At 43.8% G+C, this 72,089-nt stretch overlaps 1 protein-coding gene across 1 annotated transcript; it reads right to left on the bottom strand.

Moving 5' to 3' along the window:
* Positions 1 to 16,281: 16,281 nt before the first annotated feature.
* Positions 16,282 to 51,730, bottom strand: C1QL4 (complement C1q like 4). Its single transcript, XM_063123172.1, has 2 exons — positions 50,904 to 51,730; positions 16,282 to 16,560 (listed from the first exon to the last, which is right to left on the bottom strand). The coding sequence occupies exons 1-2, from the start codon at positions 51,465 to 51,467 to the stop codon at positions 16,381 to 16,383; spliced, it is 744 nt and encodes a 247-aa protein (XP_062979242.1). The 5' UTR covers positions 51,468 to 51,730; the 3' UTR covers positions 16,282 to 16,380.
* Positions 51,731 to 72,089: the final 20,359 nt, after the last annotated feature.

Below are 72,089 nucleotides of genomic sequence, written 5' to 3'. Positions count from 1 at the left end.
AGTGCCGACTAGAGGGGAACCAGTACCAGGATGACAATATGGAAAGGAGGACAGGGCTCCTGTATCTTTAACAGATGGATAGAAAAGGGAATTTCAGCAGGTGTTGTTTGTATGCATATAGCACCTTGTGAAATTCCCTCTTCATCATAACAGTTAAAGATGCAGGAGCCCAGTCCTCTTTTGTATCTGGTCACTCTACTTCACTTGTCCCCCATGATTAGTGTAAAGGTGATATATTTGACAGAGTACGCGCTTCTCTTCTTCCAGTCCAAAGAAAGACACAGAGTCTGCTGGTCCAATTAATCATAAATATATTTTCTAGCAACCATCCACCACCGACTACATCAACTACCCAACCACAACATGAACATTACCTACAGAATATATACACAGGGTTTTCAACCTGACCAGCAACATCCCAGGTGCTGCTAATCAGCACACCCTGGCTGATGCAATTAGCTCTCTTCATTTCAGGAGCTTGGTTAACCCTTACCATTCAGGTCTGTAAAATCCTTTTTACTTACAGTGAATACACTGACACCCCTCCATTTTACTGACCTGAATGAACATACACAAAACAGTTTACATATTGTGATTTACCATATTCAGTTTCTCAATTAACTCTTGATGCCTTTTTGCACATAATGGTTTAGTCATCAGATCTGCTACATTATTTTCTGATTCACAGTATTCCAGATCTATCAGTCCATTATTTACAGATTGTCTAACATTACAATATTTTATATCCACATGTTTACTCCTGGCATGCATTCTTTCAGTTTTAGCCATCTGGATACACGTTTGGCTGTCTTCATTTACTTTTATTGGTTTATCAATTGGCACATTTACATCTATCAACAGTTGTTTGAACCACACTATTTCGTTACACATTTCAGATAGTGCTGCAAATTCTGCCTCAGCAGTAGAAACAGAAATTGCATTTTGTTTCCTTGCTTTCCAGCCAATTATGGAATCAGCAAATGTTACCACAATGCCAGTGGTAGATTTTCTATCACTTCTGTCTCCAGCATAATCACTATCCACGTAACACTCCAGATTTGGTGTTCCTGATGAACTTAATTTTAAGCATTTGTCCTGAGTGCCTTTTAAATACCTCATTATTCTTTTTACAGCTTGCCATGCATTTGTTGTGGGTTTTGCCACCAATCTACTCAAAATGCTTACTGCATTGGATATGTTTGGTCTTGACCATTGTGCCAGGTACAACAGACTTCCAATGATAGATTGATAAAGGTCTGGGTCTTGAAAATATGTTTCACCTATATTCTTTTGAAAATCTACTACCATTGGAGTTTGGACACTTTTGCAATTGTCCATGTTATATTCTTTTAATAATTGCTCAATTTTCTGTTTTTGGTTTAGCAGAAAACTGCCATCTTGTGCCCTTTCAATTTCAACTCCAAGATAGTTTTTAATATTTCCCAAATCTTTCAATTGAAATTCTTTACCAATTTCCTTTTCAAAGTCTTGAATTTGTTCCTTTTTACTTGCCATCAAACAAAGATCATCCACAAAAGCTAACAAAATCATTTGTTTTTCTCCTGTTCCCTTGGTATACACACATGGATCTGCCAAGCTTCTTTTAAAACCTTGAGATTGTAAAACTTCATCTAAACATTGATTCCAGTTTCTGGCTGACTGTTTTAGACCATAAATGGCTTTGTTCAATTTATACACCATTCCTGTTTTTCCACTTTCATACCCAGGAGCCTCCATCATGAAAATATTTTCCTTTAGTTCTGCATTTAGGTAAGCAGTTGTGATGTCAAAATGATTGACTTCAAATTTCTTTAATGCTGCCAATTTCAAAGCTAATCTTACGCTCTCTGACCTAACAGTAGGTGCATAGGTCTCATCAAAGTTCAAGTGCTTTCTTTGTGTAAATCCCTGTGCTACTAAAGGTGCCTTGTATTTTACTTTACCAGACACTAGAACTTTCTTTTTGTATACCCATCTGCAGCCAACTGCTTTCTGATCTTTAGGCAACTGTGTTGGTGTAAAGACCTTGTATTTTGCCATTGAATGCATTTCTTCATCCATTGCCTCAAACCATTTTTTAGATTCAGCTTTTGGCAATTCCAACACATCCTCTAAACATTGAGGTTCATAACTTACATGACACACTCTCACTTCCCCCACAGTGAATCGCTCTGGAGGTATGCCTTTTGTTGCCCTTTCAGAACGCCTGGGTACAAAGATTTCAGTTTCCCCCTCCTCTCTCTCTACTTTAGGACTTAGAATGTCTGCTTTCTTTTCTGGACTCTTTGCTGATTCTTGTGATGGCTGCAAACTGTGTTCTGTCTCCTCACTATCACTTAGTGGCATGATTATCTCTGTGTTTGCATGTATTCTCTCCCAACCATCCTGTTCTGCAAACTCTGCTGACCTGGAAATTACAACTTTCCCATTGTTAAGTGCAAATCTATATGCCTTAGAACCAGGTTGGTATCCAACAAATCTCAGTTTCCTTGCCTTAGGCTGACCCTTTCTTCTTTGTCCCTTTGGTATATGCACCCATGCGTAACAACCAAATACTCTTAAATGAGACAACACTGGTTTCTTTCCAAACAGCAGATAATATGGAGTGTTGTTCATGACAGAACTCCATAATCTATTCAGTATATAATTCGCTGTTAAGATAGCCTCCCCCCAGAAATGCTTTGACAATCCTGAATCCTGTAACAGTGAGTCCTTCATGGTTTGTAACACACCATTCCTCCGTTCTGCCACACCATTCTCACTGGGGGAGTATGGGTTTGTTTTGCGATGCCAAATGCCTTGCCGCTTCAGCCAACGTTGAAAAACACCTGCAAGAAACTCTCCTCCTCTATCTGTTTGTAACTGAGCCACTTTGTAGGAAAACCTCCTCTCCACCCAAGCAACCCAGCTTTTAAATGTCTCAAACGTTTCATTTTTGGATTTGAGCAAATAGCAGAACCCATACCTTGTAAAATCATCTACTATTACCAGTACATATTTTGCCCCTCCTAGGCTTTGTGGCAGTGGACCAATTAAATCTGCATGCACCAATTCAAATGGTTTTTTCGTTGACCTATTACTCTGTTTACTAACAGGGTAAGCCTTTGATTTTGATACTTTGCACGCAGCACAATCCAAATACTTGCCACACTGTTTTATGTTTAACCCTTCACACATTTCAGGCATTTTGGCCAAAGCTCTGAAATTTGCATGACCTAACCTTCTATGAAGTAAATGTATACAATTATCATGCACTGGTTTGTTATACATTGCAGTATTTACATTATTAGAGATATTTTCTTTAGGTAACATGACATACAGCCTGTCCTTTAACACACCTTTTGCACAGAGAATTCCATTTTTTTCTACTTTGCAATACATTCCTTTAAATAACACAGAATATCCATCCTGTGTAAGAGAGGAAACACTTAAAAGATTGTACTCTAAGCCTGGCACCAGTAATACCCCATCAAATGTTTTGTTCATGCTTGGCACAAACACTTGCCCTTGACCATGAACTGCAGATTTCTTTCCATCTGCCAAACTAACATGGTCTTTAGAAGTTGGATTCAAAGTCACAAAATCTTCTTTTCTGTTGGAGATATGCTGGCTGGATCCAGAGTCTAGGAGCCAGGTTTCTTTTTGCAGCTCATCAACTGCTCTCACCACTGAAACAAACTGCTGACGTTTGCCTCTTGTTAATCGCTGGTTCCTGGGTTTCTCAGCCCCTTCTTGCAGCTGAGCCATACAATTTCTTTTCAGATGCTGTGTTGATCCACATCTGTAGCAACGCTTTACAGCCAGAGCTCTCTCTACTCCTCCGCTGGTCGCTGCCTCCTCCATGTCTTTTTTTCCTCGCAAGCTTATTTTTACACGGGCACATTCCTGTGCTTTATCAGTCCGTTTCTGCTCCTCTTCGAGAAGCCTCCCAGTAAGATAATGCAAAGTAAGCTCTCTTTCTGGCATTGATTCTAAGCTGGCAACAATCATATTCCAGGAATCATCTAGGGAGCTTAGAATAATATATACTTTGTTTGCTTCTGAAAAAGTCATTCCTCTTACCTCCAGTTCTGCAAACAAAGTTCTCATGTTTTGCAAGTGCTGAGATAAACTTTCCCCCAGCTTCAAGCTAGCTTTGTATAGCCTTCGGGTTAAAGCAATCTTGCTGCCTGGAGTGTCACGGACATAAATCTGTTGCAAAACATTCCAGCATTCACTGGATGTTGTTAACCCACGAATGTGGACAAGTTGGCTGTCTTCCAGACCCAAAATTATACATGCTTTAGCTTTTTCATCAGCTCTCAGCTCTCTTGCAGTAGGGTTTACTGGAGGATTACTGACTGCATCCCAGAGACCTTCCCTCCGGAGGTACATTTCCATTTTAATGCACCACGTTAGGTAGTTATGTTCATTTAGTCGGTTCAAAGGAATTCCTCCACTCACCGCAACTGCTGCCTCGGCTTCCATATCTTTTGGTGTTCTCAGGCCTCGTTACAAAACCTTCAACAGCTCAAGAAGATGCCTTAAGCACTGCTCACCAGTGGATCCACTCAAACAGAATCAGAGCTTTCAAGTCAGCTCTGGGCCCATAACCTGACAGAGTACGCGCTTCTCTTCTTCCAGTCCAAAGAAAGACACAGAGTCTGCTGGTCCAATTAATCATAAATATATTTTCTAGCAACCATCCACCACCGACTACATCAACTACCCAACCACAACATGAACATTACCTACAGAATATATACACAGGGTTTTCAACCTGACCAGCAACATCCCAGGTGCTGCTAATCAGCACACCCTGGCTGATGCAATTAGCTCTCTTCATTTCAGGAGCTTGGTTAACCCTTACCATTCAGGTCTGTAAAATCCTTTTTACTTACAGTGAATACACTGACAATATTTGTCCATTTTTTAAAAAAACACAAACCCATTTGTTCTTAACTAGAGTGAAACAATTTTATAATGTATTTACAGGGACACTTTCTTTGATAGGGCTAGTGACCGGGGCCTTAGAGTGTCCACCTGGGAAGATGTCACTGGTACTCCAAGCAGGAGGTGGGTGGCCACCCCTCCTGATCTGTTGCCTGAAGCAGGAGTCTTGCCCTTCCTCATGGGAGAGCTGGACCTTATTGTCAGAGTCCTCCTCTTCCCTTCTTTACTTGTGTGAGGTGTTCTGTCTTGCTCCGCCCCTGCCCTGCTGTGTTGTTGGAGTGGAGTTGGATTGCTGCTGAGTGTTTGTGCCTGGACAGCCCCTCCCTGTGCTGCTTACATCCCACCCATGATTCAGCACCATTTCAACTGTTTCACTGGCCTGTCCTTGGAATGTTGTACCAGTATATCTGGGGTATTCTGCTGTTGGATCCATCATACCCTTATGGCTGTTTGGCACATGGGAAAAAAATACATTAGGAAGATGTTAAAAGAAAATCCATGAAATAGCCGGATATTGCTGTGTGGGATGGGGAGGGTTAGTGATACTGATAATAGCCATTGTTTTGTATTTATTGCATGGGGAGGGGGGTGATGTTTGGGAAGGCCCTAAGACAAGGATCTGCCTGCAGTGGGGTGTTGCAGGAAGTTGAGATTGATAGATCTGCCAAGGAGCCAATCAGATGGTTGCTGTAAGTCATGTGTCTGCCTGAAAGTGGGAAGCCCTGCTACTGGAAGGTTGGAAGTTTTGTGCCTTCCCATACTGGTAAGTAATCCTGAGAAATGTAAGAAAGTGTATCTGCTTGCAAAGGCTTTGTGCATTTAGGATGTTTTTAGGAAGTTTTAACAATGTATATTGTGTTTTGATTAATATTTTATGTATTTTGTACTTGTTGTTGTTCTCCACCTCGATCAGGATGGAGAGGCGGGTTAGAATTATGATGATGATGATGATGATGATGATGATGGCCCTTGCTAGTAGTATATTTTAAGGTCTGGCGCTCCCCTTATGAGTTTCTCTGTCCACTGTGTGTGGCCTTGGGTGGCAAGCCTATTCCAAGTAGCATTTGTTTGCCCTCTCTATGTTAGCAAGTTACAGCCAATGGCCTTCTAAGTGGTTGCCCTGATATTACTTAATGCCCTTTGAAAAGAGGCCAAACACAGTCGTAATCCCTCTACTATATACACTTAATTGGGAGTAAATCCAGCAGGGTGTAATGGATTGCAGCCTTGATGCTTTCAAAGAACAATGTAAAATTTCCCTTCTAGCTTTTGGTGATCTTCTTTGGTTTTCGATACAACAGTATGGTTTGTTTTACTTAACATTCTAGGTTTATTTACTGCCTTCTATAATTCAGCTTGTATTGTTAGATCTGTGTGTGTTGTGAGATGCCATGGGCCATATTTTAAGCCAGGTGGCCTAGAAACGTTTGAATAAACATGGTTACCACTTCCTGAGGAGTAGCCATGTTCATCTTATCTCAGCCAAAACTACAAAGTGTCCTGTGGCAACTTAAGACTGACAGTTCACAAAAACTTATGCTATAATAAATCTGTTGGCCTTTTAAGGTGCTACAAGACTCTTTGTTGAATAAATATACTGACCATATTTCCAAAGGAGCAGGGCTTCCACTGATGCATAGCAATGCCAAAGTGTTTCTAGTTTGCAATGATTACTTTGAACGATGTAGAAACGGCACATTTCACACTTACTTGGAGGCAACTCTCTTCACATGTTCCAGGGCTGAGATCTAGCATTAAGAGCAAGATCCCAAGACTGAGAGCCCTGTTTGAAATTAAGCTTGGTACACAATCAGGTGCAAGCTATGGAATTGCCAAGTTCCTTGGATGTTTTAAGATGAGCTATCTGCCTGTTAGGTATAGTTTAGGGAATCCTGCTACTGTAAAGTGTGATATCATCTGTGAGTTCCTTTCAAACTGTATGATCATCACTTATGCTGGTTTTTTCCCTTTATTCCCCATCGAGGTCGGCACAGTCATATTCAGTTAAGGGTTTTAAAAATGTTGTTCTGGCCATAAGCTATCACAATATTCAAAGATAAATGAGTAACTAAAAGCAACAGGCATTTCTACTAGACCATCCAGATATGCGATATATATAGGGTGAAATATTAATCTAACACATCCGCCATTGGACATAAACTTCATATAATTGACCACGTTTTCCTGCACAAATTCATAATGAATTCTACCTGCGCAAACGGGAAAGCCAGCCTCCCTTAGTGAAACGTTATAATTAGAACGTTCTGAAATATTTTGAAAGATACGTTTAATTGCAGACAGGAATTCAACATTGAACTAAGGTCATAGGTCTAATGCAGGGATGGGCATTGGACAGATTTCAGGCTTATGGGATCAGTTTTGGGGTTTTTGATAGAACTGCAAAATCCACAAGCCAGATCCAAGTGAAAAATACTGGCTTAGGGGCCAGACATATACTTAGAATTAAGGAGCAGCGTTCCTCTGAGCACATGCTTGGCTCAGGAGTTTGTTTCCAGTGCAAGAACTGAGCTCACAGTCCCTTTCACACACACATCTGGTCTTCCTTTCTTACAAACCTTCATTTCAGCAGCCTAATTTGGATTGGAGGAGCCTCTTTCAGGTGTTGCTATTGTTATATAACTCAATGTACTGCAAATAATTCAGATATCTATCAATAGATCCCAATCTACCTTCTGCCCGCCCCTAATCTAGTGTAAATAGGGGTTCTTTTATGAGTAAATATGGATAGACTTGAGCTGTTTTTAAAGTGCCTGGTTGATAGTTTGGTCTCTTATTAGATCAAGCATTTCAGATTTAAGAGATATTTTATTTCATTCTCTTGGCCTTTATTACTGCCTTAGCCAGGATTGTCACATTTTAATCAGCTGGTAGTGATTTAAGGTATGCTTTCCAATATGATTCTGCTTTTAAGAGTACTGTATAACTGTGCCTTGAAGCCATTTTCTCTCTTTTTTCTTGTAATTGCTGTAACTTTGATTTTTTTTTTTTTTAAAAAAAGAAGTTTAATCCAAAAATGAAAGTCATTGGCTGCTTGAGGTTTGATAGAGTGGGGAAGTAGTAACATCTGGGAAACTGATATGTTCCACTTAAAATGTTTTAAATAATGAAATGTAAAGTGGACACTGAAGATCTGGCAAGAACGTGGGATTTGGGTGTTCAATGACAGATGAAATGTGGAGTTTGGGTGTGGAGTTTGGGAACAAGGGAAAGAATCACCAGACACTCTCAAGACACATTTATATTCTGGTGAGAGGCAATGTAAGTGTTGAGTATAGACTGGGAAGTTAGTAATACAATGATTTTTTATTTCACAGAACAAACAGTATCAGTGTTAATTTATGTAACTATCTACCCTACAGTTGAGCTGCACTTATTTCAATTCTATTTTCTCTCTTTGTGCATAGAAGATTTACATTATAATCCTATACATGCCTACTTGGAAGCTAGCTCCATTGAGTTCAGTGGGGCTTACTCCTAAGTAGGTGCAGGGCCGGCGCTACCATTAAGGCCACTAAGGCGGCGGCCTAGGGCACCAAGGTAAGAAGGGCGCCGGGCGCAGTGCAGCACTCAGCCAAAGTCCGAGAGCACGCATGGCAGCATGGGGCTCAGTTCGCTTGGTGTCGCAAGCAGATGGGCCTGCCCCAGCCGCTTGTGACGGTGAGCATAGACGGAGCCCCGGCCATCGTCTCGTGTCGCCCTCATAGGTGTAGGATTGCAGCCTTAAAATAATATTAAGTTGTTTTGCAGCGGCTGTTCTAACCTTTATTCAGTACAGCATTGAATTAAACTGGATTGTGCATTTGCCGCCTTTATCCATTTAATAGCCTGCTTTTTGCAAGCATAGGAAGATTGATCTGGTAGCGAGCAAGCTGTATTTTACCCTTTAAAGTGACTGTTTTTATTACAAAGGTACTCCTTAGACCAGACATGTTGGAGTTAACGCATCTTATACAGTTTAAGAGATAAGGTTGTATATATTCCTTGACCTGAAAAGTGCTATTACAAAAAAAAAGTAAACATTTTATTAGCCTGTTAAAAGCTGTTGTCTTTCATAAAGCATTGATGGTGTCATGCAGGCTTATGTCCACTGATGTCATCCAGCCTGCGGAAGACCTGATACTGGGAAATTCAGCCCCCCACCCCAAATCTGGTTTTGCACCTTTGTTTACTGCAAGTTAGGACTTTCAGATGGGGGGAAAATCACATTTCTTTACCGTCACTCTGCTTCCTGGTTCTCCTCCACATTTGAAACAAGCAGAATTAGATGGCTAAGAGAGCAGCAACCATGTGGCTTTTACATTTCATTTTATAGCGCAACCTTGCCTGCACATGGCAGGAAATCCTGACAAACCCGACATAACTCAAAAAAGTTAAATTTTCTGAGGTTTTTTTTTTACGCTAAAACTGGGAAAAGGAGTGGGAGACGTGCACGAGGCTCACATGTCATTGAAATGACCCACGAACATCTGTGAGTGGCCAGTCACGAGTGTGCTATAATTCACTCATTTGAAGAAGCCCTATGACTTCATCATGAAGTCACTTTTATCCCCTCCCCATTCCTAACCCCTAACTACCAAAGTCCTTTTTGTAACAACTTGCTTGATGGAGAGATCTGGAAAGCTTGCACATCTTTGGTCCTATCTGTGTTGGCTTAATAAAGGTTTTACACAATCCGGATTGACCCTTTTGCTTTGGCCAGTGGCCCAAAAGGAGGAAGGGGGAATTTGCCAGGGCAGGTTTTTCTCTCCTCGGGTCATTTGGCAACATTGACCTTGGGAACTTCTGAAAAATATGCCATTTACTTTAAGTAATATGTGAGCCCAGGGATCCTAATGTGACCCCTTTGATTGTGGCAGGATTAATTACGGCCAGGTATCCTCACATGGCAGTGCATACACATGCACCCACACCCCACCGTACTCATGCATATACATTGAATGCATCTGCTCACACACTGTCTATCGCACTCTCGTGCTGCTGCCTCAAATGCACACGCCCCAGTGCTTTTGCAGTCCCCCATATATAACCTGTCCTATTTGCACTTCTAAGATTAGCTCCAGCCTGCACAAGCGTTCTTTAAAGTCTGTGTCTCACTTCTGCACCCTCTCATTATAAGTTGTCATAGTACTCGCCTTGCCCCTGCACAACCCTGCAAGCTCACCGTTTGCCTAATGCAAATTCTGGCCATAAGATGGGAATGTGGGGAGAGGAGTGGCAGGGGCCAGGTCAGGACTGGAGGGAGTTCTCTGCTCAGCTTCCCTCCCTCTCCTCCCCCCGCCCCCCCTATTGATGAATTTTGCTGAATTATTCGTCCCAACAGGCACCACATGATTCCCTGGCCCTTGACTGCTTCTCATAGCTGCTTCTCCAGTCTGATCAGTCAGGAAGTTTAAATCCCCAGATTCCCACCTCAACCGGGCTGGGGAGCTCATTACAGCGAAAGTGCCTCTCATCAGCTGTCAGTACAGTGACAGGGGCCAGCGCGCAGCGCCAAAGAGCCATTGGTTGCAACAGATCTGGAGTGTGGGGGGAGGGAGGCTTCACACAGATGGGTCCAGGGAAGTGCAACATCCATTGGGCGTGTATGCCCTTCTGTGCATGGCTGTTCCGCACATAGGAAGCTACACAGTAATGGCTTCGGCAAGGATATCTCTCTGCAATATTCATATGCTATATATGCGCATGCCCACACATGTGTTGACATGCTATACATGACTGCATGTGCAAAGATATTCCAGTGAGAGGGCAACACCATGCAGATTTATCTTTTTTTTTCAATGCTACATGTGGGAGTATACGCTAGCACCATTGATTTAGGAACATAGGAAGCTGCCTAATACTGAGCAAGACCCTTGGCCCATCTAGCCCAGTATTGTTGACACTGACCGGCAGCAATGGCTCTCCAGGGTTTCAGGTGGGAGTTTTTCCAGCCCTACATGGAGATGCCGGGGATCGAACCTGGGTCCTTCTGCATGCAAAACAGGTGCTCTACCATCCCTTCCTTATTAGTTGAATATTGGTGGTCTAGTGCATGTGGGAGATATGCAGACTAAAATCTATGAGCATACGAAACCCGCAGCGGGTCCTCTATGGTACGCTTGCATACATACTGCTATCTAGTCCGAGCAGTGTGTGTGTGAGAAGATATGTGTGTTTATGTGGGCCACCCAGAAAGCATTGATAGCCTCTGGATGGAGGCAGTGGGGAGAGGAGAGTCCCTGTGCAGTAAGTCAGAATGGAAATGCAGGGAAAGCTCAAGGGAGGACTTCTGCTGTAGAGGAGCTGACAGCTCAGGATGCTAACGGTCCCCAGAGGTTGTTAAAATGGGGTCAGGTGATGCAGTGATACGGTGAGCCACAAGGGAATTTAGAGAAGGGTGGCTTTTCTGCTGTTTGGTTGTACTCTACATGCTTTACGTCACTAGTATATGCAGATTATGTATGTTTCCTTTGTGGGGAGGGTGTGTGGCTCAGCGGTAGAGCATCTACTTTGCATGCAGAAGGTCCCAGGTTCGATCTCCGGCATCTCCAGCTAGGGCTGAAAAAGTATTTTTCTGAAACCCTGGAGAGCTATTGCTGCCAGTCAGTGTTGACAATACTGGGCTAGGTGGATCAAGGGTATGACTCGGTATGATAACTTCCTGTGTTCCTATACTCCATAGGTATATGTACCTACCACAAAGTGGACATTGGTCCATTAAAACCTATGCCCTGTTCATTTTTAAGGGGACAAGGCTGCTGATCCTCTTAAATTTGACACTGAGTTTTGTGTGTGTGTGTGTCCTCCCCCTCACGTTCTTTCTCTTCTACTTGCCATTCCAAATACATGCTGCAGCGTGAGAAGGTGGGGTGACTTATACCACTTTGGGCTACTGCTGGGGGAATTACAGTTTTGAATGCTCTTCTACATTTAAAAAGCAAAACAAAAACTCTGCAAAGAGGGCTGGGCTAGGCTGGCAGCCTCCCCCCTTGCAAGAATTTTGGGTTTTGACATGAGGGAGTATTAAAAACAACGTCATCTCCCATCTGAAGCAAGTGGTACAGTCCCTCAAGTTTCTACCACTTCATTCTGCTGCATGTGAAGGCCATACTTCAGAGAGGTTGTGCATGATAGGTGTGGGTAAGGGTGTTAAGAAAGATGATATGGAATACAGGTACGTGTACACATACACACAGAGAGAGAAACTCACATGCATTTAATTTATGTTGATATCACCCTTCCAAAAATTCTTATGCACAAATTTGACTTTCTTCTTAATGAAAAAAAATTTGAGATTATCCAGAAGTTGAATTCCACACCCAGTCTAAAATTCTGTGCTTTTTGGGGGAGTTTGGCTGTGCCTCACATCTGCTGAAGAGTTCTGTGGCAGTGTAAATAGGCTGAAGGAAGAGGTTTCTTTAAAGGAGTATTCTGTGTAGCATGGAGAAACATGAATGTGTTTGCAGGGGTACAGAAAGTGAGTCTGTGCCTTTGTTGCTGTTCAGCGCTTTGCTCATGTGGACCTGCATCTATATGCATGCAAGTGCTTGTGGATTGTGTATATGCATGCAAATGATTGTGTTACTGCTTGATAAATACAAATATTTGCATTCAGCCGATATAACGTTCTTTGGACGGACACCAGCAAAAGACAAGATGTGAGTCAAAAACCAGAGTATCTTTATTAACTGATAAAACACAGATTCTGATCATTTAAAGACACAGAGTCGAGCGGTCCCAGCGGCGTTCCCGTTCCTGGCAGCAAAGCCATCCTGATGCTGACTTTGCAGTCATGCCCTGGGGCCTCTCAGGCAGATTTCTGTCTATCGTATGAACTAGGCACTGTCCAGATCCTCAATGGATTTGAAAACTACTAACGAAAGGACAGGCATGCAGTGGGGGGAACTGTGCAAAGTAGCAAGGTTGCAGCGGGGTCCAGGCTGCAGCCACCAGCCACGGAAGGATTCTTTCTCTGTCCCTGGAAGGACAAGAGATGAAAGCAGCAGATGGGAGCAGGATGGGGGTGGTGGGAATAATCAAGAGGAAGATACGAATGGTAGTCATATAAATGGACAGATTAACTGTACGTCTTCTATTTGTGCGCTAATAGATGCGTACTCATCCTTATGCGGGTTTATAAATTATATGTATGTGCTGTAAATAATATACACAGCCATGGACACATTTTTAGCGCATACAATTTGCGTGTGCTCATGTATGATCTCCATTTCATTGCTTCCCTTCTGTTTCACCCAATACTTTCAACTCAGGCATATATACACTGCCAGACTCAAATGCATGCCCGCACACATAAATGCAAACTTGTATGCACAAGCACATGAGTGTGGAGAAATGCATGCACTTTGAGCAAAACTGAATAATGAATTTCACCCTTAGCAGGGCTGATCCTGATCTGACTTTGGCTCTGATAAACCAGATCTCTTCTCTTCCCCCTCTCCCAACCCTGCACACATACCTTTACCCTTGCATCCATACTGGTATAGTTATGCTGTGGGTGCCAAATATCTCACATAAGAACATAAGTGTCATGTTGGATCAGATGAAGGGTCCATCTAGTCCAGCACTCTGCTCACACAGTGGCCATCCAGCCATCGGCCAGGGATGAACAAGCATGATGCATGAATTACAGTTTAGCAACATCAGCCTAATTTGGTAGTCCTGAAATATGTGCACATATATAAATATGTGGACACATGAAAATGCCTGTGTTCACATCTCAATGCATGGGTTTCATTACATGTGTAAGTGGCCACACACCTAGAAAAGAAGCATACAGATTTACATAGATATACATGTGTGGAATGAAAAAAGTCCTTTCTTTTGTTATGAAGATAAGGAGGCTTGGCTAGTCAAACATATGATGGGAGTGCAGTGTTGTGTTTGTGTTTCTCTGCTATGCTTAGAGTGCTAGACTCTGATGTACAGGAAAGACAAGGCTTTAGATGTGATCGCATGTGCAAGCTGAAGGCTTAGGGATGTACATGTGCGCCCTTGTGCTGGGTATGCTTTGAAGAGAAGACATGGTTCCATTAATTTTGGTTGATGGAAATGTACTTTATAATAGATACAACCCTACTAGAGTTAATGTCCGTGCTGCAGGGCCTGATCTAAGACATCGCTGCTTGAAAGGTAGCCCAAATGGTGCTTTCAGCTATCCCCTCCCTTATGGTGCCGCCTGAACCAGGTTGCTTCACTCTACTGCATGGTAGGGCTGGCCCTGACGGGTTGCCTGACTGTGATGCTGCTTGAGATGGCACCTGAAGTTGTGTTTGTGCCTGCTGAGATGCTTGTGATGTTCTAGTGGTATGCCTGGAGTGTGATACATGGGGTTTCGGCAGGGAGGAGTCATGTCATGCAATGCACTTGTTGATGCTGCTGTGGTAATGAAGTGTGGGTGAGTTTTACTGGCAAATGGCAGTACCCAAAACCTGGTTATGATGGTGTACGTTTTGGTGATGTAGCTTTTGGTGGAAGGGGTGGTTGATACGGCACATAATTGTGACAGTGGGGTATGAGTTGGGGGACTGTGATGGCCTTTGGGGACATACCAGATCCTACCATCCATCAATAGTTTTTCTGCTGACTCCAAGGTAGCAACAATGATGAAGCAACAGCCCTCTCTGGGACATGCTGTCATTTGTTTTCAGATGCCCCCTCTCATTGCTGTAGAGGGGTCACCACTTGCGGTACAAGGATCTACGACACAGGCTGGTGCAATTCTCATTGTCCCCTGGGCAGACGGACCACAGTGAGATATTTACATATGAAGGTGCAGCAACTGCCCACCCCCATTTGTCCCAGTTTAAGGTCTATATGGACGCTACGTATATATCTTCATGCAGGTGGACAAAAGACCGCGTGGGCAGCTGCCCTGATAACCTGTGGACAAACATACAAAGGTAGGAGGGAATCAGGGTTGAATGCCCCAGTTTGTACACCGAGAGTTGTATGGGCACCTGTGTGATATGGAGTGGGGGCAGATTATCACGAGAGAGGATGGTTTTCTCTCCCCTTGATTGAGCAGGCTCAGACTGTGAAACCTCCACCACAAACATGCAGACAGACAGTGTTTGTCTTCTAATCTCTTCCCACTACTGATTCGCAATACCACCCGAGTCAAGAATGTATACCCCGATCCGATTATGAACTTGCTGCGGGTAACACAAGCTCCGGTGGAGGATGGGAGTGGGGAAACTCAAGCCTCACTATAACTCCTCCTCCTGCCACGCCCCGGAAGACTGTCCTCTTGGCTTTTTCTATTGGATAAATTAGGGTCTATATAGCAAGGACTCCCATCTCTGCAACTGACCGTTTTGGTCTGAGGCATCTTGAGCCAGCATTATTGGGCTAGAATAGGCAGAACCGAGTTCAAATCCCCACTTGGCCATGAAGCTTGCTGGGGGACCTGGGGCCAGTCACTATCTCTCAGTCCAAACTACCTTGCAGGGTTGTTGTGAGGGAGGGGAGAACCATGCAAGCCGCCCTGAGGTCTTTGGAGAAAAAAGTGGGATGTAAAATATGATAAATAAACGAAATCTTTCCTGTCATTATTGATTTGGAGCGGGGGGGGGGGCAGGGGAAACGAATGAAACGGCCCCTCTTTAGGTCTTAGAACATTAAAACTAATGTGAAGGTACAATAATAGAATCCCAGAACCAATTTGCAGCAGGTGTGGACCCCAACCAGCATTCACTGCTCCTCCCTTCAAAGTAGGCAGTAATCCCAGTCACGGATCGTGCCTCTTTTAGGGGACGTTGCTTCTACTAGGGATGTACAGATTTTCTTCAATCCATTTTGTCTATGTTTTGCAGCTTGTTACCCATCTTTCGTTCTGTCGTTTGCTCATTGATGAAGTCGGATTTTTCTTTAACCAGAATTTTGTTCTACTTGCGCTAATTCACATGAGTGCTAATGCACTTTTGTGCACTCACGCTAATGCATATTAGTGCAAATCCCTACCGAAAGTGGGTGGGTGGGTGGGGAGAAGCAATCTGCAAGACTGTGGAATCTGCATGACTCAGAAAAAGCCAGAGAACTGCAGAATCCACAAGCTGGATTCATAGAAATCTGGACTCATTTGAATCCATTCCAGATTTCTCTGATATCCCTCCTGACTAGGGCCCCACCCATGATGAGATGAGATGACCCTGTATCCACCCCCTCCCTGATTTCCCCCATGCACCATAAATCCCTTAATGCACCCACCCTCCTAGCATCCCATTGACCCACGGCGGGGTTGGGGGGCGACAGAAGTGCCACCTCCCCCAGAGTTTTTCTGTTCCAACCTGAGTTGATTGGAACTTGCAGAAGGGACCCCCTGGGGGCCCAGGGAGGTGGTAAAGCCAAGGAGAATAAAAGCTGACCCAGAGGGGGGGGGAAGGGGGTTCGGGTAGGCAAAAGAGGGGAGAAAACAGGAGCCAGGAGGACTCAATCCGGATAGATGATGAACCCAGAGAAGGTGCTGTACTTGTTGGTGTTGCCCCCGTGCACCTTCCCTCCATCCAGCTTGATGAAGACTTCGTCACCCACATCCAGGTGCAGGATCACGCTGTTGCTGGCATAGTCATAGTTCTGGTCAGCATCCTGTGCGATGGCGCTGGCCCGGACCTGTGGGAGAGAAGAGGAGGTTAGAGGGCACTGGGGAAGGGTGCTTTTAGCTGTGCATAAGCCGGGTACTGGGTAGTCTGTCTTAAACAGACAAAATTACTCCAAACATTTTGCAAAGAAAAGCTAGATTCTGCAGGATCACTGATAGAAACAGCAAACGTGCAGGTATTTGCATGGGCTATCCATGGGTTAGAAGAATGCACTGACCACCATCCAGGTGTGTTATATGTCAACCTGGGAGACAGATTATAGTTTTTAAGAGAGTTGAAAGTAGCTTGAAAAAAGGTTTTGCTTCCCTTGGCACATGTACATGTATTTCTTTTATCCCACTTATCTCCAGGATAAATTCCTGGAGGAGAAGGCTATCAATGGCTACTAGGAGCTTTATCACACCAGCGAATTGCATGCAAAGGACTCAGAAGTTTTCCACCTTATAATCTGCTTTGATTGTGAAGTACTCCCATGCATCCTGCCTTAATTGTGCAATAAAGCAAAAACATTTGCCGTATTTAGCCCCTACTTTTTGAGCGTGTCTTCCGAACCGTCGCTGGGGCACAGGAGCAGGATTTTAAAGAAATGCTTACATCTGCGTAAGCTTTAAAGATAAAGACACCAAAATTGGCACAGTAACAGATATTAGGGAGAGCTTTAAGCATACCAAATTTGAATTGAATTGGTTCATCCGTTGATTTTTTATGATTTTTTACATTTCCCCCCTTAAACTCACTTCCTGGTATGCAAAGGCTCGCTGTCGCCTGGTAGCAAAAACAACAACAACCGCTAAAGCTTAGTGCTACGAGGATAATCCGAGGGAAGCAGGTATGTGGGATGAAGCTTTAGTTCTTTTTTTTTTACATTTTTTAAAATTATTATTATTAGTTACATTACATTAAATAAAACAACAGTGCACCCGTCACCAGGACCAACTACACCTTCATCCCTTTTCCCAAAATTGTAATATTTCTTGCACAGGTGTACATCCTTTCCCTCTTAACAAAACAAATTCCAAAAATGGTTTCTATATAATCTCAAATTCATTATAATTGCACCTTCCTTTTTCTATTTTAATCTTACATGTTAATTTATCATTGATAGCTATATCCCATAATTCTTTATACCATTCACTTTGTATCTTTCATTTCCTAGCTATTATTAATCTTGCTGCTGTTAATAAGTTCGTAATCAAATCCTTAATAGGTTGTATGCAGTTCACCCCATCGTATATTGACAACAGTGCTACGCTTGGGGATAACTCTAAACTTATTCCAGTTATCTCTGGAAGCTTTAGTTCTGATGGCTAGTGCAACCTCCAGTATCAGAGGCAATATGCACCAGTTGCTGGGGAACATGGGTGGGTGGGGGTGCTGTTTCACCCGTGTCCTGCTTTGTGGGTCCCTGGTCGATAGCTGGTTGGCCTCCGTGTGAACAGAGTGCTGGGCTAGATGGACCCTTGGTCTGATCCAGCAGGGCTATTCTTATGTTCTCTTGTCAAATGGGTTTTGAAGGTTTTGGGAAAAGAGATGAAACCTGCCAAGCCCCTTCACCGGAGGCAAAAGTAGTAGGATGCATACACACATCATGCCATGAATAACTGTTCATCTTTATTCAAACTTGTCTTCAGTTTGCCAGAAGTGTCTCTGTTGACTGCCTCCTGCCAAGCCCAACTGCTTCCAGGAGCCGTCGTTTTCTCCACTTGAGCTTCCCCAGCTTGTAACTGATAGAGGAAAGAGGAAGGTAGCAAAAGGTACTTTAAAAAAAATGTTGGTCACACTTTCTTGTAGTTCTTGGTTGCTTCATGTGGTTCCTGAATCACAGTGTGGCTGCTGAAGAGGGTAATAGAATCGAGCACGGCTTACATGGGGTGGGGTGGGGAGTCAAATATTTAAATTTTCTGCACAAAGAAAAGCAGAGTTCTAGGTCTGGTATAAATTATGCATGCTTTCCCTTATTTATGCATAACACAATCTAGTTTGCAAAGCTTATGGGTGGGAGCCATGCAGGGCCTTGAAGTCTTCACTCTTGACCACAGGAACACTTTATACAGCCACCCCTCTAGTTTCTGAGATTTTACCAGGCATCATCCATACACTTTCAGACCTATGTGTGGTGTAGTGGCTAGAGTGTTGGACTGGGAGTCAGGAGATCCGGGTTCTAGTCCCCCCTTGGACATAAATGTAATAAAAAAATAAATAGAAACCCAATGGGTGACTTTGAGCCAGTCACAGACTCTCAGCCCAACCTACCTCACAGGGTTGTTGTGAGGATAAAAATGGAGAGGGGGAGGATTAGGTATGCCACCTTGGGTTCCTTAGAGGAAAAAAGGTGGGATATAAATGCAAAAATAAATAAATAAATAAATAAATAAATAAATAAATAAATAAATAAATAAATAATAAAATGTCAATTCTCTGTCCGTGACTACCAGAACCTTTAAAAAAACAAAACCCACAAGATGATTATTAAATGCCCAATACTAAATTGTGATTGTGATTTTGGGAGAGGTGGCTGTCATTTTGTTTTTGGTGTGGAATCATGGAATGCTCCCAACCAGTGCTGGCTCCCGGTTTTTGAGGGCTCTTGGGCAAGGCCCCCTCAATGGGGCCCCTCCCTCAGTGAGTCTCACTGCCATTGTCAACAGCTGCTCTTGCTACTCGTCTTTCTCATCATTGCTACCACTTTCTTGCTTGACAGGCTGAGACCTAGGGAGCCGCTAGGCCGTGGCATCTGCTGCTTCTCCTTCCCATCACCACCATTGTCTCGGCCCAAGCAAGAGGCAGGTTGCCATGGTGAAGAGGAGGACCAAGTCCTGGAGGCTCTTGCCAGTGGGCCTCTGCTGGGGTGTGGGCCCTCGGCACATGTCCAACCAGGCCTATCCTTGACATCGGCCCTGCTCCCAACTTTGACTTTGAGGGAAGGACACTTTTATGAATGATTCAGCCTAACTTCCAAAGCACAACACTTCCTATTGCTACCCCAGTGTTAGTAGGTACTCATCAATGAGAGAGAGAGAGAGAGAGAATGTACATTGCTTCGTGGTCCATGACACTCCCTAGTGCAACTTGGGAGCCTGCTCTTCTGCCTTTCAGGTGTTGGGGCTCATCTACACCAAGCGGGATATAGCACTAGAAAAGCAGTATGAAAGCGGTATATGGTATATGTCAATGGGCCCCAACAGTTGTCAGTGCACTTCAATACCACTATAAAGCAGTAGTGTGGCTCCTGCCTTTTGCATACTGCTTTCATAGTGGAATGTCCTGCTTGGTGTAGATGAGCCCTTGACGTAATCCACTGCACCCACTAATTGCATTGGGCTGTAGTGGCAATGTACCCATTGAGTAGTGAATGCCATCCCAGAGCCTGCTCAGTCCCATCTAGATAAATTATACCTGTGCACAAAGCCTGTGCTTATTGCAAGGAGGAGCTGTATCCCCAGGGGCTTGTGTGTTCTGTAACGAAACAATCCGGACCCTGCAAACCTAAATCAATTATTTAAACATAGCAAATTTGTGAAATCTGTTGTACGAGCGCTATGGAGGGACAAGGAGTAATGTGTTTCTTTGAGTGCTAGGAGCCTTCTTGACTGGCTTTCTGGCTTCTGAAATGTCATGAAGCAGTCAGCACTTCTGTTCCTTTTGGAGTTTATCTCTTCACTTGTATAGACTAAGATGCATTAGGAAAACACACACACACGCACACGCACACATTAACGCTGACATGCTCAGGACGCTGAATTCTGTCCTGGGTATAAAATTCTGTCCTTGTACGGTCGTGTGACCATAGGCCCACGTAACGAATACAGCTCTGGGCATACCAAGCAGCTATTAATATAGGAGAAGCAGAGAATAATTGTGGATTGACGATGGGAAGCAGTGGCTCGCCGGAAAGAACCGGGGCTAGTGCAGGCATCTGCCTGTACATCCTAAGTGGCCATTATGTACAGCCAGGCCTCTAGGAAATGTGGTTCTTGGAACACCCACCTGAGGTCTTTTTTCTACAACCGCCTGCAAATCCAAAGCAGTATTGTTTTTGCTGCATCGGCACATTAGCGCAAAGGGATTTCGAATGGCAGGATTACCTATTAATTCTGGCCAATGAAGGTTTCCTGTTTTCATCTAAGGAAAAAAACGGCTGCCACGTGGGTCAAGATCAGGCTGCTGCAAGCCTGTGTGTGTGGCTCTTCAGGTATTGCTGGACTGCAACTCCCATCATCCCTCACTGTTGGATTTGCTGGCTAGGGCTGATGGGAATTGCAGTCCAACAGCATCTGGAGGTTCATACATTGTCCACCTCTGATCTAAAAGCAAGTCCCATTCAGTTGAGTGGTGCTTACTTCTGAGGGAGCATCCATAGGATAGGGCTGCATGTCTCTTAAGGCCGCTGCTTCAGGGCTGTTCTGGAAGGGCAAACTTTTAATTGGCACCTTGAATTGAGAATAGTCTTTTGGAATCTGTTTCAGTGATATGATCAGGCTCATTTGGTAAAGGTACATGTGCTCAACTACATCAGGTGCCTGGTGGTAGTTTGTATCGTGCTAAGCGTGTCATCAGAGAAGTGTTTTATAGCACGCTTGTTAATGGCAACTACTGTATTTCTTCAATTGTAAGACCCCATCGATTGTAAGACGCACACTAATTTCAGTACCACCAGCAGAATAAAAGCTTTGATTCGAAGAATAATAATCGCACCCGCGATTCTAAGATGCACCCCATTTTTAGAGATGTTTATATGGGGGGGAAAGTGCGTCTTAGAATTGAAGAAATACGGTAACGGATATTCTTGGGTCTTTCTGATGACGCCATCCGCCTCCTGCGCGTCTCTACTCCTGCTTTTTCTCCATCAAAAAATAAGACCCAGAAAAGGATCCATTTTTGTTATAATGATTCCTGCTGCCATTTCCTGCTGTGTGCATGAGAAGCTGCGCAATAAAAACGGCCACTGAATGGGCCACGTGGCTGTTGCTTTCTTCCGCTTTCTTCCCGTGCGCAGAAAGAGGAAGCTGCTTGTCCCTATTGTGGGACAAAAGCAGGAGGCAACGTGACGGGAGGGAAACGCAATTTCCCCCTGTCTGATGAGGCTCTAAGTCTTTCCTGCAGCCTCTTCCCTATAAGATTTCATGCCACTTTAATTGTTGTCAATTGATGCCTGATAGTTTGCCACTTTCTTCTCAGTAGAGACACGAATCCAGACTTCATTCAGCAGATAACGTTTATGAGCAGAGTGCTTTCGCTCAGGTGAGCTAGCCCACCAGATTCTGAGAGCCGTTCCAACTTATAAATAAAGCATGAAGGAAGATTAAAATGACCAGGGCTGTTTACCTAAGTGAGAAGACAATTAAGAGGAGACTTGATCAAAAGCCATAAAATTTGCACCAGGAAGAAAGCCTGGCTTTGAATGCAAGTTAAGTCTGCTTGTGTTCCACAAAGGCAAGCGAGGAGGTCATATCGGGATACAGTTTAAATCAGCCTTCCCCAACCTGGTGCCCTCCATATGTGTTGGACTACAACTCCCAGTCTACAGGAAGGGTGGTTTAAAGCCTCCCTCTGCAGGCATCAGTTCTGTGTCTCTCTTCCTCTACCCTTCTCTTTTGAATACCACAAAAGCATCCTGAGTGTTGTGAAATTTGCATTATCCATGTCACTGTGCTCTGAAGAGCTTTTGTGTTGCTACTTACCTAGACTTCCAACACAGAGCCAGCCAGAGCTAAGGTGACGTATGCGTGTGCGCACGCATGTGTGTGTATTTGCTAGCTTCTGACATAGGAATGTGATTGAGGGCATCCGTCTGATCCTAAAAACAAATTGTTGAAACAACAAATGATGTTCTCCAGTTCTATGCTTCAGCTATCTATTCACACACTTGCTCCTCCTGCCTGTTATAGGGGGGAAATAGAAGTCCTGCCTACTTTGCAAGCTAGAAGGCGGTGTATTGTGTATTGTTGCTCTAGCCCAAGGATAGAAACACCATTTCCCAAATAATCCTGTTTTCTGACCTGGGGCGGAGGGGTCCTGACGAAGTTGTTTTGCTGTTTGTTCTTTCAAAACTTCGTGGCTGCGTGGTGGAAACAGCAAATCTCCATGGTAGGAGGGAGCACGAGCTTTCCAGGCAGCGTCAGCGGCCATTCAGTTTATCGAGCCTGCCCTCTAGCCAGCCTTCCCGCACATCCCCTGACCTTCCCTGGGCCTCCATCTGCCCCCAGCCTCAGTGCGAAGCGAGGTCACCACTGACAGACAGAGCAAAGTAGGTGGTTGCCTCAGAGGAAAGGAAAGAAATCACAGTAAGCCAGAGACTTTTTAAGTGTGTCGTTTCAGAGGAAAAGCCTGTGGTGTGTGCATATGTTGATGGCTGCGTCATATAAACCACGCAGTGCCATTGTGCAGTCACCGCAGTGTATACAGGGCGTATAGACAACCCTCTGGAAATCTTAAAGGAACAGACATGTTTTCTGGATCTGAAATTTAGCATCAAAGCAAGAGGAAAATTCCAACGGAACTAGAATGGGATCAGTCCCAGTGCTCTTAAGATCCCCCACCCTACTCTGAAGGTGTTATTGGAGCCAGGAACTCATTGCCACAGGACTATGGCTTTGCTGAGTTTCATAGCAACATGAATGCTCTTGCCATTGGGATGCTTGTTCCTGAGCCTTTAGTGATAGTGCAGGCTATTGCCGTTGTTTTTAGCTTTCTATATTTAGCTTTCCATAAAGCTGTAACAACTGATATTTTGAGGATTCATGTACATTTGTAACTCAACTGGCTCTTAGGGATTCGGATGATGTCTTCATGCAAATCAGATTATTTCTCTTTTACTGCCTGCAAATAAAGTTTTATCTTCCTACTTTATGTGGCTCAATTCAAGGTATTGGTTTTAACCTTTAAAGCCATAAACAGCTCAGGGCCTGGCTGTCTAAGAGACTACCTGTTTCACTATGAACTTGCTTAAATATCAAGATCTGCAATGGTGCCCTTTTGAGGGCACCGTTGCTTGCAGGGACCTGTTTGTGGGGCATGTGTGAAAGGGCTTTTTTTCTGTATATCCGTTAGGGCTTCTCTACATTAAGCAAAAATCCCATACCTTTACTGAGCTTTCTTCTTGCGGAGTCTTTCTGGGATTATGATGGGCACCTCCCCACTTTTTTTTTTTTTTTGCAGTTTCTTATATGGGAAAGTTCCATATGTTCCATTTATACAGCCAGCAGATGGCTCTGTAACGTTACAACACTATTCCACTATCCCATTTATTACCGTATTTCTTTGATTCTAAGACGCCATCGATTGTAAGAGGCACACTAATTTCAGTACCACCAACAGAAAAAAAGCTTTAATTCTAAGAAATAATAAACGCACCTTCGATTCTAAGATGCACCCCATTTTTAGAGATGATTATATGGGGAAAAAGTGCGTCTTAGAATTGAAGAAATACGGTACTTCATTTTTGGTGCATTAAATCATAGTGGAATAAAGCTAAAAAAAAATGGCGGGAGAGGTACTGGAGGATGATGGCGTCATGAAAAAGACCCACAAACTTCAGTGAGTAACCAATCATGATTGCACTACGTAAGCTACATGTGAAGAAACCCTCAGACTGTGTCATGCAGTCCCTTAAGCACTACTACTGGGCCCCATTCTCTTAGCTATTTCAAAAGTAGTTAAGACGCATCTATTTAATTTGGCCTTTTAAATTGCTTCTGGTGGTTTTAATGTTTTAATGTGGCCTTTTTATTTGTTGGTGTTTATGGTATTTTGTTATATACAGCCTTAGTGACTTACAGAAAGACAATATAGAAATAGTACCAATAAGCAAAAGATGATGAGTATTTACACACACACACACACACACACACGTACGTATATATTCTCCTCTTCTATAAGTAAGAAGCAGCTGCTATGAATCATACTGTCCTTTTACATACAGCTTCCTTTGAGCGGTGGGATGGACTAACTAACTGTTGCTAAGGTCTGCAGTCATTGATGGATAGTTTGGCTGCTCTTTGTCAGAAGCCGCATTGGAATGTATCTTGAAGGAAATTTATCTGTAGATTTGTATGCAAACAAATAAAGGCAATCTCTACTATTATTCAAATTCCCAAAGGCTTCTCCTTTGATTTTGGCAAAATCACTTGATTTCTCTGAGACTAGGTTTTATGGAGAACTACATGCTCTTCTTCTCCCAGCATTTCTGTTAACGTTGCTACATGGGACAAACAGGTCAGTCTCTATGCGACGGAAGAAATTAACACAAATTTGATATTAGAAAATGCAATGTTCAGAAATCAAGCGGAGAACATTTCAGCCCCACCCACCCCCGGACATTCTGTCACTGATTTCAAAGTGGCAGTTCCTGAACAAAGGATCTTTAAAGGGAGGATTCAGCATGAACGTGCTGAATTACAAATGGTCCACCGCAGGACATTTTCCCAAGTGTCTCCACAAACTTGGAACAGGTCTTAAATTTGAATACAAAGTGACCCCCAGGTCACAAGAATGGATACTACTGTGCTTTACAGTCCATCTTCTAGAGTGGCTAAGGTGGTCTCCATCAGGAGCAGGGCCTTCTCTGTTGCAGCCCTAAGGCCCTAAACCTTCCAGAAGAGGTTTGTACTACCTACAGGGGCTGTGGCTCAGTGGTAGAGCACCTGCTTTGCATACAGAAGGTCCCAGGTTCAAACCCCGTCATCCCCAGGTAGGGCTAAGAAAACGCTTGCCTGGAAGCTCGGAGAGCCAGGGCTGCCAGTATCAACAATACTAGGCTAGATGGGCAAGGGTCTGCCTCTGTTTAAGGCAGTATCCTTGGTCCCTATGTACCTTCTTCCTGCTGGTTTTCTGCAGTTAGGTATTTCACCTGTTTATTACAGCTGGTCTTTGAAACTGAAGTTAACTGCTCTAACTCATGTTATATGACTATTTTGCTGTGCTATTTTTCTTTTTCTTTTTTGTCTGTTTTTTTCTTTTAAATGAAATATGCTGTTAGCTTAGGCCTTAGCTAGACCTACTTCATAGTCCGCGACGGAGGAGGGAAGATCTCGCGTTGTGATTAACGTGAGATCCCTCCTCTGTTTACACGTGAGGCACAATGACCTCAGGAGGAGAGGTGTCGCGCCCGCCATTTTTTTTTAAAGAGGAAGGCGCGCACGAACGCTCGTGCGCTCAACTTAAGTTTTTTTTAAAAAAATTAATTACTTTTCCCACTCCCCCCACCCTACCCCCAATGTGTTGCAAAAATGCGAGTTCGAGTTCTTTCTAGAGGACTGAGGGCCTGATTACCCTCCAGAAAGCGAAGCAGGAGATGAGATGGAGCGTAATACAACTTCAGCTTTATTTTGCAAAATGGTCAAAATAACTAATAGCTCTTGCTCTTGCTGTTAGGTAAACTGGCTATTTCAATAGAAACCATTGTGCCTTTTTACTCTTTCTCTCTCTGTGGAACCTCTTTGCTTTTCACCTCATAACCTTTCACATAGTTTTACCGGTCCTGCCAAGCTTGCATATAAGAATAGCCATCTTGACCCAGACTAGTGCCCCTTCACCCAGCCCCAAAGGCCCTGATAAATAAAGAATAGCTGACACTAACCACAAACTGTTCCATTCGCGAATTTCACAAAATCACCAGATGCCTGGCACTGGACGGATTAAGGATTCGCTGACAACACTCCTAAATCTTGCTGAGAATGGGGAAATTGAGTGTGCCACCATTTTGCAGAATAAAGCTGAACTTGTATTATGCTCCATCTCGTCTCCTGCTTCGCTTTCTGGAGGGTAATCAGGCCCTCAGTCCTCTAGAAAGAACTCGAACTCGCATTTTTGCAACAAATGGGCACTGCTCCCGGCTCCGCAGCAACGGGCCACATGTTCCACTGTCTCGGGCTCTATCCCGGGGCAAGAGAGGAATGATCCCTCCCTGATCCCGGGATCCCCTCTGTGTCTTGTGGACACACAGGGATGATCCCGGGGTTCGCCCCGGGATAAAACCCAGTCTAGCTAAGGCTTTAGAATCATAGAACAGTAGAGTTGGAAGGGGCCTATAAGGCCATTGAGTCCAACTCCCTGCTCAATGCAGGAATCCACCTCAAACATACCTGACAGGTGGTTGTCCAGCTGCCTCTTGAAGGCCTCTAGTGTGAGAGTGCCCATGACCTCCCTAGGTCATTGGTTCCATTGTATTTATTGTATTTGTAATTTGCAAACAGCTGTGCTATATTTACAGACTATGGTATCCTATAAATAAGTAAATTGTCAAACATGGATCACATCAGGATAAAATGGGAAATTAGGTATGGCAGGATTGAGATGGGGATGCTGAGGAGGAGATGGCGGTATATGCAGAGGAACCAGTGAGAATGATGGGGGTGGGGAATGACATAGCAATATAAGCATTGCTTGGAAGTGTAGGAAGAAACTAAAGAAAGTATGGAGTCCTGTACTGGAAGCTGAAGGAGAGGATAAATTCTTAGGTTGGGTAGCTTATACACTCACTCGCGGGATTGTCACCTTGTTGAGTGGGGCCCTGAGAGTGATGCCGTCGGGGATCATGTACTCCTGGAAGGGTCACCCATGGCGGTCAGGTCAAGACAAAGAACGATCCAAGAAAAGTAAAGTCCTCAATGGCAGAACAGGCGGAAGATAACAATTATAGTGTTACAACGGCTGTGAAGGAGGACGAAGACTGCAGCAGACAAAAGACTTCCAGTTGTCGTGGTACCCATGCCATTGGATTAAAGCCTTTTTCTGTCAACGTTTGTGTGGTGATCGTTATGTGCTGATCTCCCCACATAAAACAATTTCACGCACAGGCATCTTCCATTGGTGATGAATGGCGATGGGGGCAGGACTGTGAAATCCAGAAGCCTCTAGTCATGGACCAGCACATGGCGGGTGGATATAGATTCAGTCGCCCTAGATCCAGGATGAAGGCAGTCAAGTGGTTCGGCAGCTATATCCACAACTGAACAGTCCTATTCAGGATCCACTCTGCTCACCCTGTATGGGGAGTCAGCTAGAAAAGGTGCCCTAAACATAGTCTGCTTCATTTCTCCCTGACTGGATAACCACGTCCAGTGGGGTCACCACCTAGCGGTTACAAAAGACGATTGCGTTTTAGAACATGAAATATATGGACACTGTTGGATAACTCAGATAGTAAACGTCCTGAGCACAGGACTGCCGTTGTTCTGAGGGAGCTGAGGCGTTTTAACATTGACATTGCTGCACTCCAAGAAACTCGAAGAGTAGGAGAAGGACAACTGAAGGAAGAAAAAGGAGGCTACACCGTCTTCTCAAAAGGAATGCCTGAACAAGAACAACAAATTCACGGAGTGGGTTTTGCCATTAAAAACGAACTTGTGAAGCGTCTATCAGAAATTCCTATTGGCATCAACGAACGGCTCTCAACTCTCCCGTTAAAATTGCCCAAAACCAGGCCACCATTGTGTGTCTGTGCACCAACATTAGATGCTGATGATGACATCAAGGAATTTTTTTTACATCCAGATGGACATTATTTTATCTACTTAAGGAGGATAAAATCATTCTCCTCTGTGATTTCCGTGCAAGAGTTGGGCACGACTCCAATTTGTTGGCCAGAAACCATCAGGAAAGAAGGAGTTGGCAATAGCAACTTGAACAGGATCTTACTCTTGACCTAATGTGCAAAGCATAACTTTGTCATTACAAACACACTCTTTTTCCAGAAAAATAAATTTAAACATTATGGAAGCACCCTTGGTTGAAACACAGGCATCTTCTGGACTATGTAATTGTCTATGCTAGAGATTGCTGTGATGTACTCCTTACTAAGGCCATGATGAGTTCTGACGACTGGTGGACAGATCACCGACTAATTCAATTCACTATGGCCATTAATATTGGTCCTCAATGCAGGCTGCAAGGAAGAAAACCAAGGCATAAAATAAACACTCACGTCCTTCAGGATCTCATTAAGCGAGCCTGTTTTCAAACAATGCTTAAGAAACATCTACCCTATGGAACTCCCTGAAAACATGCAGGAACGTTGGACCAAATTGAAGACTTCTAACATTGCAGCTTGCGAACAGACTATTGGATATCAAACCAAGAAGCATCAGCACTGGTTTGATGAGAAAGATACTGAGATTGAATGCATCATCAACGAGAAAAGGAGAACTTTCCAGGTATGGCAGAATGACACTGGCTGTGTTGCTAAGAGGAACAACAAAAAACCAGAGAACTTAAGAATCCTTGATGGCACAAGAAATCCAGAACTTAGAAGACATCCATGATACACAGGGATTTTTTTTAATGCCGCAAAGGCCATCTATGAACCGACAAATCATTGCATGAACCCTCTACGCTCAAAGGATGGCACCAAACCTTTCAAGGATAAAGAGTCTATTGCATAGTGTTGGAAAGAGTGTTATCATGACCTCCTTAATCAGAACTCTATCGTAGCTAATGAGGTCTTCCTACAAATTTTGCCACAACAAACTAGGGATGAGCTTGCAGTATCCCCTAGTCTGGATGAAGTTAGCAAAGTTATCGAACAATTGAAGAATAATAAAGTCAGTGAACCCGATGGGATTCCTGCTGAAGCCTTTAAAGAAGATGGGCCTGAACTCAAGCAACAACTTCATAAACTCATTGAAAAGATCTGGATAAGAGAGGAGGTACCGGAAAACTTCAGGGATGCCATCATTATTACTCTTTTCAAGAAAGGTGATAGGACAGATTGTGGGAACTACTGTGGCATTTCCTTCCTTGCCATGGCAGATAAAATCCTCTCAAGGATTCTTGCAAACCACCTTCCGCCCATCTCAGAAGATATTCTTCCCAAATCCCAAAATGGTTTCTGCCCTTCTCGGGGGACAGTGGATATGATGTTCACTATACAACAGCTCCAGGAAAAATGCCATGAGCAGAATTGACCTTTGTGCATAGTATTTGTTGACCTGACCAAGGCCTTTGACACCGTGAACTGAACTGCTCTTTAGACCATTCTCCTGAAAATTGGATGCCCTAATAAATTTGTGAATATCCTGCGACTTCTCCATGACAACGTGATGGCAACAATCTTGGAAAAAAGTGGCTTTCAGAGTGACCCATTCAGAGTTGGATCAGGTGTAAAACAGGGATCTGTCATCGCTCTGACCTTATTTGTCATTTTCATTGCTGTGATTCTACACCTTACTGAGGGGAAACTCCCCACTGGTGCAGAAATCATATATCGAATAGATGGAAAGCTCTTCAATCTCAGCAGACTGAAAGCAAAAAGTAAGATCATCACAACCTCTCTTGTAGAACTTCAATATGCTGATGATAACATAGTCTCTGCACACTGAGAGGAAGATCTCCAAATCATCCTAAATGTTTTTGCCAAAGCGTATGAAAAGCTTGATCTCCGACTTAACATAAAAAAAGAAGTGCTCTACCAACCTGTGCAAACTGGTCCTTCCGTAGCACCATCAATTCAACTTAATGGTGTGACATTGGAGAATGTTGACCATTTCCCCTACCTTGGCATCCATCTCTCTACAAAAGCTGACTTCGATGCTGAAATCCAGCACTGACTGAACTCCGTGAGTACTGCATTCTCCCGAAGGAAGCACAGAGTGCTTGAGGATCGGGATATCTGCAGGGAGACCAGAATCCTTGTTTATAAAACCATTATACTACCAACCTTATTTTACGCCTGTGAAACATGGACCACTTATAAATGCCACCTCCAACTTCTTGAAAGATTCCATCAGTGCTGTCTCTGAAAATTTTTGCAAATTACTTGGGAAGCTGGATGAACCAACATCAGTGTTTTGGAAGAAGCGAGGACCACTAGCATTGAAACAATGATCATCCAAAATCAACTCTGCTGGACTGGGCATGTTGTCCGAATGCCTGATTACCATCTTCTAAAACAGCTTAAGGATGGAAAACATAACCTTGGAGGACAGCAAAAGAGGCTTAAAGATGTTCTCAAAACTAATCTGAAGGAATGTAAAATGAACATTGAGAACTGGGAAGATTTGGCCCAGTAGTGTCTCAGTTGGAGGTCAGCTATTACCAAAGGTGCTGTGGATTTTGAAGAAGAGCATAGACAGGGTGAAAGGGATATATGAGCTAAGCAGAAAATACGCTAAGCAAATCCTCACTGTGACTGCCTTACAACTGGTAACGTGTGGTGGCTGTGTGGATCCAGGATTGGCCTCCACGGTCATCTGTGGACCCACCGTTAAAGTCTCTGACTCTTGAAGACAATCTTGGAAGACAATCTTACTCAGACACAAGTCATCGTCACTGACAGAGCTTATAGAGGAGGCCAGTTGTAGATAATCAAAGTGCAATGACCTTTTGTTGTTGTCTGTTTAAGAAACGTATCCAAATTCTTTTATCGCACAGAACTAAAATGACAGAACTACTGCAAAGGGATAGGATTGCTTTTTGTGATTGCAAAGCTGACTCCTCTTTTTTTTAAAAAAAAAATGAAGTGGATTTGTGTGTGTGTGTGTGTGTGTGTGTGTGTATAGGATGGTCTGGCTTGGGAAATGCTGTGCAGGCAGATCAGTGATTCCATCCCCTTCCCTTTGTTAAATTATATGAAATGTAATGAGTGAATGTTGTGTTAATTCTGTTTAATTACATTTTGCATTATTAATCATTTCAGTAATAGTGTTTATGCAGCTTAGTGATTTCCCCCAGACACATTCAGCGCAGCTGAATTCAGTCTGCCAACCTGCTACATATCCAGGTGCTCACACAAACTGGTGCATGACCGTATACCACTCATACACACCCATATCCACTTCTGTCTAGACTTGCATGTATGGACACAAATGATGCTGATTTCTCGCAAATGAGTGATCCTGATTTCTGTGACACAAACCGACAAGAGGGCTTGGCATTCACATGACCTCTCCCTCCCAGTTCCAACCGAACAGCCTCCGGTCCTTGTCCCATTTGTACACACACCTCAATGGTACAGATCTTGCACACACATCTTGAAGGTCATATGCATGCTTTTTCCTCCAAGAAAATTAAAATAAGAAAGGAAGAAGCCAACCCCATCTTCTCTGTAACAGCTTTTGTGCCTATTTTTAAGTATGCAACAACGTATAGATGGCCTGCCTGAGACTCTGGCCTCAGCCTACATCTGACAGCATTTTCAGAATCCATAGTGGAGGATGTTGTGGTTATGTCTTTTTAACCTTTCTATAGGCTTATCCTGATCCAAAAATACAACAACCTTGGGCTGAAGTTGGTTGAAAAAATGTAATGAAACAGACAGACACTGGAAATGATTAGTCACCTGTGAAGGGCAGAAAGTGGAATTCAGAGGGAATATGAATGGCTACATAAATAAAAGAATGTACATAGCCCTCCCCTTTACCACTGCTGACACCAGTGCTGGAACTTTGTTGATTTGCATCTGAATACAGACATTTGCATCTGTGATCAAGGACAAGTTGGACTGGTTTAAATCAATTCGATTTGCTTTGCAAAGGGGGAGAAGACCAGTTTTAAATCAATTATTTTAAACATATTGCCCCCATATTTGTATAAGCCTCATATTTCCTGAAAAGCATGCATATTCATTGGTTGCTACAACAATTAAAAGAAATTGGCTTGCAACTAAATAGAGGTTTTGTACATCCTAGGGGCATAATCCATAACCGTTGGACACATGCCCTTTGCACTACACGATTATCTGCTTAGAGAAATTGGGTGGGATCCAAATGTAGTCATATTTAGAATAGATACATTGAAATTAATAGGACTTAAGTTAGTCATGATTGATTTAAGTTCTGATTTCAGTGTGTCTACTTAAAGTATGGTTAAGTTTTGATCCAACCCAAGATGGGCAATTATGAAGATAAAAGATTTCTGTTTGATTTTCTGTGTTCTCTCATGCAAGGATACTAAACAAGACAAGCTAGATACCTAGTACCTTCCAGCATCAGGAGCTACTAGTTACTGAGTAGAAGAGTGTTTCTACATATAGGGTGACCAGAAGCACCATGAAACCCCAGAGACCTATATGATGGAAAATAAGGTTACAGTCCAGCCCAATTTTAGCATTTTAGCTCCCACATCTCTATGGGAAAGTAAAGCATCAGTCTAGTACTCTCTCTTTGAAGTCAATAGAGCATAATATTGCTCAATTTACAATCTACTCGTATGCAGAGTTACTCAGAAGTAAGTTCTACTGAATTTAATAGGAGCTACTTCCTAGTAAATATGTTTAAGATTACAGTTGATTGTGCCTTAAATGTCCATTCTATTTGGTTGATGGTTATCAATATCTATAATTTGCCAGAACAACACATAACCCATTATGTCTTAATTTATAATGCTTCATCTCAAAAGTCAGACATTTTTCTCCATTTTTTTTAAACTTAGAAAAGCGAGTCTTAACTCAGTGTGGTTCATAGAGGGTCATGGATTCGGTCTTTAAAAGTTACTTGTAGACTGAACGTGCTGATTTATGTTGATGTCAGATTTCATATTGAACATCATTATTTTTTTAAAAAAGGGATACTTAGTATAACTGAAAAATGTAAACATTCCGATTTAAATGATGAATATTCATCTGTAACGATCTTGTTGTTTTTAAACCATTGTTTTTTCATCTATTCTGGAAAGGAAAAAAATGTCCCCTGTTGTAGGACTTTTTTCTGTCTAAACATGCATTAGAAAACAAAACGATCTGGAAACTTCAGCTGGTACAAAACAGGACAGCACGTTTACTAACAGGGACTGGCCAACGAGACCACATCATGGCAGCCCTCTTCCAGTTTCTTTGGCTGCCATTCCAGGTCTGGGCCCGATTCAAAGTGCCTGTATTAACATTCAAAGCCCTAAACAGCTTGGGGCCAGGCTATCTGAAGGAACGCCTCTTCCCATATGTACCTGCCCAGACCCTAAGGTGATCCTCAGGGGTCCTTCTGCGTAAGCCCCTGCCAAAGGAAGTGAGGCAGGTGGCAACCAGGAGGAGGGCCTTCTCTGCTGTGGCACCCCGACTGTGGAATGAGCTCCCTAAAGAGGTTTGCTTGGCATCTACACTATACTCTTTTAGACACCAGGTCTAAAAGATAACCTTTTTATTTTCTCAGCATTTTAACAGTCTATCAAATTAATTTTAACTTTGTTATTATTATTATTATTATTATTATTTATTTATATAGCACCATCAGTGTACATGGTGCTGTACAGAGTAAAACAGTAAATAGCAAGACCCTGCCGCAAAGGCTTACAATCTAATAAAATCATAGTAAAACAATAAGGAGGGGAAGAGAATGCAAACAGGTACAGGGTAGGGTAAGCAGGCACAGGGTAGGGTAAAACTAACAGTAGAAAGTAACAGTAGAAGTCTGCACAACATCAAGTTTTAAAAGCTTTAGGAAAAAGAAAAGTTTTTAGTTGAGCTTTAAAAGCTGCTGTTTTAAATCGTTATTAATTTCTGCATTGCGGCTTGATTTTATCCTGGCTGTGTTTTTATATTTTATCTTCTATCATGCTTTTATACTGTTTGTTTTCTATTTTGAATGGTTTCTATGGTTTTAATTTTTGTAAACTGCCCAGAGAGCTTCGGCTATTGGGCAGTATAAAAATGCAATAAATAAATACACAAACAAGATGTTCCTTTTTCTTCAAGAGAACCACTGAAGTGAACCAGATGTGAACTGCTTGTGATCAGAGACCAGCATTTTTCAGCTCCAGGGGCAATTATGCTGAGCAGAGGGATTGTAATCCACTAGGGTGTGCTGTATGCTGTATTTTGAATTATGTCATTTGAAGGAGTCCCAAGAGGGCAGCTAGTCAACCCCTTTTTCTTGATGCAGGATCATCTCCCCACCACCAGCCAACCTGCACAATCCATGCCACGGTGTCACTGTCATTTTATTTATATAATGCATACATATGATGCTCAAAGTGGCTTTCAGTATATAGATCCAAGGGAGGTACAGTATGGTAAAATTTGTGCACTGCAGATCACTTAGGCAATTGAACCAAGCAAATCCTCTTTTCCAGTCAATATGTTAGTTCCATCCTCTTTTCCAGTCAAGATGTTACTTCTCCTTTCTCCAGATACAATGGCACTACAGGGTGCTTTCAGAGGTGGTATTTTTTGTGGGTGATCGTTGCTCTGAATCAGGGGGGCTATCTTGATGATGGTGCATTGGTGCTGTGAGCCCTCTAACCCCTGTGTTTGCGCTCCTGTAGGATTGTCCCCACACGAAGAAGTGAGCGTGGGGGGTTGCATGTGAGGAGGAGCACCCATGCACTGGGGCGCCCGCACCTCCTCATGTCCCAGGCTCTTTTTTTGGCTTCTCCCCACACCAGAGAAGCACGGAGGTGGTTCAGCCGCCATTTGGCTTGCTGGCCCTCCCCCTCCCCCCGTCTGGGCAGATGGCATCTGGGCAGATGGCGAACGATCAGGGTTCGCCATCTGCCTAGACACGCCTCCAAAGCAGCTCCAGAGCACTTGCTCCAAGTGAAAAAAAGTGGGCCTAAGTCCCTGACTTTTTAAATTCAGAGGTTCAGGGGAAAGCCCTGGGATGGCTCCACAATGGCTGCTGCATCATATAAATGGCCTAGCGCCACTGTGGATGCACCCTGGGGCTGTCCCCTCATCAAGACAGGGCCAAGGTACCTTTCACCTGTAATCTTCACATTCAGAGCTGAGAGCTGCTAGTCCACATGATCTGGCCAACTCAGTGCAGGAGGCACAGTTACTGACATGCCGAAACTCTGATATTTCTCGGTCATTCCTGGTACGTTTCCTTTTCCTATGTGTTTGTATTAAGAAGCAATTCGGTGGGGCTTACTTTAAAGTAGCCTGTGAACACTTGCATCTTCAACCTTTTGCACATGGAAGCTTAGGAATGAATTTCCTGGTGTGCCATTAATGCCTAGGCTCACCTTGGGCAAGTCATTTAATCCTACCAAATACCTAAGTGCAGGGGTGGGCAGCTTGTGGCTCTCCACTTGTTTTGGCCTACAATTCCCATCATCCCTCATCATTGGCTATGCTGGCTAGGGCTTAAGGCCAAGACTTCTGGAGGGTCACAAGTTGCCCACCCCTGCCTTAAAGTTACAGTTTTCAGGGAGAGACAGGTAATGTATCAGTGTGTGTGTTTGTTTGTGTGTGTAGGACGGATATGTCAATGATGTGAAGTATTCAGACGCTATAGTGACAGTGTCCAGGTAATAAATGTCTGAGATAGACAGATCAAAAGAGGCCAGCATCGGACCTCTCCAAACAAATCTCTGACAATAGAGTGAGCTCTTACATGGATCAAGCTGTCACCAGGGGAGATGAAATACTGCCTGTATCAGTGAAGAAAGGGATAAACCTGCCATGTGAGGCTTATGCTGGGGCCATAAACATGGGGCTTCGGCCATTGGGTGAGGGTCAGGTTTTAATGGGGAATCTGTTGCGTTTCCTAGGTTGCTGGTCCCACTTCTGCTTGGGGAATTTGCTCTGTAGTCCTTGTGAAATTGACTAAAAATCCCCAACAACACCCTCTCACCCCTCCACCACCTCTAAGGTATCTCTTATTTATTTTTCCTCACTCCAAAGTGTGTTAGAGAAAGACCGTAACATCAAAAATGCCCTCTGTTGCCAAACTGCAACAGATGCTGCTTGAACTCTCCAGATTTAAAAATGGGTGGAAAGGCATTTTAGGTGGTGTGGTTGTGTTTGGTTTCTCTTGAATTCTTTAACACATCACCAGGAATTAATTGAGTGTACAAATGACTGAATTGGGGTATATATGTTTGCGTGATACAATCTGTTTCTTGGAGTTCAAATGTAGGCACGCAAGATTAATGGGGTTCACAAGCCAGGTTGTACTGCTGGCTCACAATCCCATTGTTGCACACTGAACACAGACTTTTGCAAAAAGCAATACATCAATCCTATGATATGCGTGAAAACACAAAGAATAAACATGGATGTGCAGAAAAGCTCAGTACAATGCTTCCCTGCCTAAACTAGAAACACAATCTATTTACTGAAACTAAGCTGAAGTACATGTATCTGAATTTATTTATCTATATTCTCCCTTCCCAGCCTCTCAGGACCAGCCCTACCATTAGGCAAAGTGAGGCAGCTACTGTACCTCAGACAGCAGGTTATGGGGGCGGCGGGGAAGCAGCTACCCCAGCCATTGCTTCTAAGCCCCCACAAGATGGATAGCATCAGGTTGCACAAGTAATTCCTCATGGATAAATGGAGCAAAAGGGGAATGGGGTATTTATTTTTGACCCCACTTCAGCTCTGGCTTTTGAGGACCCATATTTTTGGCCCAGTGGGAAAAGGAGTTTGGTGCCATAGCAGGTTGAATTCTTCTTCTAAATCAAATGTTCCTATGAAGTCTTAGGAACATAGGATGGTGCCTTATACAGTATAAAACCATTAGTCCATTTAGCCCAATATTGCAGCAGGTCTCTGGGCTTCAGTCAGGATTCTTTCCTTGCCCCACCTAGGCATGCCAGAAATTAAACTCAGAACCATCTGCATGCAAAGCATCTGTTCTATCACTGAGTTATGACCCATTCTCTATATGTTCAGAGGTACTATACTTCTCGACATGGTTGCCAGTACCCCTGGTGGATGCCATTTGCTGCTCTGCCTCAGGCAACAAAATCCCTTGGGCTAGTTGCTTGGGGCAGAGACCTCTCATCCGCATTCTTTGTAAAACACCATGTACATAGATGGCAACCCATCAATGCATTGAAAATAATACATTACTGTAATTCAAAGCTATGAGCTCTGCACTAAATACTGCAATAATACATTGTCCGTAACATGTAGACCAACAAAGGATTCTGTAAGGAAAGCTTTCTCCATATTACAACACACATCCATACAGTAAAATACCACCCAGCCTCTCAATCTCCCATTAGAAGAGGGGCCTTGGACCTCTTCCAATTCGAGGGCTGAATTCAATTCTGGAGAAGCGCCTTAGTAGTTGTGGGTGGGGCCAAAAGCAAAAGGCGCAGGTTCAGAAATACCAGGATATTTTAGCTGAAGGTTCTTACTGCCTTAGGAGAGGCATTTCAACCCTATAGAACGGCGGGAGGGGGGACTGCAAGGCATGGAAAGATGCTATATTGGAATCTGCTTTGCGGTGGAGGGGGGAGGAGAACAATGGCTCTGTAGGAAAGATACAAGGTGGTACAGGATATACTAATGAAAGGAGGGAGTAGGGTAAGAAGAGGCATTTACCTGATTGGCAATGTCAGGTTTTGAGAAGTACGAGGAAACTGTGTGGGAGGGTTAACTCTCAAGCAGGTTAGAGAGAGACCGGCGATGGTGTTCGGGCTCCTCTCTAAAATGGAAGAACCGAAGCATGCAGTGGCTTAGTTCTACTGAGTTGGTAAATCTAGGTTTGGGTTGTTCCAGACTGCATGGGAGAGGGGGTGTCACCTAATCACAACTGAATACTATTTCCTTAAATAACAGCAGCTGGATGGGGCAGAGGGATCGCATAACTAAATGCTTCTCTACAGACAAGAAACAAAGAAAAATATCTTTTCACATAGAAAAGGGGCTTCTGAAAGAGAAGACTAGGCAAAAACGCTTCTCTCTTACGTCTAGTTTTGTATGGAGGTGTATCCAGAGCCGGTAGCGGGGTTTTGAATTGTTGGGCATGTGCTAAGGACCCGCTGCTGGCCAGAGTCTTTTGCTCTTCTTGCCATTGCCAGCGACTTTCTCCCTCTAGCCCACTAGGGACTGTCTTGACGTTGTCTTTGCCCCAGGGTGTCTCCCAATCTGTGCTGTGTCGGTTATATGATGTAACTGAAGATTCGAAGCCACCCTAGGGCAAAGAGCTGAAGATGTGTGGCTGAAAAGTTGGAGACTTACCCCAACTTCTCTAGCCAGAGGAAGGTCAGCCCAGCTCTTTTGCCGGTCTGTCCTTGCTCAAAGCCATTCTAGGGGTGTTCCTGGGCAGAAGGCCTCCTATTGGTTGCCGGAAGTTGGGGAAGGGGGCAGGCCCGGTGAGCTTAATGGCTGCTGGAAAGCCCACGCTGCCGCCTCTTGTAAGGACAACGTGCCACCACCGTGCACCAGTGGTAACATTGAGGTTGGTGGCAGAGCAGTGCCAATTCAGCACCCTGAAGACAGCTCCCCAGGGAGCCTTTGAAGTTGTTTTGGCCTTCGCTGGTGACCAGGGTGGGCTCTAGTGGCCACTCTGTATAAAGTGAATATGGTTGACCACTTATTAAGTGGTGTCTCATGATAGCAGGCATACAACTACATTGGGAGCTGGTCATCAGTAGCATTGTTTCACATGATGATGAGGTGTTTTTTTAACCAGACTTGCATCCAATCAGAAACCTGGGGAAACAGGACTAACTCCAACCATGTTTTTATGCCCTGGCTGCCCCCACCCCCAATAATTTACCATTTCAGTCTTCCCCACTTGGACAGATCAAGTTGCAAATGCGATCTAGACAAGTGGGACCTGCAACAAAATGTTGCAGCATATCCCTCTCTGGGTTTCTAGCCAGCCAACCACATCTTCCTCCAGGGTTAGGTCTAATCTAGCATGTGGAATTTCCTCATCCAGTCTGTGGAGCCGCTTTGGATTCCTCCAGGGGGCAGGGATTGGCTTCCAAGCCCCACCCCCTGCAGGAATCCTCACTGTTCTCTCCGATCCCAGCGGAGATTCAGTGTGGCTTGTCCCAATCTGGTTGACGAGTGGCACACAGACCTGGGGACTTGGCCAGCGCTTGGTTGAGTCCATTCGCATGTCCCTCACCGACCCGATCAGTAATGGCAAGCGGCATGCAAAGGAGGTGCTTGTCTTGGCTAACAGAGTGAGCCTTCATTGGCTTTTCGCCATCCTGATTAGGACAGTGCATGGCACTCAAAGGATGTGCCCAAATTGGCCATGCCTCCAAATGCTGCCATGTCTCTTTCTCTATGGAGAGAGAGAGAGAGATTTTCTATCCTTGTTACTATAAGGAATCACCACACCCCTCCATCTCCCCATCCCACATGCTGTTATTCTTTTCCAACTGACATTCAAAATTCTGTGGCTTCTGGACATGTGCTGAGTGTGTGTGTGTGTGTGTCTTCCTCCTTCTTTTCTCCCCTCACATGTTTTTTTAAAGGTCTTTGTACTTCTGCAGATCTCTAGTTTCCCCCATGCAGAGGCATGCAGATCCCCCTCTACTTGATTCTGTGCCCCTTTTTTGACTCCAGTCCTACCAGCGCTCACCCTCTCAATTTGCTGCTAGAGGGAGTGGCATGAAGGGATGTGCCTCTCTCTATACAGCTTTTAAGAAGCACGAGGAGAAGCAGGTGAGAAGAACCCCTAAGAGAGAGGAATATGGAATGTGCATGTGGCCTTGGAAGAAACCTGTTAAAACAGGAAGTGCAGGTGGTGAGGAGGAAGCAGAGGAGGAAAGAATGGGATAGATACCTGAACTTGTGGAGGGAAAAGGAAGGAGCTTAAGGGCACAAACCTATGCATGTTTAGACAGGGAAAAAAGTCCTACAACTGGGAGTTGTAGTACATTTTTTCTGTCTAAACATGCATAGGATTGTGCCCTAGCGAAACAGCACTCCCTCTCATAGGCAGGGCTTTATCCTGGGGCAAACCCCAGGATCGTCCCTCTGCGTCCACATGATGCACAGGGGATCCCGGGATCAGGGAGGGATCATCCCTCCCTTGCCCTGGGATCTTGCCCTCCACTTTTGGCCCCGTTTTTTTCCACGGTCTCAGGCTGAGCCCGAGACCGCGGAATGTGTGGCCCATTGTTGCGGGTTGACCTGGTTCCACGTGATTCCTTGTGTGGAGCTGGGAGCCGCTCACGGGGCACAGCACTCCTCAGGAGTGCTGCGCCCATTGTGGGTAGAGTGGGGGGAGCAGGAATTTATTTTTTTTTAAAAAAAAATGCTTACCTTTAGCGCACAAGCGGTCGTGCGCCCCTTCCTCTTTAAAAAATTTAAAAATGGCAGACGTGACACCTCTTCTTGCGAGGTCATCACGCGCCGCGTGTAAACGAAGGAGGGATCTCGCATTAAACACAACACGAGATCTTCCCTCCTCCATCGTGGGATAAAAGGTAGGTCTAGCTAAGGCCATAGTGAACATATCTGGGGAATGTTGACAGAGATGGAGTCAAAATTAAGAAACAAGAGGGAGGTTTCAGTATGTTTTCAGGAATGTCAGTGTTTGCAGGAGCACAAAACCGCCTTCTAAAATGCCACAAACCTAAGGTGGGAAAGGAGCAACCCAAAGAGCGTGCCCAGAAGCAGAACTTTCACTGACAGGCAGCTCGAAACTAAAACAGAAAACTGGGGTGGGGTGGTGGAATGGAATTGGCCTGCTGCTTGAGGGCATGTCTGGCTGGTTGGCTTGTTGTCACCCTCCTAGTAGGAGACAAGAATACACTGCAACATTTTGCTCCAGGTCCCACGTGTATTGTTGTTTTGTTGAGCATATATCCTTGAACTTCTTGCAGAGAGGTGATTTATCAAACCGATGAAATCTTTACTGAGAGCGGCATGGTTTTGCTTGGCTGCTAGAAATGGGGAGCAAGACACTCGAGAGGGGCACGTGTCCCCACCTCACAACCTTTGACCTGAACTCGGTTCATGATCTGCTGTGCTTGAATGGCTCTTGCGACTTCTGAACCATCCAAATGCACGAGCATAGAGGTCTTGCTTGGTATATGTGTAATTGTCAAAGAACACCAGGGAATGACCCCTGACCCCTGGGGCTCTGAGACATCCTGGAGGGCCCAGGCCGCGTGCCGCCAGCAGGGGAGAGCGCCCCCTGCCGACCTGCCATCGTTCTCCTCAGTGGCCTCCTGTCCAACTCGGGAGGCAGCTAAGCTTGGATGAGCTGACAGGTTCACAGCCTGAGTTGGCAGGGCTGCATTCGATGAGGGTGTTTATGACAGTGTGTTTGCAAGCAGCACAGCGCCCAGGAATGTATATGTGTTTTTAAAATGACTCTGGAGAGACATCGAAAGGAATTGCTGTCGGTTGATGAACTGACCGTAATTCCTCTAGCGTTTCTCACACACATGCTGAGTGAAGGACGGAGACTTGAGACCTTAATTCCTCTAGTGTTTCTCACATACACCCTAAGTGAAGGACGGAGACTTGAGAGTGCTGCTGAGGGCAGATTTCAATTAAAATGAGGCACGGGGTGGGGATGGAGAGGCTTAAATATAATAGAAAGGGGTTTTGTATTCTTCATTTTCTGATGGGCAATACAACTTAGGGTTTAGTGTGTATTTGGCTGGAGTAAGGATGGACAGATGGCAACAGAGCCTTTAGTGTAGTGGCCCCTTCTCTGTGGAACTCTCTGCCCCTGGAGGTCAGGCAGGCACCAACACTAGGCTGCTTCTGGCATCTCCTGAAAACATCTCTGTTTTGAGAAGCCTTCCCCGACTGGCTAGCCACTGTTTTTTTCTGGCTCCTTTGTTTTTAAATTGAATAATTTTAATTTGCTTTTTTAATCTTCATTCTCTTACTGTTCACTGCTCTGGAATCTGTGTTAGATAATTGAGCAGTGTATAAATGTTGTAAGTAAATAAACAAACAAACTTTTGCCCTGAAAGAGGACCTGAGTTTAGTACTGCTTTTCCCAAGCTGGTGCCCTCCAGATATTTGAACTTCAGCTCCCATCAGCCTCAACCAGCATGGTCAATAGTCAGGAATGCTGGAAGCTGTGATTCAAAACACTGGAGGGCACCGGTTGTGGAAGGCTGTTTTTGTAAGGGAGGGAGGGAAATTGAAGTGTAGGATTCCAGGATTCTCTCTTGAGTATACCTGAAACCCGGTGTAGAAAGGGGTTTGTCTTGGGAATGGATCCTTAGGAAGACATTAGGACAAGGCAACTTGTAACCACCAAAGCCCATATCTTGGGTTTTACTTAAAATTTGGGAGGGAGGATAAGGCCTAGTGGTGTTGCAAAACTGGGAAATGGTGCTGCTGAGATTCAGCGGGTGTCTGCGGGCAGCCAGGAGTTTGCAGGGCCGTTTTCGCAGAACTGACAGAGTCAGAATTGCTAACTATGCAAGCTTCAGTGACTCTCTCAACTGCTGCTTCTGTACCTCAGTTCCTGCATTTCTGATTTTTTTGGCCCATGAAGCAAAGTTCAGATCCATTGGGAGGAAGCTCTTAGTATTGCTGAGAAACGTGCCATTATTAAGAATTGCTTTTAAGCATGGATTCCCACATCCTCTTTAGGGTCTTGCTGGCTTTTATTATACCAACATTTTTTTTTGTCTTCTGAGTGGAGGATCTGAAGGTGTATATGCTCCACTGAATATCAGAGGTGGTGTCCCAGACGAGTAAGTTGGTCCACGAACAACCGATACTGTTTCAAGTTATTGGGGGCATAATGCCAGATGCCATTTCTTTGTGCCCATGTTGTTTCCATACTGCCAGGCGTATGTAAACACCTTTGGCCACGTGAAAGCTCTTTCTGTGGTTATAACTACTGCAGTGCTTACTGTTTCCTTATCGATGATTTCTCGAAAACTTTTCTGTGGACAAAATGCTTAAAAATTCTTCTCCCATTTGGGGGCTGTCTTCATGACGGTGGGTTGACACCGTCTACTTCTTCAACCCTGTGCTCTCCCTTTCCCGCATATAAACAGCCGCCCTCACTAGAGACCTGGGCCAGATCTACACGTCGTTGCGAAGGCGCTTCCGTACTCCTTTTTTAAAGACGTACCTAAAAGAAGCGCCTCTTTCTTTACTGTGTGTACTGTGAGCTAGGCAGCGGCGCCTGCGGAAGAATCTCTACCCCATTCAAAGACGCTGCTCTGCTCTGGCCGCTTCCCCCTCGCGTGTTCTTCCATTCGAATAATCCCCCCTCCCACCCGGCGGCTCTTCTGATGCGTCCTGGCGGCGGTGGCTCCTCCTGCAAAACACTTTTCTCCCTCGGTGTGTTTGTATTTGCGTTTGCGTGCGCGCGGCGGACGAGTTCAGCTCCTGCCTCTCGCTCTCCCCCGCGGTGTCATCTCCCCGGGACTCTCTTCGGTGTGTGCTCGCACACGCGCACGCAAACGCAAATACAAACACACCGAGGGAGAAAAGTGCTTTGCAGGAGGAGCCGCCGCCGGCGGGACGCGCCAGAAGGGGGGGGATTATTCGAATGGAAGAACACGTGAGGGGGAAGCGGCCAGAGCAGAGCAGCATCTTTGAATGGGGTAGAGATTCTTCCACAGGCGCTGCTGCCTAGCTCACAGTACACACAGTAAAGAAAGAGGCGCTTCTTTTAGGTACATCTTTAGAAAAGGCGCACGGAAGCGCCTTCGCAACGACGTGTAGATCTGGCCTTGGAAGCAAATGACTTGCCCAGATAAACCTCACCAAAAGAAGGGATTTCATCAAGCCTGGGTTTTCCGCATGTAAACCCAAGGCTGAGTCCATTGCATCATGCTGCTTGATCATGTGGACTACTCCTAACGGGAGATAATCACTGGGGTATTTAGGTCACCAAGTTGGTCCCTGAATTACTGTTATGGTGTAGTGGATGGGTGCTGGCTTTGGACCATGGATAACTGGGTTCAAATCCCCACTAGGCAAGCAAACTGGTTGAGGTTAGGCCTATTATTGGGTACATCCCATGATGGTTTAGAGGATAAAATGGGATGTGGTATGCCACGTATACCATCTTGAGCTCTTTGGGAAAAGGGTGGGTTACAGCTATGACTAAATAATAAAAGGATCGCTAACTTCACACACACACACACACACACACACACACCACCCTTTTCTGACAGGGCTTCTGTGTCTTTAACAACTCTTCAACAAAGAGAAAGCAAAAGGGACTATGGAGCAAAGAGAAACACTGGTGGGATGGCGTCACCTGTTGAATTTTAGTGTCACGAGATCCAAAAGCTCATCAAGAAAAAAGGCAAGAGCCGTATATTTTTTTCTTTAAAGGGAAGCAATGCCATTTCAGGCACAAGAATTGTTTTTAGGGCATTAAAACACACATGCTCCCACATCATCTGCTGCCCTTGAGCAATTATAAGTTTTGTCCTTTCCCTTTTAAAGTATAATAATTCCTAGCTGCCAAATGATGCTCGAATGACAGCTGACTCCTCTCTGTTTAGCCACACAACTGACACAGCTGTACAAGCCAGTGACACCCATGACCCTGATAGGGGTCCTACTATGAAGGGCCCCACGGAGGGCTAATTCTCCACAGCCTATTTAAACCCCACCTCTCCTCTGCTGATTGCCAGTTAGTCCTGCCAGTGTGAACACCTGTCTACTGCCAAGGACAGGGGGCTGCATACCTGCAAGTCCTACCCTGATTATCCCTCCCTTGCCACTGCTCTGGAAGAGAAAGATACGTTACTCCATTAATCCTGATCAATGAAATCTGGCTTGGAATTTCACCGACCCAGAAGCTTAATTTGGGCCAGGACCTGGCCTCCACTATCTGTCCTTGGAGCCAAGCTAAAAAAGAGAGTTCATCTAGGCATGTGCTAAAGGCTCAGACCCAGCCCTCCCCCCACATCTGGAATTAAATGGAAGGCCTGCTGGGTTAGGGTTTCCAAGCAAGTGTGAGCCTTAGCGCTGCCTTGATCACCTAGATTTAAACCATACCTGACATCCCCTATTACTGATAAATCTCACATATTCACGCAAATCTAGAGGTGGATATAAGCGAGACTGAGCAGAAAGAAAACAGAAGCAACCGCTGAACAGACACGAAGCCCAGGGATAGAAGCCAAGAATATGTCCCAGTGGTGTGGGATTTGGGACTGACAAAGTGATGGATATTGAGAGCGACTGGCCAAGGAAGGCAAGAGCCGGTTTGATCTACTTGGGAACGCTCCAGGGTCTTAAAGTGAGAGAGGCGCTGCCGTACTTCTCCCAGCCAATTGAACAGTGCCAAGAAAGACGAGCCGTCTGGATACTTCCAAAATGGGGCGTGTGCATGTGTTTTTAATACCACCCCAAAGCTTACTTGTCTCACTCTTGTACTGGTGTATGCATCTGTCTTGTAGTGAACTGCTAGGGATGTTATTGTAGGGAGAGTGATTGGGACTGTCGGAAGGGGGAAATGGGCCAAGTGACGTTAATGGGGAGCTGAAAAATGTTGTGCTGCTTTTAATAGTTTCAACTATTTTCAATAGCCTTCTTATATTGAGTTGGACCATTGGGCCATCTACTCAATTTTACCCAAAGACGCAGGCGACTGAGCCTAGGACCTTTAGCATACAAACCGTGTATTCTTGCACTGAGCTACAGCCCTTCCGCATACATTTCCTATTTATTTCTGCCAAGATCCATGCTTGGGCTCCAGCCTACCCAGGAGCCATGCCCTCTGGTCTTTGAAGCTTTTGCTCCTTAAACTCCAGATGTCAGGGTCTGGGAGCTATGGGTAGCAGGGGGAAAAAGACACGGTGCCTGTGTTCACAACTACCGTATTTCTTCGATTCTAAGACACACTTTTCCCCCCATATAAACATCTCTAAAAACGGGGTGCGTCTTAGAATCGCAGGTGCAAATATTATTCTTAGAATCAAAGCTTTTTTTCTGTTGGTGGTACTGAAATTAGTGTGCGTCTTACAATCGATGGCGTCTTACAATCGAAGAAATACGGTATATCCCGTGTTCCACCGTTGAGTCCTGGCTTCAAATGCGCACACACTGGTTTTGTGCTAAATCCTAGTGAACCTACTCTTAATTTATGCCCTGTTTAACTTTGTGCTTAGAATGGGATAGCCTGCAACTAAATTCGGGGACCCGGACAAATAAAGGTCTGAACATGTTTCGCTGTGGTTTGGCATCCTTGAGAATGTTTGAGAAAGTTCTCAAGTTTGTGTGCAGGTGTGTTTTGTGAGGCCCTCGTTGCGCTATTTTCAAATTGCAACCCCGCTCCCCAAACAATCCCCCCTCCCCCTCCTTGCTCAGATTGCTGCTGGATTTATTGTAGCAAATGATACATAATGATACATAAGGTTACAAATGATACATAACTCCTACAGTGATCTTTCTATTTAAATTACATAGTAAAATAAACTACATAAAAGGGTAAGAGGTGTATGGAGAAAAGAGAAGGCCGCTTTATTGGACAGGGAATAAAGGTAAAGACATGGCTATTGCTCGCCCCTGATCTCAATTGACAGGAGGTATTTTGGTATTAAAACTAAAAGAGAAAGAGAGAGAGAGAGAGAGAGAGCGGCCCTTGCTGACAAATTGACTGCAAACAGGTCTCAGGGGACAAATTGACTGAACCAATATTACCAGGTGCCGTGTCAGTTTCTATCCTTCCCACTATTTATTATTTAATAAACAGGCAATTGTTCCTGTTCGCCAAGCACAAATTGTGAAGGTGTCGAAATCTATTTTAAAATATCTCGGGGTGGGTGGGGGATTAACCCTTTCATTCCAACTTTTATTTTCCTATTACAATCTATGCTGCTATTTAAAGAGGGGGAAATCATTATTCTAGGCTTGGAGGGAAGAGAGAGAGAGAGAGAGAAGAAAGCCCCATGAAGCATAAATCATGCCAAGCATTCCTTGGGTGCTTGGATACTTTACTGTATCACTCGGAGAAGGGGCGGGGGAGGAGGAAGAGATCCAGCATTGTGATCAATGGAGCTTGCCACTTTTACACCAATAAGGGGAAAACTCTGAACTTCTCCTTGGTAACACTTTTGCTATCCAAATATTGCTAGTAATTAATTGATTCTTTTCCGGCAAGGGAGATAAAACTGTGAGATTAAGGTTGAAATTATTGAAGGTGGTTGTGAAATTGACTGTGTTGCACATTAAAAAAAAACACCAAAAGGGGTGATTGAAACGCTGATATATTTGGTGTAAGTTAAGTGGGGTGAGATTCATTTTGCTGCAGATATCTCCCTCCCGCCTCCCTACAACTAAAACAGATTATTTTGTCATGGAAAAACAGACAAAAATACATCATTAGTTCAGAAAGTGTAATTTAATTAGAAGAATGGAAAAAAGAAATTAGAACCACATGGCTTTCTTAGATGCGTTCAGGAAGCAGGCTCAAATCAGATATGGAACAACTTAACCCTACTTCTGCCTTGCACTCTAAGATGCCACTGGGGCTTGCTCACCCATTATGGGCGAAGAGTGTGTGCATCACATGGAACTGTCCAGTTCGAAGCAACTATACATGTCATGCATGAGGTGAAGTTGCTGTTTCAAATGCACATAGTGACAATTTTAATCCATAGTGTGTGAAGCAGTATCTCTCTGTGTGTGTGAGAGATGCTACAATTATAATCTAAATTGTATGTGTGTATGCCCACCCACCCACATAATCTAACATTTTAATTGTAGCATCTCTCCAAGCATTTTGCTAGAACTCTCAGCTAGCACGTGTACATATGCATATTGATTCAGTGAAGAGAGATGACAGACGCCTTCTCCTGAGATGTTGCTTTCATTAGTTTATATGGCTTGTTGAGGAATATCAGGAATGCATTTTTAAATCTTCAGATCAATGACTTATTTGTCTTTCATAAATGGCAGGAGTTGGAGATGAGACTCTTCTAATTTAACCTCATCCATTTAATAATTTGGTATCCTATATGGGCGCTTTTTTAAAAAAACAAAGCATTTAATTTTTTTTTTAATTCAAAAGTCCTTTCCCAGTAAATAGCACTTAGTTCTCCTGCCTTTGGGATTCGTGAAAGCTCATTCAGTAAAATAAGAATTAAGTGACTATTTTCTGCTTATCAAAATGAATAAATAAAGATGGGAGTTTCTTGAAAACTTTCCACCCACCTGCAGCTTCAGAGTGTTTGCTAATAAATATAAAGCAGAGGTCACATAGGGTAGTTTATTGAAAGCTAGCTGAAGAAGAAGAAAAAAAGGAGCTGTATTCTTGAAGGACAGAAAAATGCTTAGATGGAGGGAAGTGAAGTCCCATAACATGCAAGAAGATATTGGAATAATTGGTCTGTATTTGGCATTCAGTTGGCATTTGTATAAATAAATCTACTTTTAAATCTACTGTGGTGAAGCAAGATTTTGGATGCAACCTCTTTATTTGAACATTCATCTACAGATGTAGATATATAAGCATATCATGTTAATATGAAGATGTAACTGGATTGAAACTATTACCATGTCTTTATAGCATATATGTGTGCATATTAAAATATGTGACTCACTCTCTATATATAGCAAGTACATCTTATATTATGTAGATAAAAGGTTTTATAAAGTTATCTCTGCACATGTATGTATTTACTGCCCAAACTATAATTAAAGTTAGCTTATGAGACATAGTTCTATATGCAAAGGATAAAATATAATACAAACTTTCTCATAACTCCACATAACTAGTTATAATGCACAAAACATATGTGTATGATCATACTTATTTAGGATTTTACATATTTAGATGTGTTTATGTATTCACTATAATACTGATTATGTATAATAAAATACTATTTTATGTTCAAGAATACATATTGGGGATCCATTACAGCGTATTCATATTTTTATATATAATTAACTAGGTAAAGAGATATTTATCCATGTTTTTACAAAATATGGAGCTATTCAGTGGGAATTTGTATATGTAATTAAATACACATGCGCACTGCACTATAAATGTATATTTTGTTAAGCTTACACTGTATAGATGTAGGCACATATAACTTTAGTAAATGCATCATGCTGTGTACTATGTATGTCTATTGCAATTTTGTTATAATAACCTTAAATCTCCATATCATTCCCTTAAAATTGTTTTACATCTTTAACAGATTTACTTACGGTCCATTCACACAATTCTCAGAAATCAAATAGACACTAGTTCCTCTCGCATGTTCAGTGCAAAGCCTTTTAAACTTCACTAACTAGATATACTGTATTTAGGAGAATGCATGTGTATGTGCTACTCCAGTTGCTGGGTGTGATGTTTTGCCAAGTTTGAATTTTGTATTTCACTGTAAGCAGGTAGGTAGTATTTATAAGCAGGTAGGTAGTATTTGTTTAGTTCTAGTATTGTGAAGTAAAGTTTCTCACTGGATTCTCATAAGCAATATTTAAAAGCAAATAGAACCCTCTTTCCCAGGCTCGATACATATGTATGTGGAAATCACAATTCTTCTTTGAGTTTGCTTCGATCTTTTATGAACTGAAAATCTTTCCCCGAGAATTCTTGAATTATGAATAAAATTGTTTTCCATGTAGTCCATTGCTTTATATTTTGTTCATAGATTTTAAAAAAAACCCTTCCTAAAAAAAAAAAGAGGAAAAAAGAACAACCACTGCAAAGCATGGAGAGAAGGAGCAGGTGGGTTTGGGTCCCAAGGCACTGTCCGATTTTTTAAAAAAAATTAAATTAGACTGACAGCTACGCTAGCCTGAAAATCCAAAGGGATTTCTTTTCTTTTCTTTTTTAATGGGAGAAGGGATGTTAAATGAATCTCAGTGGGAAATGGTGGCTGATATGCATTTTTCATTTGTTAAGCATTCTCTCTCTTCCCCCCCCCCTCCAAGAACTCTTCGTATTAGAATCCACGACTGTTTATAAAGACAGTGTTATTTTAAATACTCCGTAGTGGCTCTGATGAATAAATCATGCAGAGCTTTGTAATACTGATATACTTGCATTGTTTAAATTAATTGAAAGCCTGCCTAGGAAGCAATAAGTGCATTTGGGTTTGTAGGAATGTCATTTCTAACTCAAAAGAATTATGAAGTTAGTGGAATTATCACACCCTTCTAACATTGAAGGGGGTGTGTGCTCCTCTTCTTTTGGAAAAACGAGTAATTCATGCTGTGATCCTATACATACTTAACCTGAGAATAAGTCCACTGAACTCAGTGAAGCTTACTTTTGGGTAGACATGCATAAAATAGCAGTTTCAGTCCCCAGATGAGATGGGCTGTGTACCAAGTAACTTACTGAGAAGTTTCTATGCAAATAGAAAATTTAGGATTTGGCGAAGTTTTGGGAGCTGATGTTATGTATTTGTGGGCAAAGGATAGGAGATACAGGGTGAATGACTGAAGGTGAGTGGGTGTAGCCAGTGTGGTAGATTAGGAGGAGTCAGGGCATTAAAGGAGGAGGAGCTAATGATGGTGGGTGTGGTTTATTATTTAAGTGGGAGGGGTCAGGTGGAGTGGGGAGCAGGTAGGTGAAATAGGGCACACTAATTGGGGCTACAGTTGATGTGTGAACTTGGTGGAACGTCCATTCTGAAGTTGAAATGGGATGATACAGTAGACACAGATACAGTAGGCTGGCTGGGAAAAGTCAGAGGGTGTGGCTTGCAGGTAGCATGTGAGGGGATGCAGATATGTTTATACACAGAGAGAGAGAGAGAGAGAGAGAGAGAGAGAGGAGCAGGAGATGGCCTTGGAGGAAAGACATAGGGTAGTGGGGAGCATCACCTTACCTGCCCATTTTTCATCAGGTCAGCCCACATGCTGGTGCCATCGCCACCACGCATAAGTACATGGTAGGTGAAGAAGTAGATGCCAGGTAGAGGGCAGGTGAACTTGCCACTGGATGGTTCATAGTAGTTCCCCACATTGGTCACTACGTCATCAAAGCGCAGGATCTCATACCCTTCATGTGGTTTCTTCAGTCCTGCATAAAAGGCGATCTTAGGGCTGTAGAAGGATGGGATGTAACCCCCTGGCCCCGGACCAGGTGGGCCTGGTGGGCCTGGCCTCCCTGGCTCTCCAGCTGGACCTCTGGGTCCAGGTGGCCCCGGAGGGCCTGGCAGCCCACGGATTCCAGACTTGCCCTTCCTGCCTGGGTCTCCTTTCCCTCCAGAGATGTATGGAGGTGGTGAGATCACGGCTAACTCCTGGCTTGCCTCTGCCGAAGCCGCCCCATGGGTTTGAGGCGTGTAGGGGTCGCACACCATACGGCAGCTGCCCAGCATCTCATAGTGGGAGGTAGTTTTGGAGCTGTGCACCAGCAAGGGGATAGCCACCAGGAGAACCAAAACCATGGCCACCCCAATGGCGGCCCCGATGACCCTTTTTTTGCGGCTCAGCCTGGAGGCGGCCAGGGTTAAGAAATCGTCTTCGCTTTTGGAGGTAATGGTGGATGTTTCTCTGGGGTCCACAACCACCTGGATGGAGGTCCCAACTTGAGTGCCCTTGGAGTGATGCTCCACAGCGACGCCCCGTCCGTTGGAAAGGAAGCACTTGTTGATGGGCAAGGCAAACTCCGTCCCAAGTTGCCCAGTGCTGCTGCCTCCTCTGTCTTTGCTTCACGAGGTACTGGCTTCCTTTTACAGTAGACACTTTGGCTGGCTCATGCTTCACTGAGAGTAGCAGCAGCAGCAGCAGCAGCAGCAGGAGATGTGTTAGGGGTGGAGTTGGCTAGAAAGAAAGAGTGTGTGTGTGTGTGTGTGTGAATATGTAAGTAGTATATATATTTGCCTTCTTTTCTCTTCTCCACTTGAGAACTCAGCTGGTGACCGCGTAGCAGCTCCAGGCTCCTTGTGCCAGATCATATGGCCATCAACGGAAATCCGGAGGGGGAGAGAGAGAGAGAGAGAGAGAGAGAGAGATTTCCCAACAACCAGTTCAGCCAGCACCCCTCCCTACCACATGCAAAACCCTTTCTACAAACTCAAGAAGAGAAGATCTGACGGAGCTGCCCAAGATGCAAAAAGTAGCTCTAAGCCAACCAGAGCGACCTCTGGTGCTTCACAGAAGAGGCGAGGCTCAGCCACTGAGAGTGAACTGCCTGGAGCCTGGAAGTGTCTCATCCCATCCATAGCAGCCTGGCTTGCTCTGCTTGCATTTGCATGAGCCCGGGGCAGACGATCAGGAGCGTGGGGGGCCGGAGGCCTCCGTCCTCCGGTGCTGCTGCTGGGGATCCATGTGGACAAGCATCACGGTTACCTTTCTGGGAAGATAAGGCACAGCCCAAGAAATGGGGGGGGACGCCGTCATTTGCCTTGCTTGGGCACTTGCATCGCTGTGGAATGACAGCAGTTGTACTCTGTGCTCCCACTCCTCACACCCATTCCATCTCCTGGACTGTGCTCACTCGGTCTGCATCCCAGCCAGCCAGCCAACCAGCCCCCAGCCCCGCTGGCATCTAGAGTCATGTTTAAGGATGTGTTTTATATGCTGGGGTTGTATCATTTCCCCCACGCAATTAAGTGCTTTACCTTTGTGCCTCCTTTGCCTCTCTCAGCGGAGATTGATTAACAGCTGACAGATCCAGCAGGAATCTCCTAGAGGGGCTGCAAGCTCTCACATTCATTAATTAATCAATTATTCCCCCCTCTCCCTAAACACCCATCTCACACACGCGCACACTCACACACACACACACTGTACAGAGAGTGGTGCCATATGCGCTAATGATTCAGTTTTGTAAGATGATATAGAGTGTAGGATGGGGTGGGTGAGGAGGCATATTTGAAACTTATAGATGTGTACCAATTAAAGGGGTGAAATGAACTTACAGCATGTGCAGGAGGGAGCAAGAGTGCTCGTCATGCATCTCCCTGTGTAACTGCTGGTACCATGTATGTGGCTGTCGTTAATGAATGTATACGGAAGATGGATGTATAAGTAATTAAGGTGCACCCACATCTAAAAGAGTGTCATGTCTTTGTGTCACTATATAATGATGCGTTTGCATATATGTATCCGTCGAGAGATGCATGCATGTTTAAAGCATGTGGGTTATGGGTATGTCTGTCTGATATATGGATGTGCACGAATGATGGGCTTGTATACATAATCAGTAAATTCAAATTTTAAATGAGAGGGAAGGATGTATACACCTGCACCAACTCACACCTGTGTAGGAAAGAGAAATGGCTTAAATTTAAGCCAGCTGAATTGCTCCATTGATTGTAAGACGTTTTGGATCAGGCCCCCACAACAGGGGAACTTTTTGTTATTAAAGCCATATATTGCAAAAAGGGCCAAATTCATTTCACCTTTCACCATGAAGCTGTAATGAGCACTTCTATCATTATGCTGTTATGGATATATTATGCATAGCTTTCTCTCTTTGTACGTGTTAACATTGCATGCCCATTACCTTGTCCATCTGTCTGTCCACCCATATTTGCATCCACAGACAATCCAATGCAATACTTTATTTTTGTTAGGTATTATTCAAGGAGTAGTTCACCAACTGAATAGAAATATAGACCTTTTTTACATCCCAGATCTGTGCAATCATGGGGCATCAAAAATATCTAGGTGTATGTGACTGGTGTTTCATATGTCTGTTTAGAAAAACACACACCTATATCTGCATTATTCGTGAACACACTGATAAACACTAATATATGAATGCATAATTTTGTATGGATATATATTCAAGGATTTATTTAAATCTGAATGTGCAAAATTTTGTCAGAGAAATATGACTGCCAGTTTTTATAAATATAGATACACCAAACTTGCATACACCAGACGAATCTTCTTTGTATTGAACAACCAATACTTAGCCATTCTTTTGAATGGGGCTGGATGACTGGGTTTTGAAGATTCAATTCTGTCCTGTCCTGTACTTATTTTAGATCCCTAACTGCTGCTAGGGATCTAGTGTGGGTTTCAGATTGAAATTTGGCAGCGTGCTTTTCCAAAATACAAGTCACTTTTGATCTCCACCTTGCTGTGGACTTTTCAAGTTTTTTTAAAAAAAGAAAATCCTTGCCTTTTGCTTAAATAAGATCTGGAAGGAACTTAAGTAGTTCATGGTTTAATTTGTTTTTAACTGTGCATATTGTTTTATACTGTGTGCTTTTATCTGTACGCCGCCCTAAGATCTTAATGATATAGGGTGGGATACAAATGTTTTAAATAAATAAATAAATAAATAGTTGAAAGAGAATGAGTGACTTGGGATATTGGGTTGATGCGCCTGTGGAGTTTTGAGAGTGAGGATAGTTCCATGGAGATGTAAAAACATGTCTTTCTCGTGGTGATGGGTAGTGGTGTATTTACCCAGGCACTTCCTGCAAGAATAACACTGTTAGAACACTTGGACTTGCCTGTGTTGTGGGAAAGGCCCTCATTTGCAGTGCTATTTGATAGGGGACCCCTGAGTGCTAAAATTGGCCCAGTGAGGCTAGCAGGCCTCAAGATGTCCACCTGCTCCTTTTTTTGCCTTATGCAACTCTGTTCTGCATACTGGACCTGCATTGCTGTATGTGTGTTAGTGCATTTCTCTGAACTGTCTTCCATTTTTATATTCTTGCATATAGTTTTGGAGGCTGAAGAGTTGGGGTGGGGTCTGATGTTACCATCTGGAAAGAATCCCCCCCCCCAAATATTCAGATGCCAAGACAACTAGCCTGTATGCCAGGATCTGTGTGAATTTATCAGTGTTGTTGATAAGGTGTACAGTAGCTTTTATGGGTGAACACCTGTGTGTGTGTGCATATAAATTCATATTTTTGTGCGCAATATGGATTTTAATGTTTGAATGTGTTCTTAGCTCATGCTTGCTATACTCTCTGGCAGAATATATGTATGTGCTAACCTTTATGTTAGTATTACTTTATTATATTTCATTTTATTTTTATTTCATTTTTTTAGATGAAACCGTTATGTATTTGCATTGTTACACACACACACACACTGCATCTGTGTGCATTGGGTTTAGTTCATGTCTATGTATGCCTTTGTGCACAACTTTTTTTAACATTGATTTGTTCTCTGTTGTATAACAACACAGAGTCATCTCAGAAGTCTCCTTTGCTGCAGTTTCGCCCAGAAGGCAACAACCCAAAGAGTCCAATACATCTCAATAGCAACACGTCCCTGCCCCTAGCTGCTGTCATTTACTCTCCCACATTCTTCTTAACCGAAGAATAGGGGCATCTGATTTATGGCTGCTCTTTTACAATTTTTACTGGATTTTAGAATCTTTACTGAATATTGCTCCTTTATGCAAAATTTAGCTTTTGCCCTCAGAGTTCCCAGTAGCCTGAATTTCCTTCAGAAGGGATTAAAATCTGCATTTTCTGGGCAATTTAGAGAGAGAGAGAGAGAGAGAGAGAGAGAGAGAGAGACCAGAAAAATACTAGACTCTGTTCTGCCTCACCAATCTTCCCTTCAAAACAGTTGTTCAGACATGAGCCGGCTGCTTTTTGGGGGTGCAGGGGGAAGGGATATTTTTTCTGCATTTACAAAGGTAATATCCAGTCACTTTGAAGGTTTACTGAAACAAGAGATGAAGCTGCATCTCACATTGATATATGTGCTTTGTGGGTCCTCTTTAGATGCACTTGTTTCCACCCATGTAGAAAAAACAGGGTAGTTGTTTCTGGCTGAAGCTTTGCATGTACCAGTCTCTCTCTGTGTGAGGATTGTCCTTTTAGCCCATGCGTCTTATTTTCAGTGTGTGAGCACACATGTGCCTTAACTGGTTAGTCTTTGTCTGCGTACCCTGACTTATCAAGCTGTACGTTACCTTTAGTACTTCATAAAAATGTCTGTGCACAGTTTAATTATTTTTGTCTGCGCTATGTATGCACTGGAGTTTTCCCAGGAGTTACTTTCCCCCCATATGTATGGGGTCAGTTTTCCTTTTCTTACATGTTTACTGCCTGGCATGTTTTCCTGTGCCTATCTTTGTATGGGTCTGTATTAAATCTTTCTGTGGGGAAGGTGTGGGTGAATTAACTGGCGTGGTACCATATTTTATTGGGAAGTATGCATGTATTGCCATTTTGCATTGCTCTTTGTCTCTGCGTGTGCCTCTCATCTTTTTGCCTCTCTTTTTGTTCGTATATGGGCCTCCTTTCGCATGCTGTATTTTTTGTGTGTGAGATTTTGTCGTGTTTAAATTGTGTGAACCTTGTTTCGACAGCATTTTCTGGGAATGCTATTCTTGCATCCACTCATGTATGCCAGTTTATCTGAGTTTGGGCACATTGATGGTTCCCTGTATGAGTGAGTGTGCGGGTACATTAGTGCTCCCTGGCTCTGCTTGCTATCCCACCAAAGCAGCCCTGTCGCCCCCCCCCCCCCCACCTTTCCAATGGTATGTGTAATTTACTAGTATCATTTTAAAATTTGCAGTCTTGGACAGAGTCTTTTCAAAGGGCAATAATCAATCAAACCAGGATATTAGATGGATTTATGGGTGCTTTATGCACTAGGATCAATGCAATTCTTAAAAGAAAAAAAAAACGCGCACACACGGCCGGCGATGTTTGTGCAGCAAATTGCACTCCCCCCCCCCCACTTTCCTCCGCACAACAACTGAGCAGAATATATTCTAGGGGATTGTCACAGGATCGATTCTCTGATCTTCAGCTCCACCTTGGCTAAAGACAATTTGTGATTCCCCCTCCTCCCCTGCTCTGGTCTGCTGTATCTGATGGGGGGGGGGGGGGAGAGGACTCTTTGACCAGCCACTCAAGTTGTTGCCTTTTTAGCCCAGGGGCCACCAGAGGGGCTACATCCCAAGCACGCTCTGCAGGCTGATCCTAATGAGCAGCAACAGCAGATTAATTAGAGGGAAGGAAACAAGGAAGGGAAAAAGGCCTCTGGAACCCATGTTAATTAGCAGGAAGAGCCCAGGGGTCATTGGGATGTGGCAGGCGCCCAGAGTCCTCAAACGAAAGGCCAACGCCAGCTCAGCTGCCCATGGGGAGCCCTTCCCTTTGACCAAAGAGGCCAGGGAGGAGGGTGGACGTCTCTGAGAATGTCTTTGTTTTCCACATAAGAAACACAAACAGAGCTTGCAGTTATCAGTTCCTCTGTCTCTGTCCAAAACTCAAAGCTTCTCTCTCTCTCTCTCTCTCTCTCTCTCTCTCTCTCTCTCACACACACACACACACACACACACACACACACCAGCAGTATCTTATAACCCCATTTCATAGACTGGTAGACTGACACCCAAGGAAGAACATGCTGCTCACAGTACATCTGAAACAAATTGGAGGATCGGTGGATGGTTTGGCAAGCAGAGAAGCTCACAATTCAGCCCACATTTACTGTACCATGGCTCAACCTAGCTTGGTGGTGGCATGGTCAAGGGTAGGGTGACCAACTGTCAGGATTTCCCCGGATTTGTCCTGGTTTTTGTTATTTCCATAGTGTCAGGGGGGATTTTCTATAATTTTCAATAATGTCCCGGAATGACACACCTTCCCCTTTAAGGCTGCCATTAGCATGGCAGGAGGGAATGACATGCTTTCTTGAGGCACATCATTCTCCCACCCCGAGCTCCAATTGAGGTCTTAAAGGGGAAAGTGGGTCATTCGTGGACATTATAGAAAAGGCCCCAATTGGAGTGGATGGTGGTGGTGCAGAATGAAATCCTTTCCCCTCCTCCACTCCAATCGGGTTCTTTAAAGTGGCGGGGGAATAACGTACTTTCTGCAGGACTCAGAAAGCTGCTTCCCCACACACACACTAGGTGTCCTCTTTTTTGGTTTCCCAAATATGGTCACCCTAGTCAAGGGGAGCTGAGTGCCAAGGTCACGTGACTGACTTCTCTCCACAGACTCTTGCATGCCATTTTTTGAATGCTCTGACTGAGAAAAGGGACTTTTTCCCCCTCAGGGTTTTTCGAGGCGCCATCTTTTTCCTGGGAAGACTACACAACCATCATTTTATTTACCTAGAGGATGTCGTCCTGGCAAGTGATCCCTTTGAGGATTCGCTTTTCCAGCAATTAGACTGCTAACTGCCGCTAACTATTTTTTTCTTTAGGAATGGTGGTTTTGTGAATGTCACAGGCACCTCTTCCGTAGTGCGCTTGACATCATTGTGTGGGCATGTTATGTACCGTATTTCTCCCCTATACCCGTTTGTGTGGCCCACCAGTTTTTATTTGTTTTTCACCAGTTTCTTTCTTCTTTTTTGTCTGACGCTCTGCACTTAACCTCTCCAGTGTTCAAGCATACACCTCTTGTCATTTTTGTTTTGTTTTAATGGCTGTCTCTCATGTGAGGCCATCCACTGACCACACTACCTGGTTCCATTCTATTACAAGCAAGTACAGTTCCAAAACTCATTTTTGTGTAATACCTTTATTAGGCCAACCAAAAGATCACAAAAATGTGCAAGCTTTCAAGATCTAGAGATCTCTTCATCAGGCAAATGTTACAAGAAGCAAGTGGTGGCGGGGGAGGAAGAGAGAGAGAGGCAAACAAGCGGACTTGGTGTTGAGGTCATAACCTTGCACATTTGGTTGATGTAACAAAGCAGGGATGGAGAATATCTTTCAGACCGAATTCCATTCTGGATAAGCACTTGGGGGCTTCATTCCAGTGGTGAGTAGTGCAGAAGGCGAAGAGGACAGGACGAAATGGGTAGGGGCAAATCATCATCATCGTCGTCATTGTCATCATCATAGACTCATAGAGTTGGAAGGGGCCTATAAGGCCATCTAGTCCAACCCCTTGCTCAATGCAGGAATCCACCTTAAAGCATCCCTGACAACGGTTGTTCAGCTGCCTCTTGAATGCCTCTAGTGTGGGAGAGCCCAAAACCTCCCTAGGTAACTGGTTCCATTCTCATACTGCTCTAATGGAGCCAATCATCATCAATCATATTTATTTGAAAGCTCTTACTGTCGGTAATTAAGCCTTCGGAGAGATATTTCAATATTTCAGAATGGGGGAAAAACTGCACAAAACCTGGGAAACTACCAAACAATCAGTGGTTGGGAGAAAGGGGTGGGGACAGGTGAAGGGGGCGGGGCCATTTGAGGGCCAGATGTGGTCCCCAGGGCTGAGGTTCCCCTCCCCTATAATAGAGGTATTTATTAGCATAATACAGATTATTACGTTAATATAGATTTTGTAACTTTGCTTATGGCCAACATGACCATCTTTGGTTTTTGAAGGAAGTAATGATATTATATAAGTGCTAGTGAACATATGTTCCCTTTTCAGAAAGATTTTAAACACATTTTAGGCGAGGAGCAGGTGACATTATGGGACACAATGTTGTACAGACTTTCCACATGAGACCCATGATCAGACATTCGCCAGGGAACACAAAATTAATTGCTAGTATGCATTCATTGCACATATCTTACATGCACAAAAACAAGACTCATGCAGTTGAAAAAAAAGGGTGTCCATGAGTGTATGCACTATTAACGCAACATCTGATTTGGTGCTAAGACAAAGAAGTATTACCCTTCTCTGTCTTAGTGCGGGGATGTAAAAAGACTCCAAGAATCTGTCATGAGTTTTGAACCAGAGCCAGAGCCTGACTGCTAGAAAGCAAACTTCTACTTTGGGAAGGGGAAATATTTTACTGAAAATAATTAATTGGATTATTTATTTATTTGGGGTGGGGGGAGGGATCATAGCCAAACTCCATAGTAGAGCACAAGCTTTGCATACAGAAGGAAGGACCTACTGTAAGTTCAAACCCTGGCATCTCCGGTTAAAAGGGTCTTGGGTAGCTGGGCTGGGAGAACCCGTAGAACCATTTCCAGTTAGAATAGAACTATCAGACTAGTTGAAGGAACATTGATCTGACCCTTTCTATAAGGCAGCTTCATTTATTTCATAGTTTTCACTCCCAGCCTGCTTCTACTGTGCCCTCAGTATCTTGTCTTCATACATGTTAATAATAGTCAGCCACACTGGTATGTGGATCAAAATGTTTTTCTCTGCTTGAGAAAGGGGAAATTAGGTGCTGCTTTAACCTTTATAAAGTCACTAGCAACATGCCCGTCATTATAATGGATGGAATGAGTATGTTTTGTGGTGACTGTGTATATTGCAAGGACACCTGCAAGAGATGGTGGGGGTGGATTGTGCATCCCTCTGCACATCACATCCCTCTGTGGTGTTGCCTCTTGGGGGTGGTCAGAGGACTTTCCTCTCTCACCAGAAAGTTGTCTCCCAAGTGGAGCGCTTTATAGGACTGGATGGGACTATAGGGCAGCCATTTATGTGGATACTGAAACTGCAGTGGGTACACTCCGGTGCACCATTATTATTATTATTATTATTATTATTATTATTATTATTATTATTATTATTATTTTATATAGCACCATCAATGTACATGGTGCTGTACAGATTACACAGTAAATAGCAAGACCCTGCCGCATAGGCTTACAATCTAATTAGGAACAAAACCCTTTGCTGCCCCTGGTGATCCCAGCCTTTAGAAATTTAGCCTGTTTGTGTCTGTACAACACTACCTGAGCTTCTGTTTCTTGGTCGCCCTGGAGTGTGACAAAATGTTTGGGAACTAACAACTAGCAAAAATGCCTATTGTCATGATGGGGGAGGGATGGGTATGGAAGGAAGGGATAGCACAATAGTGTATCTTAGTGCAGCACTTTACTTTTTCTGAGCGCAAGGACTACACTTCTCCTTGTCCCTGGTGACTGCAGCCATTTTAAATCCATAAGAACATATGAAGAACCCTACTGGAGCAGACCAAAGGTCTATCTAGTCCAGCCTCCTGTTTTCCACAGTGGCCAAGCAGATACCTTCGGGAAGCCCACAGGCAGGACATGCAGGCAATAGCCTTCTCCTGCTGTTGTTCTCCAGGGACAAGTATTCAGAGGCATGGCCACCTCTGCTCCTGGAGGTAATGTAGAGCCATTAACATGACTAGTAGCTATTGATAGTTTTATCCTCCTTGATTTTGTCTAATCCCCCTTTAAAGCTCTCAGTTGGTGGCCCTCGCCAAATCATGTGGCAGTGAGTTCCACAGCTTTCTGCTATCTCTACATAGCCTCACCTCTTCATCTGTAGAGGCCCATCCTGTGTTTAGATTCTGGGTCACACATTTTGGAATGTTAGGGCCTGGCAAATTTATTTATTTAAGTTATTTATATGCTGCCCTTTAATTTGATAACTCCCATGGCAGCTCAAAACAATCCATAAAAAACGTGTAATAAAACAGGTAGAAGGTTTCATCCTTAATTCTATGGTATTTTATTTTCTTGCTATTTTAAATAACATTTTTACCTACTCAAAGGTAGTATGATGTAAGATTCATTCAGTCAACCAATCCAGCCTTGGTATACACAAAACAAAAACATATTTATTTATTATTTATTTATTACATTTATATACCGCCCCATAGCCAAAGCTCTCTGGGCGGTTTACATACTCATGATCTGCCATACAGTGCTTCCAGTAGTGGGAGAGGTGACTGTAACACCAAGCCAGAATTGTGCTAAAATGTATGTGTGACTTATCCAGAGAGTTTAAAATCTGCTGGATTGGATATTTGTTGTTGTCACCATTGCAGTCAGTGTTACCTCCAGGTTTTGGAGGGTCGTTGGGCAATAATAGCTCAAACTCCCTGTTAGGCGATGTGTGTTAAAACAAATGGAAATGAAACTATGCATGAGATGAGCAAAGGCTAAGTTTCTCTACTGGAGATGTGGTAGCAACCGTGCATGTGTGAAAGTCTTCATCCCCCAACGTCCCCCAGCCCCACATTGTTCCTTGTTTTGGTCCCTGTTCAAATCTGAATTCTCATCACCACAGATAACTAGCATCCTAGGTCGTTCTTTAATTCATGACTTTGTGATTTGTAATTCATGACTTCATTATTTTGATATTTAAGCCACTAGGATTTCAGACAAATGGTATATTTTACAGGGTTGCTCATTAAGTGCCCAAAATAGCAAACAATAAATGGTACGCGTGCCAATTACAAATGATGACCTAAAACTCTGGTCCCACAGAGACACATCATTGTAATGGCTCACTCTTGGGCTTTGTGCTGTTATCGTTTTGGCAGATGGGATGCATGTGTCCTGCCACGAGGCTTTCCAAATATTACAATTCTGGGGTAAATATTTCTACCCCAAATTAGGCTGTTAGAACTATGCCCAATGTTGTTTGTGTGTGGTGGTTGATGAGCCCTGCCCTTTTCCTGCCACATCCTGTGCTGCACAGCAAATACCACTGCATCATATCTGGTGGTTGTTTCCAGTGAAACAATGCACATTTATGCTTCTCTAATGTAAGGTGGCCATGTGTCCTACTTTAGAGAGGACAGTCCTCTATTTGAAGGGCTGTTCATGGATGGTCCTCACTTTGAAGAGCTATGCAGGAAAGGTCTGGTTAAAAGATAAAGAACCAGTGGTGTTGTGAACTGCCCAGAGAGCTTTGACTATTGGGTGGTATAGAAATGTAATAAAGAAAGAGAAGGACCTTGAAGTTGCCCATCAACACTTAGCATTTGGACAACAGACAGGCACACATCTGGTCACTGTCTTCTACACTCTGATGAGATGTATTGGTTGGACTCCATGGCCTTGTAGGCCCCTTCCAACTCTGCTATTCTATGATTCTGTGATATTTTATATTTTATGCCATACCTTGTGGTTTTAATTTTTGTGAACCACCCAGAGTGCTTTGGCTATTGGGTGATATAGCAATGAAATAAGTAAATAAATTTGCATCTAGACATGTAAATTAGCTTATGCAGACATGAAGCAAATCCATGTCCTTTTCTGTCTTCTTCTTTGATGATGCGTTTCCTCTTTTTTGCTGAAGCGTGAGTGGCCATCCTGCTCTAATGGCATTGCATTCATTCAGCAGCCACAATGGTCCATCCTAAAGGCATGCTGGACACTTCTTATAGCTGGGTCAGCTTTACCGTGAAGTGATAAGTAGTTGTACAACAGCAACAAATTCCAGAAGAGGTACTGTTTCTTTGTGTTCAACCTGAATTTCTAAGTTTCATTTTGAAAAATAAGCACGGGGTACGTAGTCCACTTTTACTTTTCAGTTCAAATGCAAATATGGCTCAGGCCAGCCCTGGCTTGGACGGCGAACTGAAAGCTTTGCGTGTTCACTGTGCTGAGTTTCAGAAGCCAAGTGCCCTACTTTACAGAGGATAATCCTCTAGAGAGCTGGCAGAGGACAGTCCTCTGTTTGAAGGCATCCTCTATTTGAAGACGTTCCGGTCCAAGTCTGGTTTAAAACCAAAGGATACTAAGAAGGAAGAGCCAGCAGGGGACATAAAGTTGCCCATCAACAATGAGCCCCTGGACAGCAGATGGAGCAGACAGACAGGTCTCTTGTTGAGAATCTTCTCCACTATGGGTAGATACATTGTATTTCTATTTAAATTATAGTAATTACTTCTAAATTCACATATATAAGTTGGTGACCTCTTGATTTCTTTTTGGGTGTTGCATGCCTATTTTTTGGCCATGTATAAATTAGCATATGCGAATGTTATGCACATCTGTGTCCTCTTTTGTCTTCTTTGATGACGTGTGATCTTTTCTTCGATGATGCGTGAGTGCCAATCCTGCTCTTATGGCATTGTGTTCACGGCCACCCAGTGACTCTCTCTGGTCATGGTGCTTCCACCACACAGAGAGGTAAATTTACAATTTGATGTGATCACACTTCCTTTCACCAGTGTTGCTCCCATTTAGGACACTACTGAAAAGTTTTCTGTTGTAGTGGTGGTGGTTGTAAAACCCATGATCATGCTTTGCACGCTTGCCTCTCTGGGAGCACCACTCAGAAACAAAGTCAGCACAAAAATGAATGTGCAAAACAGCCCTTAGTTCAAACTCAAAAGGTAAAAAAAATCCCTCACAGCTGGATCTTGTTTCTTCTGACAAAGACAAAACAATGAAAAGTGTAATCTGGTTATCTGAACGTTTTTGAGAAATTTGGATAATTGGAAGTGTTGCTAATGTTGTTATTGTTTTGTTGTTATAATACCTCATACATCAACAGGTTCCCAGGGTGGTGTACAAAAAGTTAAAATTAATGCAATGATTGTTGCCGTTATACTGCTTGGGAAGTCCGTGGTGAATTAGGCAAATGAATACTCAGATAATTTCACAGTTTCATTTGTGAAAATGGAAAGAATCATTAAGTTGAACTCTGCTGTGAATTTGTTGTGTTGGGAGTACAAGCTACTCACACCTTCACACCATGGCTGGCAACCCCTCCCTCCCAGCTAACAGGGCAGTAATTTATAAGGCAGAAAGGGGCAGGATTCTGACGAAGGCAGAGAGAGTGCTGTGCTGGATAGGAAGGAAGATACATGGCTAGCTAAAAATGGAAGCAGGAGATGGGGAGAGAGGCTAGATCAGAAAAGAAAAATATGAAGAGAAGGCGGGAGGTGACAGGATGAAACGGGGCATATTTTAAGCAGATGAACAGAAAAGAGAGAAATGAGTCCAGGAAAGACAGGAGAGGGAATATCATCATAATATGTTCATGATCTGCTTTCTGATGTGAGGTTTCCTCGGGGTATTTTCAGAGCACAGCCTTGTAATAGGGGCTGAAAAGATTAGCGGAGCTGGGGGATTTTGCTTCAAAAACTTTGTTCATAATCTGATCCCTTTCAGGTTCACTCCAGAATTCTGGCTTCAGTGGAACAAGGCTTTATTCTGGTACCACGTGAACCTCTTCTGCTGTTTGTCTCTGGTGAGCCTAAAGTTGAGACCTACCTGTGGATATTCAGAGCCATATTTCTGGTCTTTCAGTATGTCGGGGTGAATTGGAGATCCTCTGCCGAGTGCAGAGGCGTCAGGCCTGGACTCTAATCTCCCTTCTCCTTGATTGATAAATGCACAGAGTCACCCTCAAAGAGCATTTTGGGAAGGGTTGGATCCATGCAACTGGAAGGTGGTCAAGACCCAGAGCTTCTTTAAACAAGTGTTTTATAGCACGCTTGTTACTGTCCACTCACGGATGTTTGCGGGTCATTCTGACAATGCCGTCAGCCTCCTGTGCATCTCTTGCTCCATTTTCCCATTCTAGTGCTAAAAACAAAACCTCAGAAAAATGACTCTTCTAGGATATATCGATATTTGTCGGGTTTTCCTGCTGTGTGTGGGCAAAGTTGTGCTATAAAATGCCCACTAGAGGGTGCTGTCCCATTTAACTGCATTGAAGCTCTACAAGCCACACTCTCTTCCTGCTCTCTTCCTTGTATAATTATAGCTCGTTGCAGAAGTGGAAGAGATGCAGGAAGCAGAGCCATGGTAAGGGAGAGCTAGTGTAGTGTAGTGGTTAGACTGGGTACTGGACTGGGATTCGGGAGATCTGGGTTCTAGTCCCCACTCAACCATGGAAGCTCACTGGGTGACTTTGGGCCAGTCATAGACTCTCAGTTCAACCTACCTCACAGGGTTGTTGTTGTGAGGATAAAGTAGAGAGAGGAGGAGGATTATGTACACTGCCTTTGGTTCCTTAAGGAGGAAAAAGGTGGGATATAAATGTGATAAATGTAATAAATAAATAATAAAATAAGGGAAGGAGCTCTCAGAAATCCTCACAAGGGACCGCAGGAGAAGCTGTGAGTTCAAAGGGAGTGTGAATGTTGCATTGTGTGTTTTGTGAGGGGTGAGGATTGCTCTTGGACCAAGGGCCAACTAGATGGGATGTTAAATGTGTCTTACTTTAAAAATACAGGCATTTTAAATACAAATACAAAAAATGGGGCGGGGGCTGACAACTATCAGAGTAACCCTGTCCTCCTTGTTGTGGTCCTGATGAAAATTGTTTCTCTGACGCTAGGGGGGCCATGTGTCTTCTTTTACATAAGTCGGTCCTCTATTTGAAGGGCTGCCAGAGGACCATCTTCTATTTTGAAGGCGTTCTCTTTGAAGGACTGTCCAATCCAAGTTTGTTTTAAGGATAAAGAACCATAAGAAGGAAGAGTTGGGCCCTGAAGTTGCCCATCAATGGTTTGTATAAGTTAGCCAACACATGGCTCATGAGTCACATATAGTTCCCGCGGCCCCAACCATGCTGCAGAATGCTGTGGGAAAATAAAAATAACACATTGGCATTTTTAAAAATGGTGATTTTAGCAGTACAGAGTGCTAAGCAGGTTAAATTGAGCTTGTTCTGAATCTAAATTTGATCCTGTTAGTTCTCTGTAGTCATTATCAAGCAATAAAAGGCTCAAATGCAATCTTAAGAACAAGCTACATTTGACTTCCTGACTGTTAGAGCAGTACGACAATGGAATCAGTTACCTAGGGAGGTTGTGGGCTCTCCCACACTAGAGGCATTCAAGAGGCAGCTGGACAAGCATCTGTCAGGGATGCTTTAGGGTGGATTCCTGCATTGAGCAGGGGGTTGGACTCGATGGCCTTGTAGGCCCCTTCCAACTCTGCTATTCTATGATTCTATGATTCTATGACTCATTTTGCATGCCATAAAGGTTTGCTAATGAAATTTGGTGGTGACAAAATGGCCAATTTTTAGCCTTTACGGAGTGCTGAATGGCTAGGAGTTACAATCCAACAACATCTGGAGGGCCAGCAGTTGCTCTCCTTTGTTCTACAGAGTAGAACATTTGTATCCTGCTTTTCTGTATGCATCCCACTGAAACCGGTCGGAGCAAAACATGGAAAAAATGAGTTTCAAAACTATAAATAGACGGACAGCATCTCCGACTAAAAGTCCATTTGAAACAGTTCTATAGTAGATATTATAAAACATCAGCGTCAAAATATCAAAACAATTCGTTCATAATTCATTCCTAAAGGGAAGAGCAGAGGACATCTCCTCTGACTTGGGCGGTGAGAGCAGCAGACAAGCCCTTTTAAAGGGCTGCAAAGGGAGGGTGAAACATCCTGATGATAAAGAAACCCACCTGGGCTTCCATGGAGGAAGAATAAAGCATCTTTGTAAGGAGGGGGTGGCGAGGTTCTTGCTCTGCTTACCTGCCTGCTCTAGATTCATAGGCAATTAATCTCTTTATCTGTCCATGCAAGGGCTGAATTCCCTAGAAGCACACTAAGAAATTCTGCCACATGTCAAGACCCGGACTCATCCCTTGGGTTCTGTGTAGGCAGAAAGCATTACATGTTTGTGCCAAAGTCAGTGGGATGGGGTTTGGGGAGGGGGGAGAGTGGGAAATGCCTCTCCCAACCACCCCTCTCTCCCCGCTTGCAGATTGTGCTAAAACCCATCCCTCAGCCATGACAAGAAAAGACAACCAAAACCCAACTGGGTCATTGTACACCCAGCGCATGAACAAAACTAATGCATCTTAAAAGAGCTCTCCAAGAAGAAGAAAAGACTTCTAAAGCTTCAGAAAAGGAGTTTTCTCAGCTCTCTGGATTTAGTTTGCTGGGCATTGGACTCAGACAAGGCCCTATAGACAAAGAGAAAACATGCTCTCGTTTTTAACTCGTTATGGTCAAGATCTTGATTTGAGATATCAGTTCTCGGATCCTGACGGGCCCAGATCAGTTGTCTCTCTCAGTTGCTCTGGTGTGTAGACAGCATTCCTAGCTGTTGGTAGCCAAAGATCAAGAGAGGAACTATGCATTTACTGGGCACTGTTACTTAGTTGTGTCCAAAGTGGGCCTGGTTCTTATAAAGCAGGGGCTCTGATTTATAGAGAACCATGACTAACCAGTCACACATTGACCTTGCTCACACATAACAGCAGCAAATCGTGAGTTAATTAACCCCGGATTTGCCTGGGTCACATGCTGCCACCATTTTTGAGTATGCAACCTCCGATCGGTACAATCATAGGTTATTTTGTGACATGCGAACTCAAGCATTATGGGTTAATTGTGGGTTAAACAATGCACAGCTATCCTAAGGACTAATTGTAGGTTAACTGTGGGTTGTTCAAACCACAGTGTCCGGGTTCGCACATCACAAAATAGCCTCCAATCAGGCTGACTGGAGGTTGCACATTCAAAATGGCAGCGGCCTGTGCCAGGCATACATCTGAACAGGACTGCTGCCAAAAAAAGAGGAAATTCACCACTAAAAAAGAGGACACATACTACGTATGCTAATTTCTATGCATAGATGTGAATATAGAAATAATTACTATAATTTAAACAAATTCAATACATCTCACCATAGTGGGGAGACTGTGACCGCTGGGTGACCTGTGCACCTGCTCAGTCTGCTGTCTGGGTGTTAAGTGTTGAAGAGCAACTTCAAGGGCCCTGGTATCTTGGCTTTTTATGGTTCTTTACCTTTAACCTAGGCTTAGCCTGGACAGCAGTTCAATAGAAGATGCCTTCAGTTAAAAGACTGTCCTCTGTAAAGTAGGACACACGGCTGCCCTACCATGCCTGTTTTGCTCTAACGAGGCCGATGTAGGCCATTATAGGTGTTAGTTCTGGTGCAGCATCGCTGCACCACATGAACTACCTGCCCACCCTCCATCCCCGGTTTGCACTTGGTAGTGGCAGCTGTCAATACATGAGCTCTCCCCCGATTCTTGGCTTGTGCTTGCAAGTAGTGGCTAGAAATCGAAGTATATTCTGCTGCAAAACCTACCACTAGTTGACTGAGCCCACTCTTTGGTCATCCGCTGTGGATACTGAGGAGATGTTTGACACCTGCTGTCAGGAAACGTTGGTCAAGCTGCATCTAGCCTTGGGCTCAGCTTCCAGGTTTCAGTGTTGAGAATTCGATCTCTGCAAAATACTCTGTTGGGACCATTCCAGCCCAAAGGAGCAGAGATTGTTAATCACAGAGAAATGATAGACGGTCAGTGACAAATATTCATTTGAGAGTTGATGAAAAATAGTGCTCACAGAATCCTGTTGGAGCATGGAGCTCCTCAGGAGCATGTGCGCCCTCTGCTTGCTGGGCTTACTAGAGGAGGACGGGCTGTCAGACTTGTACCTGTGGTTGTTCCCTCCCTGCTGAAAGACAAACTGCTCACTTCAAACCACCTGGATCTGGATGACATTTCCTACCTTACCCTTTTCAGAGAATTGTGTTGGCTGAGTGGCTGCTATGCAACTTCAGGCACACCTGGATGTTGGCAGTTTCTTGAACCCGTCCCAGCTTGGTTTTTAAACCCATAATGTATGGCACTAAGACAGTTCAAGTGGCCTTGGCTGATGGGTTTATTTCCCCCTGGAGATCAATGGAGGAAATTGTACCTTATTGATCCTATTAGATTTCTCTGTGGCCTTTGATACTGTTGGCCTTGCAGTCTTGGTGTGTGTTTATGGGTAGTTTTGCTCATTCCTTGACAGGGAAATCCCAAGTGGGGTGTGTGACAAATGATTCATGCAGGGCTACCCTCTTATTTCTCACCCAGCTTAATATGTAGACGAGGCTGCTAGGAGAGGTGACTCTAACTCTAATTCTCCTTTTAATTTCCTTTTGCATGCTGTCCAGTTGGGATAAGGGACTGGGTGTACATGGGCAAGCCAATCAAGCTGCAAACCAGGTCAGTGTTAAATTTATAATGATGGTTGGCAGACAAGGGAGGGTGATATTTATTTGGCAGTTGACTTGGTAGTCGAAGAAGTCACCCGCCTAAGCCTTGCCATTCTCCTGGGTCTGCTGGTGTCAGGTCTCCCGATCCCTCGGGCAAGCACACATTTGGGCAAACTGACACAGGACAGCCAAATCAGTGAGACTTCTTTATTGCTGGAAATCCCATGGCAAAAGCTTAATGGCTACACACTTCAGCAATCATATAGGTGATGGTCAGTAGCTTAATAGCTTCCTCCCAGGTACCCGTTTCCCTTTGAATTATCCCCATAGCGTAAAGCTGTCGTCATTGTTGTTAGCTAAATCACACCCCGGGTGGCAGCGCTCCTAAGATCCTTTGCATACCAGGAAAGGGTTTAAGGGGGAGAAATGTAAAAAATCTTTAAAAAATCGATGGATAACCCAATCTGATTCAAATTTGGTATTCTTAAAGCCCTCCTTAATATCTATTACTGTGCCAATTTTGATGTCTTTATCTTTAAAACTTTTGCAGATGTCAGCATTTGTTTAATTTGTACTTTAAACATATCAAATCATCCTCCTGCACCCTCAGTGGCTGCTTGAAGAACAACAAAAGATTCGCTCCTAAAAAGGTAGGGAAATAGGTCGGTTCTTTTGGCTAAGAAGCACAATTAAAGCAGGATGCATGGGAGTACTTCACAGTCAAAGCAAATTATAAGCTGGAAAACTTTGGAGTCCTTTGCACGCAATTCGCAGTGATTGCACAGTATAACCCTGGTGTGATGAAGCTAATAGGCTCCAAGAAATTCCAGAACGATCAAAAGCTAATCACTACTACCGCGACGAAACCCATCAATGTGGTTTCCCCTTTGCCACGTCCATGGGTCTGAACACAAGGGGAGGTCAATCCGTACATGGGTTCCAAACCCAGACGCAGAAGAGGAATGATTCCTGACAGCTGGGCAGTAGTGACCAGGCCAGGAATACTTTTCATGCCCACCTGATGAATTTATGTCCAACTACCACCATTCATGCTTTTATAAGTTCTAGGCTAGACAACTAAAATGTGTTCTGCCCTTTCACAACAGTCTGGAAGCTTTAAATAGTGCAGAAAATTGGAAACCTTCTTATGGGGGGCGGGCAGGGCAGTTTCCAAGAGCACATTACCAGTGGTGCAGTTTGGAGCCAAAGTCTGGGCCCCTGAGGCCAGGGCCACTCAGAGAGCAGCAGGTAATAAGGACATCAGAAACACATTCTATTTTATTCCTTCAGGCATGATGATGCTATCTTGTGAGCTTAAAATGCAAGCCTGCACATGCTCAGAGTATTATTATTATCATCTCTCTTTTCTTGCTCGTGGCAGTTTTTCTAGACAGACATGACAAGCTTTGCCAAGTCATGCTGTCCTTTTCTAACTCAAAAACTTCCTTAGTATTGAACATGTTTTGAGTATGACTGCTTTCTGGATGTTGGTGTGGATGCATTTTGGTAGGCCCAGTTTCTGAAGGTTTTCTGTATATTTTTTTGATATAATGCCAGTGACTGATGTGACTAAAGGAATAATTGTGACCTTTTCCTGTTGCCATAGTTATTATTATCATCTCTCTTTCCTCGCTTATTGCGGTTTTTCTAGATGGATATGACAGGATTTGCCAAGTCATGCTGCTGTTATTGTTGTTGTTGTTGTTATTATTATTATTATTATTATTGGCAAGGCTGGCAAACATTCTAATACATAAGGAATGGAGACACAGTTGTAAACCATTGAATGGCAGCTGTGGGGAGAGAAATGTTAGCTGCATACTCCACAATTGAAGAAATACACAAGGCCATATAACCCACCCACATCTCGCAATAAGACCTTTAAATCCAGGGTCTAAAATTACCTAGCTGCTCATTACATCAGGAAATCATTTCTTCTAGAGATATGCCAAAGGCTAAGCATGTTTTAAACCCGTTGCGTGGCCTTATAAAGAATGTGAGTGAATATTGTTACTTAGGCAGTCAGCCCTTGAGAATTAATCATGTTTTTATCTGCATTCAATATATTTCTTCATTATTAAACCATGGTGTAACACTACTCTGACTGGAGGCAGTCTCTCTATATCCATCCAAGGTTCTTTTTCAGTCAGGGCTGAACCATGGACAGCTGTCAAGGTGGCGTCAGGGCCAAAAGAACATATCAGAACCAGAAAAGCAACAGTTTCCCAGGCAAGGGCCTGCCTCATACGCCTTTAAAGGACTTTCTGCTTAAGGCACTTTCCAATAGCAACCCTTAGTGGGTGGAACCAGTTCACAATCTAGGATCCCCCAAGCATCTCATGGGTTCTTAGTCACGCCAGAGTGTGGTGGAATGTTGGGAACTTACTTTCTTAATGCATCGATTTGACTTGTAACCAGCCCCATCTGAAGGACTAGGTCCAGATCAACACCAAGCAGGATATAACACTTTGAAAGTGATTTGAAAATGGTATATGGAAT

The sequence above is a fragment of the Elgaria multicarinata genome, chromosome 3, assembly GCF_023053635.1.
Source record: "Elgaria multicarinata webbii isolate HBS135686 ecotype San Diego chromosome 3, rElgMul1.1.pri, whole genome shotgun sequence".
NCBI lineage: Eukaryota > Metazoa > Chordata > Lepidosauria > Squamata > Anguidae > Elgaria > Elgaria multicarinata.
Note: the sequence above shows the minus strand (reverse complement) of the source record. Positions and strands in the feature narration are given on the sequence as shown.

What these genes read in the sequence shown, in the direction of transcription:
- C1QL4 (XM_063123172.1), bottom strand. Translation starts at nt 51,467, where the DNA reads ATGGTTTTGGTTCTCCTGGTGGCTATCCCCTTGCTGGTGCACAGCTCC. An exon ending in ACCTGATGAAAAATGGGCAG is followed by an intron (nt 16,561 to 50,903) that starts GTAAGGTGATGC and finishes TCTCTCCCACAG; the next exon opens with GTCCGGGCCAGCGCCATCGC.